The 69,541-nt window shown below is 54.9% G+C and overlaps 1 protein-coding gene across 3 annotated transcripts; it reads left to right on the top strand.

The window, feature by feature from the left end:
* Positions 1–4,821: 4,821 nt before the first annotated feature.
* On the top strand, positions 4,822–59,075 carry MVB12B (multivesicular body subunit 12B; the record flags this gene model as incomplete). Of its 3 annotated transcripts, none has more annotated exons than XM_080355706.1 (11): positions 4,822–4,908; positions 9,792–9,877; positions 10,929–11,051; positions 14,852–14,959; positions 17,239–17,335; positions 19,936–20,065; positions 20,356–20,478; positions 32,407–32,504; positions 49,846–49,901; positions 50,978–51,037; positions 54,760–59,075. In XM_080355706.1, the coding sequence occupies 9 exons, from the start codon at positions 10,941–10,943 to the stop codon at positions 54,844–54,846; spliced, it is 870 nt and encodes a 289-aa protein (XP_080211832.1). In that variant the 3' UTR covers positions 54,847–59,075. The 3 variants fall into 3 exon arrangements, with proteins under 3 accessions (XP_080211832.1, XP_080211833.1, XP_080211834.1); XM_080355707.1 differs by lacking the exon at positions 4,822–4,908 and adding an exon at positions 5,281–5,357; XM_080355708.1 differs by lacking the exons at positions 4,822–4,908; positions 9,792–9,877 and adding an exon at positions 5,295–5,357.
* Positions 59,076–69,541: the final 10,466 nt, after the last annotated feature.

Consider the following 69,541-nt stretch of genomic DNA (forward strand, 5'->3'; position numbering starts at 1 on the left):
AGGTGGCCCCCGCGGCCGGGGCAGCAGTGCGGGGTTTGCCACTTTGGGGAGATGTATGAACGATTCATAAATGCGTTCTACAGACAGCTGTTAGTATGTGCTGAGCAATACTCATACTGTCAAGGAAAACTAGTTACAGGGTTATAGCTGGGCCACTTAAATATTATGATCCATAATATATAAATAGGGGGGTTGAATGCTGCTGCTTTGTGTTGTAAAGAGCCCTGTGCCTGCTGAAGGTGTCTGCAAGCCGTGTGCTTACACAGACACTTGCCCCTTCTAAAAATCACTCGCCACTCCGTCCTGGGGTCACACAGCACATCCCTGACGATGCTGCGGGTTTCTGCCGCGGCGCTGGCCAGGTGGGGACCGCTGTGGGCGGTCACTTGAGAGCCTGTGCCTTGCCCCAAAACCAAGGATGCAGCAATGCTGTGTGACATTTCCCTCTTCGGCTTCAATGCACCAGTGACGCATTTTAAGCTTGGCTGAAGTTGCACTCTTCAGCACTGTGGCCAGACCGAACTGAAAGGGGCAGAATGAAGCGTCAGTGCCACTGTGGCAAGGAACCAGCACCACAGCTCGGAGGTGAGCGCTGCTGGACATGCAGGATGGCAGCAGCAAAATAGTGAGCTATTCTCCCTGCAGGAAATATTGTACAGGCTTGCTGAACAAGAACAAAAGATTAAGCCCAAAGTAAAATGAAATGCAAAAACTGCTGTGGAACCTGGTGGGTGGTCTGTGGGCTTTCGGCTACAGCGAGCTCCTGAAATCTCTCTGCATCTCTTCTCAGGATCGTGTCACCACCTGAAATGCTTTGGGATCTCATAGTTGAAAAGCAACCCCTTGTGTCCCAGCAGAAAGCAGGTGGCATCTGCGGAGCTTGCAGGTCTTTAAAAACCTCTGGAGTGGGTTGTTTGCTCTGTAGTTAAGAACTTGCCGCTGTTGTAAAAGTGGGGGTCTGGCCCTATCGCTGTCCCTCTTCTGCCAGGCGGTGCTGTGCCCCGGCTGCTGGGGATGGAGGTTCAGTAACTCCTGGCTTCTGGCAAACCCCGCGGGACATTGTTAGAGACAAAACCCCGCGGAGCGCTCTGGCCGGTGGCTGCAGCTTCCCTCCTTGAGGCGACCCTCGGGTGCCTCGGGGACCCGGCGGAGACGCGCAGGGACAGCACCTGCCCGCTCAGCTGCCCAAATTAAAACGTGCACAGGGGATGGATCTTTTCATTCCCTTCAGAATAATGAACGCTAAAAATAGAAACATATTAAGAGAAGGGAAGCTGTAGCTGCAAAGAGACATTTTGGAGCGCTAGGAGGCAGCAGGTTAAACCGCACTCCAAGAACCAGCAGCAGCAGCGGAGCCTCGGCTGCAGCCGCTCCGGCACGGAGCTGAACCTGCGCTGATTCTCCTCTGAAGGCAGGCAGGAAGAAATGGTACGTGCAGCAGTATTTCACTGCTACGCGAAATGTGGCTACAGAGAGAGATTAGTTCCTGCAGCATAAAGGATTTAAACAAGGACTTGAGCTTACAGTCAGGATGAGGATGCAGGATGCTTGACACTTCATCCCAGTGTTTCCCCCTGCAAACCGGGATCTGCTCCTGATGGTGAAGCCTGGCCAGCAGTTGCCAGGAGCTCCTGCTCCCCAGGGCGACGGACGGTGCATGTGCAGCAGAGCCAGGCCGGGGCCCCGTGGTGCTGCGCGTCCCTCCTGGTGCCAGCGCACCCCAGCAAAGCGCCGCAGGCGCCAGGACACAGTCCGGCCCGGCTCACAGGTCTGCAGGATGCGCATGTTTATTTGGATTGATGCTCAGGAAGATGCAGATCTTGGCATGCATCCACTCAAGGGTGAGTGAGCTGTGTTCATTCTGCCACAGCTCCAGCTCTGTAGCCAAGATTGACTTAAATTCCTTCTATTCAGTGTCCTGAAAACAAAACAGTGGTACAAACTGGACGGCACGTACGTGACTGAGTGCAGAACTCGTGAGAAAAGACACACTCTGAATAAACAGAAGTAAATAAATGCATTTTGAAAAAGATTTATGTAAAATATTCAGACGAGAACATTATACTTGCAAATACTTATGTTTTTGAGTAACTTGACACTGGTAGATTAGCTAACTCCGATGTAGTTATTCATGTACCTAACACCAAGTGCACAAGTACTTGCTGATTTGGAGCATGTGTTTTTGCTCCGTGGAAGAGCACAGGGGTGCCTTTCCCTGGCCAGCAGCGCCGAGCCGGCAGTGCCGTGCAGCCTGCCTGCTGTGGCAGAGCCGCCGCGGCACCCTTTGTGGCAGAGCTGGCGCGGCAGAGCCACGGCTGCCACAGCACCTGCCCTCCAGGGCAGAGCCGAAACCACAGCTACGCTGTGCTGGAGAGCCACTGTCTCTTTGGAACAAACGTTATTGCAGATCATGCCACAGACACGTTGGGATATATGTTTGCAGTGTATCTTAGAATATTTTGTGGATTCTAAGCAGCAATTAGAGTCTTCCTCTGAAATCAATTCATTTCCTACTGCTGTGGTAGCAGGGAGGATCTTATTGAAACTCTAGGATTTTTAATATTATTACACTAAAGACTCTCTCAGTATCAGCATCTCCGTGGGGGAGCATTAGCACACTGTAATGTGTAACAACTTCTCCAGTTCAGGAAATCTTGTTGTATTTGTAATAGGGCATTTGGGGCATATATTATGTATGGGACATATATTTCTCATTTCCACTAGGCATCATCTTTCCTTTTCTCTAAATTACTCTCCAAATCAAAAAAATGCATTGTATTCCTTATCGCTCAAAACCCCAAAAATATATATACTTAATCTTTGGGTGCAGAAGCCACTATCAGGCACCAGGGCTGCGTGTGGTAGAAGCCAGAAAGCCTTGGTTGACCAGTGAGGGAACAGAGCCGTGGGTAGGAACACCCAGTTATTACCATAGTTCAGCAAGCACCGGTCTAACACGCTTTGCTGGAGAGAAGCACCAGCCAGAGGAGGAAAGTTTGTTCCCAGCCCAGGGTTGCATGTGGGAGAAAGCGGGACAACAGGATTCTGCTGTTGCAGAACACTTGGTTTGCTTTACAGAGAGGAATACAAAAGGCGCATGTTGCTTTTCAGACAAACCTCTCAAATACTAACAAATCAAAGCTCACGGTATGTGTCTCAGTTGTAAGTCTGCCCAGGCCAGAATGAAGAGCAGGAGCTGGAGCTCCCCTGAGGATCAGACCCCCGAGCTCCCCGGTCCGCAGCTGCGCCCGCCCTGCAGGCACCAGCTCCCTCCCACCCCAGAGACAAACCCAGCCTGGGGACACCGGGGGAAAGGGACGGGCTGCTGGCCCAGGGGCTCCTGCTCAGCTCCGTCTGGCTAAAGGGACGTACCTGGACAGAGCCAACAGTTATCTGGGTGGGAAAAGAACAGGCGAGCAGAGCTCCCCGAGCGTGACCCAATCTGAGCTAAAAGGAGATGGGAGAAAAACAGGGAATTAGTGGTGTAGTAAAAGGTAGAACATCAGACAAGGAATCACCCTCTAACGACAGAGATGGACCCTCCAATACATGCGCCAGCCCTTCAGATGGTGCCTGATTCTGTCGGGGCAAAAGTGGACAAATGGGAGGAAATTTGAATGACATAATCTGAGATCTTTCTGCTCTTGTAAATCACAGCGGCCACGTTCCCAGCACAAAGGAACCCGTGGCTCTGAGCAGGCATCATGTCATGGAAAACAGTCAGAGGAAACCAGCTCTAGGAAGGACCAGGCAGACAATGGTGCCTGATCCCTGCCCCGAGGGAACGCCGAGTGACGGCTGATAAGAGGCTTTCAGCTGGGCGGTGATGAAAACTTCCCAGGCTGTTTCACTCTTTGTGGCTGTAAAGTTTTTCACCTTTGTAGAATCTGTTGCACTTCACACCCATCAGCTTTGTCTCCTCTTTAATTCACCTACAAATTCACGTGTTTTCCTCCTTCCTTTATTTCATTCTTTACTCCAGGATTTTTTCTTTTTCGTTACTCTTCCAGTCTCACACCAAAGGCCACTGATGTCAACCCTACACCAACCTTGCTGCTCTCCAGATTATCTTTGACGTTCCTTGGGGTAAGGTGCTCAAAGCCAAATGGAGGCCAGCTGCAGGATTATTTTATATGATTACGGCTACAGGCCGTGCTGCTGTTCCAGGTTATGTTGTGAATTGCATCATCTGCTAATTTACTAAGTGCGTTCTGAATTCCACCACCGGCCTGTGGTAGCGCTGAGCGGAGCAGACCCTCCCGCACCCGGGCAGATGTCCCCATGCTGAGGACCCTCAGCGGTTTCGCCTTACCCAACCAGCCCGGCAACCCCCGACCTCCCGGGAGCACATTTGCTTTGTTTGTTTTTCAGGCCGTGGTGAGAGCACCCAATATGTGACTGAAGTCAAGGCTGCTCCCAGAACTGCTTATCCTCTAACCCCAAGGGCTGTTTTCTCAGGAGGAAAACCAGTTTGGCTGGACACGATTTGCCCTTCACCGGTGCACAGCAGCTGCTGCCCCTCTCCCGGGTGCAGCTGGTTTCAGGAGGAAGGCTGCGCTTCCACTGACCCCGGTACCATCACTCAGCTCCTTCTCCAGCTGGCATCGCCCATCTCCCAGGGGCCCGAGCGGAGCAGCAGCAGCAGCAGCAGCAGCAGCAGCAGCAGCAGGGGCTGCGCAGCCCCCACCGGGGGTCACAGAGGAGCCGCTTTCTCTATGAAGTTGCGCTTTGCGGTGAGGCCCGCAGGGCACCGCGCCCGTGCGGATCCGCCGCCCCGGCTGCTGGGGGCGCTGGGCCCCGGGGCGCGCGCGCCGTGGGAGGGGCAGCGCGGCCGGGCCGGGTGGGCCCGCGGGGCCGTTCGCGCGGGGCCGGGCCGGGCGGGGGGAGCAGCGCTGCGCGGCCGCCGCGGTGAGTGCCCGGGGACGGGTGGGAGCGGCGCCGGGGGGTCGCGGGGCGGCGCGGGGGCCGGTGCGGGGCGGGCTCTGGGCCCCGCGGTCCGGGCGCGGAGCGGCGGGGGCCTGCGCGGCGGCGGGAGCCCGAGCTGCGCCGGGAGCCCGAGCTGCGCCGAGCGCCCGAGCTGCGCCGGGAGCCCGAGCTGCGCCGCTGCGGCCCCGGCGCCGCCGCTGCCCGGGGCCCGGGGCCCGGCTCGACGCGCCCCGCCGGCTGAGGCTCCGCGCGGGGCCGGGCCGCGGCCTGCCCGCCGCTCCCCGCCCCGCTCCGCCCGGGCCCGCAGGCCGCTCCCCCGCCGCCGCCGCTCCTCCCGCCGGGCCGCGCCGCGCCGGCCCCGCCGGGCGATGAGGAGCTGCTTCTGCCTGCGCCGGGGGAGCCGCGACCCGCCGCCCAGCGCCCGGGCAACAGTTAAGTGTCCCCGCACCCGCCGCGGCCCCCGGCGCGGGCGGGGGTCGGGCCCGGCGGCCGCTCGGGGCTCCTGCGCGGCGGGGGCGGCGCGTCCGGCAGCGGGGCCCGGCCCGGCGCCCCTCCCGGCCCCTCCGCGGGCGGGGGCGCTCGCCTGGGGCTGTGCGGCCGGGACCGAGCCCTCCGGGCCGCGGGGCGCCCGGCTGCGCGCGGAGCGGCCGGCGGGAGCGGCCGGGGCGGGCGGGGCCGCGGGGAGCCGGGCCGGGCCGGGCCCGGTGCGCGGCTCGAAGCGCCGACGGGCTGTGCGGGCGGCCGGAGGCTCGGCGGGCGGTGGGGCGGTGGGGCGGGGCCCGGGGGACCTTCACTCGCTCGAGAGTTTACTGCGGATTTTATTAGTGACTGGTTAGAGAAAATAACCCAAACCCCCGTGTTTTGTGCGGCTGCTGCTGCAGATGCTCACAGTGCGGGTTTGCCTGGCCGCCCATGTTCTCAGCTGTTCCCAGGGTTCCGTGTGTGCGGAGGTGACAATGCGGGCTCTACAGCACGGGCCGGAGCAGCGATACCGAGCTGTGTTTTGTGTCCTTATCTCTTGCATTACCGAGGCTCGTGAGCTTTCACTGTGGTTTCTGGAGAGGTTCTCACAGACCCTCCGAGCTTCAGCGTTCTTTGTGTCTCTGAGCGGGGACGGTCACGGGCTGGTCACGGTCACGCGAGCCGGGTCCGCGAGCCGGGTCCTTGAGCCGGGTCCTTGAGCCGGCGCGGACGCGCTGGGCTCCCGCAGGTGTCGGCTGGTCAGGCTGGGACTGAGCTTTCTCCATCTTGTGTTGTATTTTCACTGGGTGAGAACATGCTGATGCATACTTAGTAGAGCCTGCGTGTTGTGTGGCAGGTTGGCGGTGTCATTGCTGTAATTTTTAGCTGAGATAACTTTACCCGCTAGATTTTCTCAGGATACTGGGATGAACACTTAGCTTGAGCTTCTGGAGGTGTGAAATAAAACGCAGACCACCTCAGCCTTGCAGCGCATACTGCTCTGACAAAGTGAACCCCAGACTTAAGGGTTCCCGTAGCCCCCCGGGATTTGTTCATACATGTAGCAAGATAGAAATAACTGAACTGATGTCATTTAAATGTTGCTGCCCTGGTGCAAGGTTGTCTGTGTATGGAAACCTATTTTGGTTTGAAACAGGACACTCTTCTCAAATGCGTGCCCATAGTTAGAAGTGCTGTGAAGCAACAGAAGATTCAGTTTTGCTCATTCCCTGACTTAAGTTCCTGTTTCCATGCAGCTAAGTCACAAACTGTAGAGATTTTGCAGCTGTCTTGAAGATGGGAGCCTGGGTGCAGGGGTGGTTCCGGACATGCCTTCGTCTGGGGTGAAAAATGAAACTGAGCTTGTGGCTGCTCGTGGTGGAGCCCTCCAGGCCTGTGCCCGCCTCGGTCTCCTGTTTTCTGACTGAAACTGTGTCCCATTCCATGAGCAGAACTAGGAGGCTGGCTGGGGCCGCGTCCTGTTCCGGAGGCGGTGGGAGCACCGGCCGTGTGGAGCGCGGCAGCGCGACTTCAACGCGCGTTGTGCCAGCAGTACCCAGCGCCTTTTCAAAACGGTGCAGGGATAACCTGAGCCTACAAGCGGGGCTTTTAGCAGCGTGTCTGCTTCGGTTTGATGGGATTATTTCCTGTGGGGTGAAGGAACTCAGTAAGGTGGTTGATAATTTTTTTCTAGTTTTGCCTTAGCTTGTACTTTTCTGCCTGTGGGAAGAGCAAGTCAGTGTCAAAGTGCAGGGCTTGTAGTTGAAGGAAGAAACAATAAGACCATTCTCTCTCCAAGTCCCTTGCTATTTAACTTCAGAACTTGACCCTCTTTGATGGCAGCACGATGCTTCTGAAGCAAGTACCTCACCAGGCCTGATCTGGTCATGTACCCACCAGCTTTTGAACTTGCCTAACTTGTTGAAAAGGAACACCAAGAGGGAAAAATACTCTATAAACTCACAATAATACATTAATTTCTGAAAACACGTTCCTTTGCTAATACGTGTCCCAGCCAAAGCTCGGCAGTGTGTGTGGTCATCATCTCAGTGAAATACTTGAAATGGACAGTGAAGGCAGCAGGAAAGTGGCCGCGTGCCAGGAGCCGGTTCTGTGTCGTGTTCTGCCGCGCTCTGCCGTGTGCTGCGGGGTCCGGTGCCGGCAGGACGCGCGGTGGCTGTCCCTGGGGGTGGCACATCCTCTCCCCGCCGGCCTTGTCCAAGCAGCTCGTGTGCGGCAGCTTCTCTCTGCCCCGGGCTGGCGTGCGGCCTCCCCTGGCGCCTGGGCCTGCCGGGGCTGGATGTGGCCCTGCAGCTGAGAGCGGCCTCCAGCGAGCCTGCTCCCTGCTAAGGGGAAAAACGTTCTTATGATTGTTTTGGGCCGTTCCCAGAATAACCCTGCAGCGGGTGGAACAGCGGAAGCCCTTCGGTAGAGCGTGGCAAATGCAGCTCAGCGCAGGATGTTGAAAGGTGTCTCCCGGTCAGCTGGTTTGAGTTCTCAGCCGCTGTGATGTTAGGTGGGCGTACAGGTCAAGCTCGCGTTGTTTAAAGAGAACTTCATTAGAATAACAAGCTGTCTAATCGGAGTATTTATAGAATCCTGCTCCTTAATTTAATCTGTTCTTTCACTGTTTGTTTTTTGTTTTTAAGTTCAAAGGCATGATGGAAAAGAAACCAAACTTTGCAGATGCCCTAGGGGAGAAGTGCAATGTAACTAATGTCGCACAATTACCCGGCCGGAGGCTCCCCTCTGACCTGTGCAGAGTTCAGAAAAACATTTATCCGAGCGTGCAGACCAATGGGTGCTGCCCTGTATCTGTTCCAGATGGGTCCTCGATGCCACCCGCACAGCGGGAAGCTGGTGTGGTGCGGCAGAGCCCGCCTGCAGGCTCGTCATGCTGCGGTGCCGCCGTGCTGCGGTGCCGCCGTGCTGCGGTGCCAGGCACCGGCCCAGCCCTGCGGCTGCAGAGCCCGAGCAGGGAGCACCGTGCTGTCCGCAGACCCAGAGCTTTGTTTCCTGGGCAGAGGCTCTGCCCGCCTGTGTTCCCCAGCTGTGAGCGTGGGCTGCTGGCTGAGGAAGAGGAAGGTGCCGCCTGGCCGGGCGCTGCGCAGCGGTGGCGGCGCAGGGAGCCCAGCTCGGCCCTTGCCGCGGCGGGGTGCCGCTCCGGGCCCTGTGCCGCATGGCGTCTCACCCGCAGCTTCCGCCGCCTGCCCTCTCGAGGCGGAAGGCCCGGCTCTCCGTGCTCAGCCGCTGCTGCCATAGAGGGGCTTTGTGCGAGCCGGCACAAAGCCAGGATTGATGGCGCTTCCCCTCCCCCTGCCGTGCTCTGACAAAGGTGCCCTTCTCCTCCCACCAAGGACAGGTGCCATCGGGCCGGGGGTCCGCCCAGCGGCACTCGCTGGGGGTAGGGGCGCTGCCCCCGCTCCTGCTGTGGTGCCAGAGCCTCCCAGCCCTGTCCTTGTCCTCTCCAGGACAGCCCTGCTGTGGCCTGGGGTCCCTGCTGGGGCAGCACTCGGCAGCAGGTCCCTGGCCCATGCCAGCCCTGTCCCCGCCATCAGTGCTGCGGCACAGGGGGGAGCGCCGGGGGCTCCTGCCTGCCCGGGCTCTCGGGCCTGCGAGGGGGCACCCCCGAGGTGTCGGGGTGAGCTGGTGTGGGGGTGAGTTTGCTAGAGGTGCCAAGGGAGCGGATCTGCTCCCCCCCGGCGCAGCTGTGCCGGAACCCGCAGTGCCGGAACCCGCAGTGCCATGTTCTCAGCGTGCTGGGGAGTATTGCCACTTACCTGCATTTCAGTTCAAAATAGCCTAAGAGAAGCTCATATCAGCATTAATTATCTCCCAGCTCCTCCCAATGTGTAATAACAAGTCATCACGTTATCAAGAGTGACTTGGAAAAGTTTCAGAAAACATGCATCTATATGAAGAACAGATTGAGTTCTTTGTTGAATTCACGTTGTGTTTGCTGGGTACTGTGCGTTTTAGGCAGCAGGTTCTGGATTATTTGCAAGGCATCTGGCTGAGCCGGTGGAGCAGCGCAGGCAGCAGTGTGGGGTTTGCTGGGGCTGAGCCGGGGCCACCGGCGTTCCTGCGGCACGGTCCTCGCCCCTGCCTGCCCTGAGCACAGGGAGCCCCTGAGACGGGATGGGACGGGACAGGGAGCCCCGCGGCTCAGGCTGTGCGTCTGGTCACGCTTTGGAGGCTTGGACTGCACAGGGAGCCAAGCGGGTCCGCTGTGCCCCGTGCGTACTGGGTACTTGCCTAGGTGCCGAAGCAGAAACCTCTCCTAGGCTTGGTTTGCTGGCAATAGTGTTTTCACCATTACTGTTCACCTCAGGTAGCCTGGTTGTTGGGATGACATTATTATTATTTACATAGGGCCCAGACTTGCTCTTTTTTATTGCCTGCAGCACGATGTTTGCTCAGACTGGGCATTGTGAAGTGTAAACCCAGGTCGCACTGGCACCAGCACTCACCTCTGCCTTTTCTAGAAGCAGTAAGTAACCAGCCGTCTACACGGCCTCAAAATGCTGGGGTTTAATTGCTCTGAGGAGGGAGCTGGATTCAGAAGCTCTGGTTCACCGCTTGTCTGGCTCTGCCGCAGTGGCGCTTGTTTACACAAAGCACTGCTCTTTGATCTGGGGGTGCGTGGGGGGAGGTTTCCTGGGGCATTCCTGCCTGAAAGCCGGAGAAGACTTGCCCTGGCTGGCTGGCTCTGCAGGAGAGCACATGCTGAGGCAGTGCCGCCTTTCCCGTCCTCCTCAGCAGTTGTGTCAGCAGCTCTCTTGTCCTCTCCTCCCGCTTCCTGCAGCAGCATCTCTCTGGAATTGGTTGGTCTTACCCGCTTCTGTCCCCTTTGCATATCTCCCTCCCTGGAGTCCGCGGTGATGTCTCCCTTCTCCTGGAAGATGCTCGGGCCTCTTCAAGGCCTCTGTCTGCTTTGCATCAGACCGTCCTGTGCTGTTTCATCTGTGTTGCCCTGGTGTTGAGGCTCTGCAGCAAGCGAGATTTTGCATACGGCGCCAGATACATCTGTGCTGCTCCATGAAAATGGTCTGGTTCGGGAGGGTGTGGTGAGACTGAAGACTCGTGGGGGCACCCCCAGCGTGTCTAACGCCAGTAGTGGACCAGGAGCCTCCCAGTGAAGCCCCTGGGAGCAGATTTCCTGCTGCTTAAAATGGCAGAGCTGCTTCAGCCTGCCTGACGCAGGGCTGAGGTTTGCTCTGTGGGAGGGAAGGGGGTGAGCCTGGCTTTTCCCATCGTTGCTAGATGGCGACCAGTCCATGCTAAGTACCCTGGAAGCAACAAAATTAATCTCAGAGGAGGCTGCTTGCCTAAATTCCAAACGTATTGGGCATTGCACAAATGCACCTTCTTATCAGAAGCAAATGAAAGTGCAGAAGGTGTGTCTGGCCTAATCCTGTGTCTAACCTGGCAGTCCGTGGTGTGTCAGCACAGGCGCTGTGGCATGCATGCAGGCTCTCCTGCTCTGTCTGCTGCTGGGCTGCGCAGCTGAGCAGCCCTTTAATTCCGCTCCTTTCTTTCAGGATCAGTCCATAATGCCTGAAGTGCGGGACCTCTCCGATGCCCTGCCCGACGTGCCCATGGACCCCATCACAGGTGTCGGTGTGGTTGCGTCCCGGAACCGAGCACCGACAGGTTATGATGTAGTAAGTAGAGCTGTTTCAGCTGCCGCTGCTAATGCTTTGGTTCTGTGCTAATGAGGCTTTACTTTGCTGGGCACAGCATTTCTTCCAGAGAGGGCTTGCCTTAGACATGTGCTTTAAGAAGTAATTTGATATCCAGCCACCCACCTCTCAGCCTACAGCACTTAGTGCTTTCCCTCAGTGGAGGTTTGTGGGTGCAATCGCGCTACTTCATCTGTGCCACTCCGGAGGAGCCTAATTACCTGGAGGAGGGGTTTGGAGAAACAGCTGGCCACTGTGGCATGCAAATTTAATAATCCTAGTAACATCCATCCTGAAGGAGTTGTAAGTATTGCACAAATTATATCTCTGCATAAATGGATCCCACATCAGCTGTTTAATCCCACATATCAGCACTGCACGATGATGATGAGAAGCTCCAGAATGGGAAGCACGAGTTTCACATCCAGCTGAAATTGCCAGGATGATTTTGATGGGCAGAACGCAGAGGTCTGAACTGAGTTTGTCAGGAGGCTGGCCAGCAGCGGGCCCGCAGAGACACACGGGAGTGGGTGAAGGGAGGTCACTGTTTAACAGCTGCTCGTTCCGTGGCTTGGTTGCTGTGTAACCAACAACGTGACTTTCCCCCCCCCATAGATTAGTGTCCCAAACAGTGAAACGTCATAAAATACTGGGCTTGCAGAGCTCTGTATGGAAATATTTGGCTCGTAGTCTGTCTGCTCACCTTTCTATGTCAGGAATGGAAACTAGCTTACTTGAGGCTTTGCTCACATCTTGTGCTCTGGATTGTTGCTCACCCTGTTCAGTGTGAGAAGGGAGAAAATGGATCAGGCTGAAGTGAGGGCATGAGCAAGGAAACTGTGAAAGGGCTCCTTAAAGACCTGGCAGGTTTTTGCATTTACGGCATTTTTCTGAGTGCTGATTACCTGTGTGAGCCAGGCTGTGTAATTAGCTGCTTGCCCTGATAAAGGAGCACGGGACAATGTGAGAGTTGAGATAACAGAATTGCATTCTGCCTAAATGACTGGGCAGAGAGAGCGCTCACCCTAGATAGCCTGTCTGTGGTTTAATAGGGAGCTTCAGCGCTAACGCAGTTTAAACTAAACAAGATAAAAGAGTCTTCCTGTGGCTTAATCCAATTACAGTGGGGTTGTAATAATGCTTGTGAATGTGGGTCACTCTCTCCTAGGGGGCACGCGGAGGGAGCCGCCTTTCCTCTGCTTCTGCTGCCTCCCTCTCTGTCACAGGCCCCGCTGGTCTGGCCCTGGCACCAGCGGTCTGGCCGTGGGGACGTGCCTGCGGTCTGCAGTGTTGACCTTGAGCGTGGCTCCCACATGCCTGCTCCTCCAGCCTCGGGTGCGGCAGACAGGTCTGGCTCTGCCGGGTGCCGTGTCCTTCCCACCGTGCAGCACCCGCTGCGACGGGGCTGCTCTGGCTGCCGCCCGATGTGACAGCGTGTCCTGGTGCCCAAACCCACCAGACAGTGGCACACCAAGGACTTGATTTTGCCAAAGTGTGCGGAGTGTGCCTGAACTTAGATTCCTGACAGTCCGCTCAAACTGGCAGGACTGAGCGTGTGGGTGGGGAGGAAAGGAGGAGAGGTGGGAGGCGGGAGCCGGGGCGGGAGGGGTGTGGTTCCTGCGCAGCTCCTGCTGCAGGCTGAACGCCAGCGCCAGCTGCACCTTCGCTCCGGGGCCAGAGCCCCAGGTGCTGCTGAGCCAGGGCCGCCCTGCACAGCCTCGGTGGGGCAGACCCTCCCGTGGGGCCAGCGGTTTGGGGGCCCGTTTGCCAAAGGCCTGTGTGTGGTAGCAGTAGCTCCGTGCTGACTGCTGGGCAGTGGGGAGATCACCCCGCGCTCGGAGGGCAGGGCTGGGGGACACCTTCCCTACTGCGTGTCCCTCCGTCAAGTCCATCTCTTTGTAGCACGTACTCGAGGAGTGTCTTCCCCCAGCTCCATGAGAAGGAGCATTCCTTGTGCCTGGGATGCTGGGTGCCCCATGCCGGGTGCTGTGTCCTCCGTCCCGCACATTCCTCTTAGCCAAGCGCAGGACGTGGTGAGCTGGGCTGCGCGGTGCCGGCAGCTCTGCCGCGGCTGCTCAGGCCGGCTCCCTTCCCGCGCTGCTGTGCCGAGGGCACGCTGCCGTCGCGGAGCCGCGCTGCTCGGGCACCGCTCCACTGCCGGGGTGGTGGGATCCTCCCTGCCTGCAGGAGCCCAGCAGATGGTGTAAGAAGTTTCCTGTTTGTATTGCTCTGTTTTCTTTCCCTGTGAATTTTCCGACAAGTTAATGCATGCTTACATTCTCCAGGCTTGGAAGAAGTCTTCAGCAGGGTGATGTGGAGGCAGAGCACTCAGGGTTAGTTGCTGAGGACGTTGCCTGTGACGGTTGCATTTTGGCAGAAGCAGGAATGGTTTTGCTGGCATTCCTGTAGGGCCTGGGGATGCCAAGCTCTTGCCACCGGCTGCTTTTTGCTCCGCTGGTCACGTCCCGTGCGGCTCCGAGGGTGCCTGGTGCTGCCAGCACAGGCAGCTCAGCGGGGGGACACATCAGAGGGGCCCGAATGGCCACTCAGCAGGGCCGTGTCCCCACGGGGCAGCGCTGTGCGCCGGGCCTGGCGCTGCTGGCTCCTGCCGTCAGCTGCCAGCGGCACCGGCCCCGCGCTGCCCCCCTGGCTGTCGGGCCAGCCTGGCCGCCCACCAAATCCTGTTGGAAAATGTTACTCTTTAAAAATGGTGCGTGTTTCTTTGCAGAAGCCTGGCCGCAAAACTGTGTCATACAGGGGGTCGAGCGGAGCAGGGGCTTGCAAACAGCAGTTGATGAAACACGAAGAGCGGCCAATGCACTTTGCTCCTTTTGCTGATCAGACAATAAACACGCTTTTCTCTCCTGCACTTTGGATAATTGGAGGGTCGTGTCAGCACACATCTCTTGCTTCCTGCGCCCTGTGCAGTCTCTGCTCAACAAAACATGGGTGCGAACAGGAACAACAAATGTCAGCGCTTTGTTATCAGGCTGCTCCGGGGCCAAGGTTGAGTCAATTGAGTCTGATGAGGCTGGCGGAGCCGCAGGGCAGCGGTTTGCCCGGCCGAGGGGCAGCGGGCAGAGTTCAGTGGGGTGGTCTTATTTCTGCTGCCCTTCTCCTGTTTGCCACCTTCTCTCTTATTCAACAACAAACCTTTTGGGGCCAGGGCTCTCCCCAGCCTGTGGCGGGTGGGTGCTGAGCTGCCGCACTGCAGAGCCCGTGCGCTGAGCGCAGTGCTGCCTCGCGCCTGCTCCGCGCTCAGCCCGCGGGTCAGACCTGCTCCTGTTCTGCTCGGAACGTGCCCGTCTCTCGGGCGGAGGGTCCGTTTCCGTCGCCCTCCATGCGGCGTGTGCCTCTGATCTGACCGAACTGCTCGATGGCTTCTCTGTGAAAATAAAGCTGAGACGGGGCGGTTGCTCTGCCGGTCTGCGGACCCCTCCTCGCGCCCTGCCCCAGCGCGCGGCGGCTGTAACGAGTGCCTCGATGTGCTGACTGTTCCAAACTGCCGTTTGGAGGCTGTAGCCCAAGTCGCCGTTCCTCATTAGGTAGCCTTTCTCGGAGCATCTTTAATCAACAGACTCCCCAGAGACAGCATTTTTAGAACTTCTTTTTATACCTCCTCTTGGAATTTCTTTGCTCTGCACCTTGTGAAGAAACTAATGAGATGCAGTGAGAGTTCGGGCTGCCGTTAATTAGAAGAGGTCTGAGGAGGAAGAACTGCACATATATTAACTTTATCTTGGCTCATGTGTCTCCTCTCCCCCTCTGCCTCTTCTTTCCAGGTTGCACAAACAGCAGATGGCTTGGATGCTGACCTCTGGAAAGATGGCCTGTTTAAATCCAAGGTCACACGATACCTGTGCTTCACGAGATCATTTTCAAAAGAAAATGTAAGTCCGTTTGGGTATCTGCATGATTTGCATCTGTGCCTGGTATGCTCTTACCCATAAGATGGTTCATTTTATGGAGCAATTCAGGCAGGCATTTCACTGAGTTTGGGCGAGTCAGGAGGCAAACGGCAGCAGCTAGATATTTGCATTTTGTCTGTGTTCTTTATGGAAAGAAATAGCTGGCAAAATCTGCAATGAAAGCAGTGAAGGGCGTGCTTGCGTGTGAGCTCCCCCCGACGCCGCATTCCTGCTGCAGCAGCGAGCGCTGCGTGCTCGTCACCCTGGTGAGCTGCTAACTGATTACCTAGAGCAGCAAATGCTGCAGGTAGTGCTGGTGGAGGAAAAGCTCGTTTCTGAATGCAGGGGCATCGTGCATGTTTTCCTGCAGGATTGGCATTTCTGTCTTTGTTGTCTTTGGTACTGCTGCTCGAAAACTTGCCCACGTTGTGCATGTGCTGCCATATTCTTGTAATCTTCTCGTATGGCTCTTAAGCATAAGTGATTTCTGGTTGGAGCGGTTGCTGCGCACATCTTGTGTGGAGCAGAGCCCACGCGCGGCCAGAGCCTGGGGCCCTTCAGCGCTTTTGGTTCAGGCTGGTGTGAAAACTTCCTCTGTTCTGAGGAGCTGTTGAATTCCACAATGAATGCACTCCATCTAGTGGGTAATCCTGCTTTTTGTCGTCCTTTGGATATTCAGTGTCTCAGTTGTCAGGGTATGAGATACCATTTTGTACTTGTGCTTGCAGCAGCCATGGGAACAGAAGAGACGCTGTGGCTGCAGAGGCCGCCACGGGTCCCGACGGGACAGCGGGGCTGCCGGGTTCCCGCGTTTCGCCTGCGTTCCGCTTCCCTGCTGGCCTCCGGCTCAAACAGAGCTCCGGAGCTATGGGAAGTATCGTGTCCTGCGGGGGATTGACAAGAATTGTGCTTTTCATCCTGCGGTAGCAGGAATAATAGCCCCAGAATAGGCAGGGAGGGTATTGAACAGAAGGATTTGTGATGATTTGAGTATTAAGTTTATCTGTGGCTACCTTAAATGTGAGGTTGTCAGAAATAATTACAGGATAGCAGCAACCGCCGGCTGCCAGAGACAGTGTAAGTACCCTTAGCCAGTGCCTGTTGGGCCTTTGGCAGCACTCCCTGCTCGGCGCGGTTTGGGCGTACGTTCCTCATATCGGCGAGGAGTGAGTCAGGGGGGGTGACGGGAGGTGCGACGCGCGCGGCCGTGTCCCGCGTGCGGGCTGCGCGAGCCCCCGCGTCGGCGGCGCAGCAGCCGCGGCGCTGCTGGCGCGGCTCCCAGCGCGGCCCGTGGGCAGCGCCGCTGCGGTGGTGCTGGCGAGGGGCCGGTGCTCCTGGCACGCCGCAGCCGTGCCGATGGGCGGTTTCCCAAGGCCAGGCCTCCGCACCGGGCAGAACATGGGCAAGGGGCCTGAAATGCTCTGCCGGATGAAAACTAAAGGAGGTATGTAACAGCCAGTGACAGTAAAAGACACAGACACGGTTTGATGGCTTAGGATGAAATTGTAATTGTTGTGTATTGTGTTTCTGTTTATAAAGGCTGTGAGTAAGGAGAGTGTGTTTTTCTTCCATACGTGAGTCCAGATTATTGGCAGCAATACTGGCTTTGAGAACTGCAAAGAAAATGTGGTCTCTGAACAATTGTGGAGGCTGTCGTTCTGAATTGCGTTTTGAGCTCTTCAAGCCTTGATTAATAGGACGAGGCATCAGTTCAGAATTCATATGGACTCCAAATGAAGTTCTTCATTCCAAATGGCCTGCTCTTCTGGAGTGTGCCTGCGTTTGGAGCTAGAACCATGTCTATTCAGTACTAATTAGCTAATGCATGTAATAACTTTGGCTGTGTCTGCATGAACTATCTTCCTGTAATGCTCTCTGCTGTTACTGTCACAGAAATGTCATGTTGCTACTGTAGATGTGGAATGTGTGAGCACTAAGGTGACCTGCTTAGTGGCTGGGTTAGTGGAGTTAATTCTTTAAACTGATGTGTTTCCAAAGGCAAGAACTCGGTTGCTTCCAAGGATCCAAAAATAGGCAGTGGACGGGGTGTAAGTCCATAGGTGCTGCAGGTTGTCTGGTGTCTCCCAGTCCATCATCATGTGAGGCGACATTTGCAAGTGTTGGCTTGGTACCTCCTTACGATTTCTGAAGTTGATGGTCAAATACAATGACAAGATGTCTTGGGGTTTAGTGGGTGAGAAAAGCTGGGTTTGAATTTGGTGATGTTGTCATAGTCAATTGTTTCTTTTCTCTCTCCAAAGAGTCATTTAGGCAACGTCTTGGTTGACATGAAGCTCATTGATATCAAGGACACTTTACCGGTGGGCTTCATCCCCATCCAGGAGACCATCGACACTCGTAAGTTGGTGTCTGTTTCTCAGTCCTGCGCTCTGAGCAGCCGCTGCGGCGGTGCCTGCGCGGGGGGCGGCGTGGGGCTGTGCACCTCAGCACCACTGCGGCAGTGCCTGCGCGGGGGGCGGCGTGGGGCTGTGCACCTCAGCACCGCTGCTCCCCGGGGTTACACCCGCACGTTGGGGCAGCTCGGGACTGCCAGAAACAGCCTTTGGCTTTCCTGTACTGTTCACGCTTCTTAATGCTGCTGCCCACCCGTCACCCGCTTTCCTGCAGAGCAGCGCAGCTCTGGGCAGGAGCGGTTCGTTCTTTCACTTTGCAGGGATGGACTAGGCCCCGGGAGCAGAGCTGTGGTGCTGAGGGATGCTCACAAACGGGTGCCGAAAGGAAGGGCGCGTGCTCGTGGTGCTGGCTCCATGCACGCCGGCTCCGCGCCTCCCTCCGTGAGCAGACAAGGGCCCGTGGCCTGGCAGGTGGTGGTGGGGGTCATGGGGGTGTTTGTGCTTGCTGAGGAAAAGCACAAGTGGAATGTCGAGGGAAAATGGCCTTGCTGCAGCGTTTAAGCCAGCAGCTCCCAAACGGTGCCTTTGGGTCCCTTGAGACTCGCTGGAGCTGGGTCTGGTCGCAGCGCTCTGCTCTGTGGCAGCGCTTCGGGCTCGGGGCGCGGGGAGGCTGGACAAGCCCCCGAGGAGGCTGGATGAGGCCCTGGGAAGCACAGTGGCCGAGCTGCGGGGCTGCGGGCGCTGCCCGCTGGTGCTGGCTGCGCGGCTGTGCTGCAGAGCAGGGCTGCTGCCCGCGCTCGTCAGGACTGAAATCCGGCCCAGTCAGGAGCAGGACGAGCCTGCCCTGCAGGGAATAGTTCATCCAGGTCTGCAGCAGACGAGGATGGTTTTCCACTCGCTGCTGGTCCGGTTGGAAGCCGTGAGCAGGAAGCGGGAAGCTCTGCAGCCCATTTCCCATTCCCCTGGGTCACCCCTTTCCCTGGCACCCCCTGGCACGCGTGGTGCGGGGACGGCCACGGCGTGTCCTGCTCGCCCTTGGCGGTGCTGGGCGCTCCCTGTGCTGCTGGAGTGTTGGTGGGAGTTGTGGTGGAAAGGTGGGAGGGGACTTAGTAATTAATTTCAAATGCATTGGATTGCGACCCATACAATGTTTAAAGCAGCGGCATCGGCTGTATTAATGAAGTGGTACGTATCCCTGCCCCCGTTAGCATGAATGAACACATTTCGATTGAGTGTTTATAATATGTTTACTTAAAATTAACTCTGGTTAAGCATGTGTAATTAATGAATGGAGCTCCTAAACCAAGTTTGCTGCAGACTGCAGACTCCAGCCAAGTGTGAAAGAGACCAAAGACAAAAGCAAACAGTCAGCTTTGTACTCACTGTGAAAGTGAAAGAAGAGGCATTGATTTCGTTCAGAGTTTAATTTGTGGTTATACGTGTTACTGTGCTCTTCTCTAAGTGGCAGCTGACTTGTAGTAAATATATTAAATACGGTTCTCCTTGTTAGGTTCTGAGAAAATTTTCAGATGCAGAAACCTTAAACCCTCGGCTCCTAAAATCGGTGTTAGGCATTTCGAATAGAAGCCCTAGTTTTCCAGAGCAGAAGACTAGACCTCAGGGATACAGGTATTTAACGTCTTTAAAAAGCAGCGCTGTGGCTGCAAAGCTGCGTGCACAGATGCCGCAGCGTGACACACCTCGCACTGCTGGCGCCTTCATTGGTGCCGGTGCGACAGCAGATTCCCGGCGCCGGATGGATTGCTTTTCCAAGGTGCGGTTTACAAACTGGAGGAGCCTTCAGAGACAGGGCTGCTTGCCATCTGTTGAAGTGAGAGCATATTTTAAAGCTGGAGGATATTTATTCATATTAAACTGAAGGGTTTTTATTTTGCAGGCACTTGTTTGTGGTTGTTTCCAGATTTTAATGCAGTGTCTGCACTTTAGATTTTCAGTTTATCAATAGGCTGCTGTCGCGTCTCTCAGGTGGCTGCGTTCACAGCAGACAGCTCGCCGTGCTGCCGGCGGCGCTCTGCGGGGAGCCCGGCCGTGCTGCCCACACGCGGCACACCCGTGTCGGTGTCGGTGCCAGCTCGGTCACGCCACTCGTGTCTGTGCCGGTGCTAGCCCGGTCACGCCACCGACCCGAACCGGGCTGTGGGTGTATCTGCGTGCACATGCGTGAATTCATCGTACAGATGAGCCTTACCGCTGATGGGCTTGAATTTTCCTTGATGGATAACATGGAAACAAGGCAGACATTACCTTGGAAAGAGAAAGCAAGTGTGCGAGTACGTGGCAGTGCAGAACCCGCCTGCAGCTGCTGGTGGTGGCGGGTGCTCCGTGGCAGCCGCGGTGTCTGACCGGGGAGGGTCGGCGTAGCGCGTGGATGATGACAAATGTCACGCAGTGTGCACATAGCTCCTCATAGACGATTTCTCCAGTCACTGAGTGGCACTGCACTGTCTGGGCTGCTGACACGGAGCTGTTCTTTGGCTCTAGTTCCTGCCACAATTATCTGTCTAGTATCTGGAGAGACAATAAATAACATTTATACCTTAATCTTGCATAAACCCCACCCTGTGTCTTGGGTTGTTTTTGCAGAAGAAACAGCTTTCAGAAAGAAGAGGCTGTGCATTAAATTCATCCCTCGAGATTCCACGGAGGCAGCGATCTGCGATATCCGCATCCTGGGCAGATCTAAGCAGGCCCCCCCGCAGTACACGTTCATCGGGTAGGTGCCGCCCTCCAGAAGCCGTTGTGAACCCAGTTGTGCCAGGGCTAAGCACTCTGTTTTCCTGTAATTACTGAGTAGTAGTTTGTAAGAGCTAAAGCTCGTCACTGGAAAAGTCTACATGAGTGTTACTGAATTTGATGCAGGAATTAACTAACTGCTTTGTTTTTCTTTTCCAATTAGTCTGGTTCTCCCTACCCACGGTGCTTGTGAAACACGCTGGTGTTGATCCTTGTGCATGTGTGCAGCCTTTGTTTGTGGTGTTCACATCTTCTGTGTTGATTACACAGGGAGTTGAACAGCATGGGCATTTGGTACCGGATGGGCAGAGTTCCGCGCAACCACGAGTCTCCCCAGGCTGCCGCTCCTCCTGCCCAGGCCCCAGCGCCGGCGCCGGCTCCCAACCTGCCCAAGTAAGTTTCTGCTTTGCAGCCCCTTGCTGCCGCGTGCTGTTTGTTGCTGACTTTGCCTGGTGGAATCAAGACGGGGTGCTGTGTCAGTGGCCACGTGGCATGGTCTGATAATGAGGGAGTGTGCTGTCCCTTCAAGTATTTCACTCCTGAGGTTCCTTTGACTGTCATTGTGGAAAGATGTGGCTGAAGAAGTCAGAAGAAAGGAAAAGCCTGCAGAGGAAGGGAAACAGCAAAGTGCACTTTCCTTTGCTTTAAACTGTGTGGGATGTTGTATTTTCCCACAAGCGCGTGTGGGCCAGAGCTGCAGCCAAGCCCATTTCTCTCCTTGACCGAAGGGAGGGAGAAGTGTTCGTGCAGATTTTAGTGCATAGGGACGTAGGTTTTGCTCATTCTCCAGAATCGGTCTGCTTGTGGTTTGGAGTACTGGCCCTGTTCTTTTCCTTTTCACGGCCCCGCGGCTGTGTGACCAGAGTCAGTGCGCCGTGGGGGCTCAGGGCTCTCCGGGGCGCTGGGCATTGCATTCCTGAGCCCCGCTCGGTCCCCGTGGCAGCGCGCAGCTCGCTCCCCGCGCTCCCGGGTGTGCCGCGGGCACAGGGCGTCTCGCCTCTCGCACAGCCGAGGCGAAGGGGATGAGGAGCCGGCGGCTCCTGGGGAGCGCAGCCGTCCCACCGGGAGCTGCTGCCTTGTTTTGCAGCTCCGCTGGACACCAGCTACATCCCAGCACAAGCCGTGCGAGATCAGAGGAAGAGATGTCTTGATCTGAGAGCACACATCTTCATTTTCTGTCTGAAAGAAATTCCTGCCTGAGCAGATTTCCACAATAAAGAGGAAAAATTATCATAGCAGGAGAATGTCAGTGGCGGCCCTTAATCACCACGGGCGCAAGGGTCACTTTATGGCCTGGCAGGGAAGGCTGCAGAGCAGCGTCAGCTATTGGGAGCAGGGCCAAAATTAGAGCTCAGAGCATCAGTGACAGTCTGAAAAGAAGTGTTTACAAGGCTTATATATTTTATAACCTCTTGTTGTACAGTTTATGGTTTACAATGGCTGCAAGGAAATTGGATCAGTTTTGTTTTACTTGCCAAATAAAGCAAATGTCAAAATAGTCAATATAAAATGTATTCTAATTTGGCTGAGTTAAAACAGCCAGTATGCAGTGGAATAATTGAATGTTACATTAATGCCTCCTAGTAAAAACCAGCTGTGTGTAGCCAGCGCCACGCTCGTGCCCCACACATGATTTACAGGTAACTCTTACACCACCAGCCTCATCATTCAAAGCATCTTTCACGTCTGTTTTTTTACTCCGATTATTTATTATCCAATATATTTTTTAAGAAATAGAAATGTATATAAAGGTGCATCGTGCAAATATTTAATTATTACGGGGAACACATACTACTTAAAAGCCTTTTCTAGTACTTTATCAGCAATGTGTTAAGTTACTCAACACTTAATGTTTGTGGAAGATTGTAGTCACAAGTAACCTCTTATTTTTACGTCACCATAGAGAGGTGAGGTTACCCTGGTTTACTCCGCGTGGATAGATCACAGGGAGTTATTCCGGTGCTGGGGAGCAGCGGCGCCGGGCAGCGCGCAGCGGGGGTTCTGCCTGCAGCCGCCGGGCGTTGGAGCTGTTCTCTTCGGCTGCTGTCTAGCACTGTGAAATCATTTTAAATCAAGAAGGTGTGCTTGGGTGCTTCAGAACAATTGCTGACGCTGGATATAGACTAAACCGGTAAAACACACCGGTGAGCTCCTGCACAGCAAAACCTTCCGAAACGGAAGGACTTCTTACTGGGAGAGGTTTATTTCTACACCAGCTGCGTTTCCTCCTCTGGTCCCTGGTGTAGCCGTGGGTGGCGGCTCATCCGAGCTCTGTCGTGTGTCAGAGGTCTGGCCGCCGCAGTTGGCGGCACGTTGGCCGCGCTGCTCCCCCTCGTGTCGCGGGGCTGCTCCTTGCAGCCAGAGCTGCTGTTCCTGCTGGACTGCATGTGTGATTTTTCAGCCGTTTCTTGTCCTTGGTGTTTCCAGCTGCAGGCATCCGGCCTCATGGTCTCTTAGGGCAGGCCTGGCACATCCCGGGAGGAGGGCTCGCTGTGCCGTGGAGCACCGCCATGCCATTGTGCACGGCATCAAGCTGCTTCACTGTCTTTTCTCTCCAAATTTTGCGACAGCTTCTTGGCACTAATGGCAGCCTGGAGAAACGCACTTGCAGTTTCCTAGAAGGCTGCTACTGAAGAGCTGCTTGTGTTGGCTGAGTCGCCGCTGGGAGTTTGAGCTGGCCTTGCTCAGTGCCGGCGCTCTGGGCTGCAGGCTCGCGCTCGCCAGTGCTGCGCGTCACATCGCTTTGGGGAACAAGAAGGTCATCCCTGCCCAAAGCAGGTGCTCGTAAAGGTAACTCACCTGGCACTTCACCCAGCCTGTGGGTCGGCGACTGCCAGCGCGTGGGCTGGGGACCTGGAGAAGAGTGTGGGTCTCGAGCACTGCAGAGCTGTCCTGGGGCTCAGCCCCTCTGTGCCTCGGCCTCTGTTGGGGTGGGTAGGGCAGGATTGGTGCGTGATGTTCCAGCCTTTTGTGAGCACGTCCGTGACTCCCGTGAGCGCACGCTGAGCCAGTCTCGAACCGTTTGCCTTCCGACCGCCTACACAACGGCTCTTCGGTTCGGGAGCGCGTTTCCATCCCTTCCGAGGTGCTGCAGGAGTCTGTGCCACCGTCATGCAGACAGCCCTCTCACAATTTGTCAGCTGCAAGCAAGATGTCAGTCAGTGCTGCTGAAGTGTGTTTTACAGTGACAGACATAATTGCACTTAACTTTTTGCGTGGATGTTATCAATCTGTGACAGATACTTTGGGAAATGGAGCGCTCTGATTGCAGATGATGTGTCACAGGCGTTTAATCTTCCTCTTGGTGAGACCAGGATTCAGTCACAACTTTTACTTGTTGATGTCAGGGTTTGGAAATGTAGATTCGCGCTGACCCTGGGAATCGTTCAGTCATTTAGTTTGTAAGGCTGTCATCTCAAAGGTTAATGGCTTTCCAGGGAGAGGAAGATCTTGCTGCTCTCCACTTGTATTTGCAGCCGCGTTAGCATGGCTGGGCACTCGCTGTCAGGTCCAGAATAGCTCCAGCGTGGCAGAGCTGCCTCTGCGCTGCCTGACTCCCCGGGCTCCGCGCTCAGCTGGAGCCGTGTCCTGTGTGTGTGCGTGTGTGTGTGTGTTCCACCCTGCAGCCGTGCCCTGTGCACACGTGTGTGTGTGTATGTGTGTGTGTGTGTGTGTGTGTTCCACCTTGCAGCCGTGCCCCGTGCACACGTATGTGTGTGTGTGTGCCACCGTGCAGCCGTGCCCTGTGCACAGCTGTGTGTCCCACGCTGCTCCGCGGGGCCGCCGGGCTCCAGCCCAGCCGCTGCTGCTCCTGCGCTGTCCTGCCCGCGGCGCGGGGCTGCGCCACCGAGCGCTCCGCTCTGAAATGCTGGCCTGGCAGGACTCTTGCACCAGGGTCGTGCTGCTTTGCTTTGGATAAGAAGATAACAACTGCCCTACTTAAACCCTGAAATAGGAACAGCATGTGTAAATTTTCCTCCCATGCTCCCAATTACCTTTTAAATAGTTGAGCTGCTTCCCTTAGAAAAGGGAAATGATTTGCTCCCGTTCCTCTGCTCCCAGTGGAGTTTAACGTTACGGAATGTAAGAATTTCCTTTCTCGGCAGAGAAGTCTGATTTTTCAAATTGATTTATTAACGGTGTTTGAACTTTGTCATGTAAGCTTGGCAGGCGACCGGTGTGTGGCTTTCTGCTGGAGGCTGATGATGTGCGATAGGTGGCAGCTAATAAAGCAGCACCAAGCCCGTGCAGTGGGACCGGGCTCAGTCTGGTGATGAGCTGGGCTTAGTCTGTGTAGCGGCTTAATTGAAGGGAAGTGGAAAGCCTTTTACCTTCCCTATTTTCTGAGTAGCAACAACATTATTTATAAATAGCTATCCTAATTTTTTTCTTAAGACATTTTAAATAGATTTTATGGAGAGTCTGTAGAGGAAAAGGTTCCAGGGTTTCAATGCTTTTCTGCGGCGGTGGGGACCAAAGCCAAGAGTTGCGAAAGCTGCCGTGGAGCGCGGGCAGAGCTGCGGGCAGGCCGGCTGTGCGGGGCGCCGGGGGCTGCCCTGGAGCCCCTGCGCCCAGCCGCACGCTGCTCAGTACGGAGCACGGGGGCAGCCCTGGAGCCCCTGCGCCCAGCCGCACGCTGCTCGGTACGGAGCACGGGGGCTGCCCTGGAGCCCCTGCGCCCAGCCGCACGCTGCTCGGTACGGAGCACGGGGGCTGCCCTGGAGCCCCTGCGCCCAGCCGCACGCTGCTCAGTACGGAGCACGGGGCTGTTCCTGCCGGGGCTGGAGGGTTCTGCTCTCAGAAGCGCCGGGGGCTGTGTGACACTGCTCCTTCCTACAGAGCGCTGCCTTCGCCATGGACTTGCGTTTGCTAATCTGTTCCATCAGAAGAGCTCTGTAGTAAAACTGCTTTCTGATTTACAAGTAATAAAACATATTCTTTGGCTTGAAGGCTCAAATCACTTGCATTGTGAAATACAGTACAACATTCCTAGTTTTTAAACGAAAGCTTGGAGGAACGTTTCCACGGACCCATTCCAGTCGATATGGTGAGGAGCAAAGCCTCAGAGTGACAGGTCCGTGACGCGTGTGCGCGGCGCAGGTGGGAGCGGGCGGCTCGCGGGTGCATGGAGGTGCTGGCACCCGGCTCTCCAGGGCCCGTTTCCATACGGAGCCTGCGACCGCGGGGCTGACGGCCAGCTCAGCGGGCTGAAGACGTGCAAGAATTGGTCACAGTCCAGTGTGCTTCAGTGCTAGAAAACGATGATTAGGAGAAAATGTTTAAACAATACGAGTGGTTTCCAGGCACAAGAAGACGTTGCGGCAGCTGAGAAAGAGACATTAACTGTAGTTAGAAGAGGTTTGATTGATTTAGCTGATTTTGAGCGTGCATTGAAAAATGTGAGGAGTGCTCTGAGTGAAGAGGCCTCAATACTCTCAGAGTTATTTTTCTTCATAGAGCCCTGTTCCTGGTACAGCAATATTCCTGGAGGCATGTTTTCTTAGGGTGCAGCGCGGGGTCGTTAAGTACAAACCGAAGGTATGTGTTCAGAGGAGCTCTACACGCAGTTGTTAAATAAGCCCTGTGGGGGAATTGAGCATTTTTCCCTAAAACTTCAGTGTTGTTTGCTATTTAATATGATCTCTGCCACTGTTGATTTGTAATCTGTGCTTTCACCCTGAAGTGCATGTGGTTGCGTTCAGAGATTTCCTTCTTTAAATCAATCACTTTCACCATTTTCCAAAACACTCCTTGAGTTTATTGCTTTTAGCAAAGTGTTTGGACTGTCATTATTTATTACTGGCAAAGTGCTGACAACGCGCTCTTCCCAAATGGGTCTTTCTGTGGGGTATTTGTTGAGCAGGTTTCAGGGCAGTGCCGGGTGCGGCGCAGCGAGGGCTCCCGGGACCCGCGCTCTGGGTGCCGATTTGGCAGAATTTAAAATGCTAGCTGAGGGAGCTTGCAGTCTGTAACGTATCTTGTTGGAGTAGTTTGCTGCTGGGCGGCTGTTCCCGCTGCTCCGCTATCCCGAGGCTCCCGCCGGGCAGGGCCGGCGCCCGAGCGGCCTCCGCAGCCCCGGACCCGCCAGCGCTCGCAGCGCCGGGGCTGCCGCTTCGCCGCCGTCCTCCGGCGATTGAGCGCGCTACGGCTCGGGCCTGCGAGCGGCGTAAATTAAACTTGTTGGGGTTTTTCTATTGTTTGGCAGCTGTTCTATGCTAGTTACTCAAGTCCTCTGATCTGAATGAATCCCTGTACAGAGGAAGCTGCAGGAGCTCCATCCTGCGCAAAGCCTCACATGTTGGGTTGCTGGGCTGCAGCAGATCACGCTCCCTCGTTGGCGGTGCCAGGGTTTGTTCCGTCAGCCGAGATCGCTGTGGTTTGGCAGAGGGGCCGCGCCGTGTGCCGCAGCGCTGCCCTCGCTGCAGCCGGGACGCAAACGGGCAGCTCTAAAAGTGGAAAGAATCACTCGCTCCCCTTTTCATTCTCTCATGCGTTCGGGCTTTTATAGAATCTGAATCTGGCACCACCAGCTCTCATTGATTTTTGGGAAACAGGATATTTTAGTAGCTTGGAATGAGATGAAATGCTTGCAAAGCCCATATGTTGCTTGTTTTAGGCAAAGGGTCAGGAAGGTTTTAGAAAGTATTTAAATATTTGGTTTACACGATTAGAATAGATTGTCTGGAATGAAGTCTGTTACCCGAGGTGATTCCTGCCTCGCGGTTTTGGTTTTCATTGCAGTTCTTTGGAGTATGAGGTAGGTGTTCTGGCATCGCAGTGCTGAGCACAGCGAAGTCAGGGGCTCTGAGTAACCGCTGCACGTGGGGCTCTGGACGCTGCCGGAGGCGTCTGCTGCTCTGGATGATGCTGGAGCCGGAGGCGTCTGCTGCTCTGGACACTGCTGGAGCCAGAGGTGTCTGCCGCTCTGGACACTGCTGGAGCCAGAGGTGTCTGCCGCTCTGGACGATGCTGGAGCTGGAGGTGTCTGCCGCGGCGCTGGCCGGAGCTGCGCTTGGGCAAACGCGTTCTGACAGAGCCAGCGCTCGCTGGGACGTCTGTGATGTCTGTCAGTGAAACTCCAGCAGCTTGTTTCTTAGAAATGGGCTTTTCTTCCCTTGATAGGCAAAGCTTTCAAGTTAGATTACGTTTCTTGAGAGCTACAGCCTGACGTTAACTTCTGATAGGTGTGTTTCTAGCTTTCTGCAGCTTGGAATTTTAATTGTTCTGCCCTCAGTTTGTTGGTTATGGAAGATATGACTCTCTATTCCTATGGGACTGCAGTTTGCAGCGCTGTTCTCAGGTTTGTTGATGCACTGTAGTCGTGGCCGCGGTTCCTCGAAGCCGGGACAGGCCTCTCATACCTTTGGTAATGTTGGCAGTTCTTCAGAGTTTTGCCTGTTCTTTCTACCACGCTCTTCCAGTCCAGTTGGAAAGCAAACACTTACCATTGTTCTTTTGCTGTGCGTTGTTGATACTTTTATATGAATTATGAAGCATCCTTTGATATCTGGCGTTTCCTCTTATGATGCTCTGTTGCTTTTTATGAGTACTTGCCCCCTGACTTCAAAAGCAGTTCATCACCTTCCTGAGACAGTTATTAATAACTGATTTGGAACCGCTGGGCATTCCTGGGCCTGTTCTATGCAGGTTTCACTCCAAAAGCGTTCCAAAAGTGGCCATAATGTGTGCAGACCTCAAGCCCCTTTGTAGCATGTGAGGGATCCGATCCCGCGCTGCTGTGCGCAGGCCTGCTCTGTAGATTTAATGACCGCAAAACTAAAGAGAGCAATTAAATCTACCATGTCCTGAACTGCGCTGCTGCGATTGTTTCATCCTGAACTGCCTGGAAGTCGGCGTACGCTGGGGAGCACTATTTGGTGTTGACCGAGTGCGGGCTGGCGTGGCGCTCGCCGGCGCGGGTCCGTCCTCCGTCCTCCCTCCGCTCCAGGGACCCGCGGCACCAAATCCGCCTCCGTGCTCTGGGTCAGCGGGGAGGCAGGAAACCGCTTTTTGTGACGGTTCAAAAGGAAAATAACTGGCACGGGGATAGTTAACGTGAGATGCCGTTCCTCAGCATTAGAGATTCCACTAAAGCACTAATAATTACTGTTAATATCTTTCGGTGGAAACTTTCAGAGCGAACGAGCACTGGTTGGAGCAGTATTTAACGGCATGCTGCTGGCATGATAAGAATGCAAATAAGCGTTATTAGCCTAATGATTTTGCTGTCGCCATGGCTGTGCAGCAGTAGTGTTGTGAATATGTCATGCAGTACCCGTGAATTTGGAAAGTGTGTCAAAACACAACTTCAATTAGTTTGCTCTAATTATGACTCTAGAGAGTTCGTAACTATATCACTCCTCATTAAACGAGATTTTCTGATGTGGATTAACACAGCACACGAAGGGCTGTGCGCTGGGTGCAGGGCCGTGCGGTGCACACGAAGGGCTGTGCGCTGGGCGCAGGGCCATGCAGTGCACACGAAGGGCTGTGCGCTGGGCGCAGGGCCGTGCGGTGCACACGAAGGGCTGTGCGCTGGGCGCAGGGCCGTGCGGTGCACACGAAGGGCTGTGCGCTGGGCGCAGGGCCGTGCGGTGCACACGAAGGGCTGTGCGCTGGGTGCAGGGCCATGCAGTGCACACGAAGGGCTGTGCGCTGGGCGCAGGGCCGTGCGGTGCACACGAAGGGCTGTGCGCTGGGCGCAGGGCCGTGCAGTGCACACGAAGGGCTGTGCGCTGGGCGCAGGGCCATGCGGGGGCAAGGACGCCGGGGCGGCCACCTCGCCGCCCTCCAGAGAGGGGTCTGTCCCTGGGCACGTGAACCAGCGGCTGGTTCTGGATGGGCTGCTCGGTTAGAAAACCAAATAAACCACGGGAGGGGAAGCGCCGTGGTGCTGCAGGGCGGCCCCGCTCTGCCGTGCGTGTGTCCCGTGGGTGCCGGTGTCCGCAGCGTGGCCGCGCTCGTGGCCGCTCCTCCGTTCCCCCGCCCGCCCGGGCGCCCTCTGGCTTTGCAGAGCTGGAGAGGCTCTGGTGCTCACAGGTGAGCAGTGGGTGAAGGGTTAAACTGGTAATTGTTTAAATCTTTTAGGCTTTCCTCCCAGTTCTGTGATAATTTGATGAAGAACTTCACCCTAATTAAATATTCAAATTAGGAATAAGTGTCAATATGGCTTCCCATTGCCTGGAATGATGATTAATTGTATTCAAAACTCTAGTGGCCGCTGTAATCTAAACCAAACCGTTGTTCTTGATTATTTCTGCAGCACATTTACCATGTTTTTGTTTTAAAATTTAAACTAGTAATTGATTTGCCATATGCTGCAGAGCTGCACATACTCCACGATATGTGTTTAGGAACTTGGGGACTTTGTAATTGGGATTTTCTTGCTTTTTCAATGGCAGCCTCTCTTTTGCTTGTGTTTTTTTTGTCTTCGGCAATGCAAAATGATTTAGCTCTCACAACGCATAAGGAAAATGCATTACGCAACCAACTTTGTAGGTATAAGTTATATCGATCCTGGCCAAAGTTTGCATTAATTTAAAATAAACTAGACTTTGTTTCCTGTTTTTTCCCTACGATGTCCTGCTTTTGAGAAAGGGACGGGGGAGGGGAAAGCTGATCTGGCAGCAGCCACTGCCCTCGGCTTGTGGCCTCGCAGCCCCGTGTTCTCGTGGCAGGACCGGCTCTGGCAGTGCCGCTTGGCTGTGGCGCAGGGGACACCCAGGGACACCCGCGGGACACCGTCCTTCCCCAGTGCCCTCGAACAGCTGATGTTGGAGCCAGCGGTGCCAGCAGCAGCTGAACCGGCGCTTGGTGCTGCCAACCCCGCGAGGGCAGGTCTGAGGTGCTCAGCCAGCACCTCCGTGCGCCCCGCACTGGGAGCAGACAGACAGACAGACACTGCGTTCTGGGCGCGGCACCTCCTGCCGCCACGCTGGGCTGTGTGGTCCGAGTCCCCCGGATGCCAGTGATTCATTTTAATTACCGGCGCGGAGCGTGCGCAGCACGTCAGCATATGGCGCTGGCGGAGCCGGGGCTGGCGCGAGCTGCCGGGTGCTGCTGGCAGCCGGGGATGTGCTTCGGGAACTCATCTGCAGACGAAGGGTTTGGAGCCTTACAGGACGGCTGCGGCGTGCGTTTGTGGAGCTGCCGGCTCCTTCCTGGCGCTCGTGCGGGGTCTCCGCGAGCCGCTGCGGCACCGTGGCTGCGGCACCGTGGCTGCGTCCCTCGGGCCTGTGGGGCTGTGGGAGGGCTGTCCAGGAGCAGCGTCGGCCCCTCCTGCAGCAGAAGCCGCTGAACTTCTCAAATCCTCTGCTCAGAAAATGGTCTTTTAGCTGGCCTTGCTCTGGTTACTCCCAGAGCAATTCCTGCGGCGCAGGCAGAGGTGCAGGCAGAGGTGCAGGCAGAGGTGCAGGCAGAAGTGCGGTGAGCAGTGCCCATGCGAGTCTCTCTGTCAGCTGTTTTGGTGCCTCAGAAGGTATTTTTGGATACTGCTATTAAAAAGCAAATGAAAAGCGTGTAATGCCTACAGGCAGCGGTCTTCTGGTTTAAAGCGTGTTCATGACAAACCTGCCTCTGCTTGCGAGGACGCTCATATGGATTGTGTTTCAAACAGCAAACTGTTAGCCAAATTCCAAAATATTTTCACGCCATCTTTTTTTGGTTAGAAAGAGCTTTGAGAAGCACAAGCAAACTCAAACTGGTGTTCGTTGTTTCTTATTTTATCTGTGCTGTTCACCATTAGCTGCGCCAAGGGCTAAAAATACGTAGTTCTTCACAAAACGTGTGCTTTTTTAAAGACAGATAATTTCCAGATGATTTGCTCAATAGACAAAACCTGCTAAGAACGTGGATTTGCTGCTCTGCTGGAGGCTACACAGGGCCCGCCCCGCAGGGACGGCGTTTGGGGGGGACGCAGGAGCCGCCTGTTCCGACGGGGGCGATGCCGCAGGTCTCACCGGGCCCGGCAGCTCTGGCGCCCGCAAAGCGGAACCTGCACCCGGTGCTGCTGCACCGAGCTGCTCCGGGAGGAGGGGGCAGCTTCAAAACCCGCGGCAACGCGGTCTGCGAGACAGCGACATTGTGCAGACACTCACACAGGCTCGGGATCGGCATTGGAGCAATGCAGGTGTGGATTAAAACGGAGAAGTGTGAATCGATCATTAAAGCATAGAAATCCATGGGCTATCAATAATGGTTACTGGCAGAAAGTCTTTTCTCGTGGCAGACTTCTCGGTGGAGCTGTGTGGGGGCAGAGCCGTGGGGGCAGAGCCGTGCCCCCCGCTGCCAGCAGCCTTGCTCAGCTCCCCGTGCCCGGCAGCGTCCCTGGCGTGTGCCGCTGGCTGTTGGTGCCCTGCGCAGGGTGTCGGGTCTGTGGTGGGTGCCGGGGCTGGCACAGAACAGCTCCGGCAGTCATGGGCATGGGGCTGCCCGGAGTCACATCCCACCTCCCGCGCCGCCTGCTCTGGGAAGGTCGCCCACCGCGCCCGCGGCCAGGCCCGCCGACTGCCGCATTTTCCTTTTAATAAGCTCTGAGCCACTGAAAATAGTTTCAACTTGACTTCCACGAGCTCTGCTTTTTCCTATTTATAGGAAGGTTTAATGACAGATGTAAAAATATCCCTGTGCTGCAGGAATGCTGGACAGAGCGTTGTTGGGAGGAGGGAGGCTGGTGCGCACGGCCGCAGCTGGAGCCCACGAGCGGAGTTTGGCTTCGCTTTCCTCAGGGCTGGTGTGGGGATCTGGCGTGTGCGTCACCGCGGTCACGGTGCTCGGGGAGCGGGGGTGGCTCTGGGGCGCTCGGAGCCCCTCAGCCAGCGAGCGGCTTTCAGCGATCTTACTTACAAAGGTACTCAGAAGTTTCTGGCACAGATAGATCCGAAGCACTTGCTGTTGCGCTCTCTGCCTGCAAGAGGAGCCAGCTGGGTCCCGCGGGGGGCTCAGGCGCAGGCTGACGTGTGTTTGCGGGGGGCCGTGCTCGCCCACGCTGGCCGGGACCTGCGCGTGCTGCGCTTTGGCAGCGCGCTGGTTGTTGGCTGAGCCCGGTGTCCAGCAGGGCCAGCGGGTTGTGCTGGGCACAGACAATCCCACCACTGGGCTGAGGGGCAGCTGAAGCAGGACAACCACCCTCAGTTGTAACGGCTGAATCCCCACCTGGGTCTCCCATGGGTATTTGGGGCCCACTCTGGCTTTTGGGAGCAATGCTAAAATCGCTATTTGCTGTTTAAGCTGACTGGAATGCGCAGGCAAGCGCGAGCTGACAGCAGCAGCCTCTTTTGCTCTGTAGTAACGTCCTCTCTGTTTCCCGTCTCTGTTCCTCAGGCACATCTCGCTGACGCTCCCCGCCAGCTTCCGAGGGAAAAGCCACAGCTCCCGCCTGGACCTGGAGCACCAGCACTCGAACTTGTACGCCATATCAGGTAGGCTGAGGCGCGCGATGTTCCTCTGCTCTTCCGCGTAACCAAGCGTAACCAGGCAAAGCAGCCCTGCCTGCACCGCCGGCCAGGTGTGGGAGCCCTGGGACACATCCAGCTTTCAGCAGGGCCACTGAAGTGTGGAGAGCAGCAGGGGTGCAGAGAGACCCCCCAGAATGCCCAGGCACACGCGTTACTGGCAGCAATCGTTACTTGTCGAAGATTGCAGCCCTCGGGGAGCAGCTCCATGAGAGCTCTTGTGGAAAGCTGTACCAACACACACTTGGCTCATCGTCTTCGTGGTCATCACATTGAATCCTAAGAGACGTCTCTGCCTGTTTCAGCTTCGTCCTGCCCAGCAAGGGTGCGTTTCCTACACACTGTTCTCTGCTACGCTGAACGTACACATTAAAAACAGATGAGATCTTTACTCTTTCCCACTTCTATATTCTGAGTACTGGCACTGCATAGATTTGTTTCCCCAGTATTAGGGCAAATTTGAAACTAGATCTTAAGATATGGGGGTTGTGCGTTGTCTTTAAGAAGCGTGCGCTCGCACGTGCGCACTTGGTTCTCTCTGGCTGCTGTTTTCTCTGTGTTCACTATACAAGGGGTAGAGCTGGTAATAGTTTCCAGATGTCAATGCAGAAAAAAACCTACCAATGAATATTTTATCTAGCTTTTATTTTTAACTAGCATTAGTCTGCAGGGAGAACGTGTATATTTAAATAGAACGCTGAGGATCAGGCCGCTTCTTTCACCCATGCGGGTGCAGGAACGTGTTACTGTGCTTCAGGGCCGCACGGTGGGTTTGGTTTGGGGCCGGGTCCCTGCTGCCCGCTCTCCTGCAGGAGCTGCTGCCTCGGAGCACTCGCTGCGGCGAGCAGCCCGGTCCTCGGACCCCGTGTCTGTGCCAGAGCCGTGTGCTCCGGGAGCTGCTGGTGAACCGGCACAAAAGGACTTTCTGTTCTGCAAACTAAAGAAAGATGTCAACGTGCAGCTGCAGCACAACTGCGCTTCACCTGCCTCGTCTCTTACCGGGCTGGCGCATGGTCTGTGCTTCAGCCGCATGGTGCTGGGGAGCAAGACAGTTTTGCTTAGGAGGTGTTTTTGGAGCAGTATTACACCTGAACAAGTATTGTGATAGGCATAGTAGGATCACACTCGGCCACCGTTTCTCTTGTTGTGTCATTTTTGCAAGAGGAGAAAAATATTGGCTTTAAACCTGACGCTGAGGGAGGTTTTGAGGACGGTTTGGAAGCACCGCAGCAGCGGCAGCGCGTTCGGTGTGCTGTGCCATAGGGAGCGCTTGTGCATAATCAGGGAAGATGGCAAAAATGTGCTATTCACAGGTTCTTGCTATTAATAGTGAGTGACACTTCTAACGTAGGAACATGGCATTAATTCATGTACCATAATCAGAGGGTTATTTAAAAGGTAATCTATGACTGAAAGTGCGGCTTCGGGTTCCTACATAGATGGAATATAACAATTGCATAATTCTTGTCAGTATTCGTTTTTCTTGTTATTCTTCTGCCCTAATAGATGTAGCAAAGTAGGGAAGGCATGTTCTTTTGTTCGTGAGGCAGTCTGGGGTGGAGGCCGGGGAGCTGTGCTTTCTGTGCCGAGGAAGCGTCGCGTGGCGCACAGCCGGGCGGCAGCTCTGGGCACGGCCCCGCCGGGCGTCCTGCCCGCTGCTCGCACGGGCCGCAGACAGCCCGAGTGCTTGCCACACAGTGACAGGCAACGCGCACAACAGGCCTGCGGAACCGCGCATGGCGTTGGTGTTCTGCATCTGCATGAGCACACTTCAGCCAAAGTATATCATTCTTTTTTCCCCCAGCTGGACGTTCTCCAGACACAGCGTTACACAAGTTGCTGTGCATACGTGTGCTGTAATGGCTCTTGCAGCTGGGGGTCGTTTCTGAAGGAAGGGTCATGTCACACGAAGCATCCTGTGCGCTGGCAGGGGCTGCACGCTGCCCCTGGGCGCTGCCGCCTTCCCGCAGCTGCTGAGCTGCTGCCGCAATTCCCGCAGTGCCCGGCAGAGCAGCCCCGGCGCGCCGCGGAAACCACGCTGGGGTTTCCTGTTCCATGGGCGCAGTTTGCAGGCAGTGGTTGTACCTGCGGGCCGCGCGTCCTCGCCGCGGCACCATGGCAACGCGGCGTTTAGGAACGCGCTGCCACCGCCGGCCCCAGGGGTTGTGCCGCGGCGGTTTGCGGCGGGCGCTCCCGGCGGAGCGGTGGGATGCGGCAGCTCTGCGGGTCGTGGAGGGCAAGGGGACGGGGTCCACGGGGCCTGGTGTTGCCAGAGGGTGTTTCCTACCGAACAGCAGGTTTCCCAGTGCTGGCGCAGGGAAACAAAAGCCATTATGAACCGTCTCTTACCTTCCTCTTGGGTATCTCCTTGATGTGGATTCTCGTGGTGAGGACAGGACGGGCTATTTAGAAAGGGAGGGCTGTGAAGGAGGGTGAAATCAAGACTTGCAGCATGGTCCCGGTTCTCTGTAGACACCCAAGACTGTCTCAGTAGTCAGTGAAAACGGCGCTTCCAGCTGGGGCTCAGCCTTTTTATGGAGGGTGAAATGAATTTTGGCTCTTGACTCTTCTCTATATCTCAAAGTACATTTTGTCAGAAATTGCCGGATCCCCACCGGAGCTGTCCTGTGACTCCTTCGAGTGTGTAACGTACTTACTATTGCAAAGCTGCAGTCCAGGAAAAATGGTCCTGGAAGCAGTAACTACAGTTTTTAACCAGTTTCTTGCCATTTCCAGTCTTGGTAATGGCACGTCAGTGAGCAGAAGGTTCGGGAGACTCTCCTTCGCACAGTGAGCTGAGGGACAGGGTGCCCGTGGGACCCGGCGGCACCGACAGCGTCCACCCTGGCGCCAGCGGGCAGAGCCACCCGCGCAGCCTGCAGGAGGCCTGCGGGCGCTGCTGGAGCGGCCGGGGCGCTGACAGGTTCAATGCGCGTGTTGGAGCGGGTGGGTGCTGGAGAGGAACGCCTTGCTCCAGACAGACCTGTCTACAGCCACTGCTCGGTGTTTCACAGCGCAGTCTTTCTTCATGGCCTTCAGCTTAATTAAGACGTTGTTGTGACTGCATACTGCCTTCATCTCAGACTTGAGCGTCTCCTGGCTGCATATTGCTTTGGCTTATCAGAGCCACAAGGACGGCGGGGGAGGGGGAGCCCTCTCGGGCAGTCGCGGATAATAACGTACGGGGAAAATTCCTGAATGAAGTGAAAAATTATTTATAATAATGGTACTCAAATAGAAGGGAAATAAGTCACTCTAAGGGTATATAAATTTTTATGATAGTGTATAAACAGCCGTAGCTTGCCTTGTCTCTCATCTATCCCCGCAGAGAATGAGCGCAACATCTAGCATAAAGAAAAATATAATAAGAAAACGAAGAAATGAATGGGAAGAGCCGGAGGATTGATCGCTCGGTGTGTTTGTATATCCTGATGTAAAGGTGCTGCTGACAGGTGGCCAGGGTTCTTCTGTATGAAGCATGTGTGCGCTGTCAGGGCGGTGTGAGCAGCCTTGTTTCGATTGATGAATTGCCTGCTTTCTTGATTAAACCTTCCGTCACTTAAGAAACAAAAAGCCTGTGTTTGGATGGCAGAGTGGGACATGTCAGGAGGATCTGTCTGCTTTACCTTTGTGCAGATGTTGGGCACAGACTGTAACATGTATTATTAAAATGAATGTGGCATTTACTGTGCATTATTTCTTTCCTGGGAGAAAGGACCTGTAAATTATATGCTGATAATAAGCTTTAACCCTTTCAGAAACCAAGAGATTTAGGAGTGCAAATATTCCTGCAGGCCTCACTAATTGGATGGGCTCTGGTTCCGCTGGAGCTCTCTCTGAAGTCAATAAACAGTGTTTCAGGCCATGGTGCCGCTGCCTCTTGGGGATCTTTCCTCCAGCGAGTTCTCTGCACTGTAAGTGCCACTGAAACATAAACCTTTGAATTACAGTATCTGCTGTTGAAAGGCCCTTCGGTTCTGGCTGCAGGGAGAGCTGTCCCTGCCTGGGGCCGTGCGGGACCCCCGGAGCCCCCACGGGACCCCCAGACCCCCGCTGCTGCCCCCGCCCCCGCCATGGCTCCCAGGATCGTTAGCCGGCCGGTTTGAGACGCGCCCGGCTGCGTCACCTCGGGAGGGGGAGCAGGGCTGGAAAAGGTCCGAACGCACCTCACAGAGCGCAGGGCAGCGTTTTGTGTTGGAAACCAGGGACTGAGTTTGTAAAATGGGGTCTTTGCTGGTCCCAGCTGTGGATTTTGGGGGTCGCGGGGGCACAGGCGGCGTGTCCCGGCGGGGGGTCGGGGCCGAGCCGGGTGGCAGAGCCGGCGCTGCCGGGCCGGTGACCCGCACAGCTGGGCAGGGCTGTCGTGGTGCCCTGAAACGTTCCTGTAGCCAACATCGGAGTCTTGTGGCAGATTGTGTTGCAGAAAGATGGGTCTGTAGTGCACAAAGTGATGGAATTTGAATATAGGACAGTCAGCACTTGTACCTTCTCTTGGCCTGCTCCTGGGCTGTGGGGACAGCTGGCCACGAAGGAGGTTTCTGTGGGCGGCTCCTGTGGGTAGCACGGTCTGCACATCTCTGATTTGTTTGTTTTGGAAATGTGCATGTCTGTTACCTTAATATTTACCTTAAAGAGGTAAATACTTACTTAAATGGTTATTTATGATTGTATTATATACATCAATATTTCTTTGTTGTATTTAAATATTTACTTTCCACTCTAAAACCCTTCCCAGAAAGGCCAGAACAGCGCTTGTGATCCGGTGGGGCGGCAGGATGGCTGTGGGCAGTCCTGGTGCAGTGCCCGTGGCCACGGCGGTGGCAGCGGTGACCGTGGCGGTGGCAGCGGTGGCCGTGGCGGTGGCAGCGGTGGCTGCGGCTGTGGCAGCGGTGACCGCTGTGCGCTGGGCTGGTTGGACCCGTCGCAGGGGACGCGTTTGCAGCCGGCGGGTCAGAGCGGGTGTGCTGGGTCACCAGGCGAACCCCCCGCACCAGGTCCCGCTGGGGCAGCAGCACAGTCCCGGGGCGCAGCCGGAGCTGCTGTGGGAAATGCGGAGGTTCAGCGTTTGTTCTGCATGAGTTTATAATCCAGATCTCAGGAGGCAGCAGAGAGAGTGGAAACTGCTGTTAATGATCTAGAAAAACATCAAAGCCCATGGATTCCTGAGAAGGAAACCTCGTTGCTTTCGTGTGCTGGATAACGCAGCTCTGGGCACGGGGAGCTGAGATTTGTCCGGGTGGCTCTGTCGGAAGCGTTTATTCCACACGCTGCCCTGGTGGTGGCGGTTGGTTTGCAGATTCCTGCTCCTCTGGAGCTCCGTCCGTCTGTCCGGCGTGGCGGTGGGTGAGCTCTACCGCAGGGGCGCTGGAGCCGCAGTGCGGCGGTGGGTGAGCTCTGCCGCAGGGGCCCTGGAGCCGCGGCGCTGCGCCGGGTGCCGGAGCTCTGCCCGTGGCTCTGCCACTGACCCACAGCGCCTCTTTGTTTTTTTGATAACAAGTCCCTTTCAGAGGTGTTTCTAGATTAAGAAATGGCAGAACAATTAAAGATTTTGTTACATTTCAGTGCCCATTTGTCAACTCGGGTCTCTGTGCCACCGCTGCCGCTTACTTCTCTTCAGTGTACGTTTTCTTTTAAAAGATGCCGTGGCTGTTATCTGTGTGTAATGGGGACAGACGTTTTAATCAGAGGTTAGTCATTTATTTTTGCAAACTATTGTTTTGCTTCACCATTTTTCCAGATAATTAAATGGTTCACTTGGCACAGTGTGTCTGCTTTATTAAAACAGGTAATTCTGAAAAAAAGGGAGATGCTGTTTTTTGGATCACTGCACAGGAATTGCTTTGGTGTCCGTCTTCAGCGCGGCCGCTGGTGCTCTGGCGGTGCCGTCCGGCGCTCCCGGGCTCCCGCGCGCGCTGCTCTGCAAAGGGGGGCCCTGTGCCGCGTTCCGCTGTCGATCCAGGTTCCCACGTGCATGTTCTTTGCTCTTCTTAAGAATACAAGTGGAACTAAATTTATTCTTTGTGACACTGACTTTAAACCAGGACGGTGCAAAGAACAGACAAGTTGTGACACCAGCTTTATTCTGCACTGAAACATCTTTGCTGAGGCGGAGATCAGAGTCTCTGCTCTGCCCCGTTGCCATTTCAGTCTTTGCACTAATAGAGCTGGGTAATCTGCAGCGTGTGAAGAGCTCTGTTCATATCCGGCAGTTCGGAGGCTGAAGTCTCGTCTGAAGCGCTGCAGCGGCAGTTTCACGGGTGGAAGCGCGGTACTTAGCGCTGTATTTAGTGGCTTCAAGCGGGCGATTTTGGCGCGACCCTTGTGCTGCCGGGACGGCACGACCCTTGCACTGCGTTCGGTTTGCGTTTCCGAGTGCCGTGGTTTCATTCTTTTCAATAGGGAGCCGCTCCGTGCTTTGGCTATTTAGACAGTTATTAACCAAATGACAATTAACAGATCGCATAGGCAGATTTCCTTTTCAAAACCTCTGAAATTGAGCACAGTTCGCAAAACTATCACAGCACAGTAATGACAATGAATTTTGATTTCCCGGAACTGATATTAGACTCCTTATTAAACTATGTGCATCTGCTTTTAATTTACTCCAAATAATTGGAAAATGCAATGAAGCTTTCCAATTAAAGCACGGCTTTATGCTGTTTAATAATACCCCCATAATATTATAGCTTATGAAGTGACAGGTGAGTTGGTGTATGAATAAAACATAAAGGCAGCAATAAGGGACAGAAAACCAGAGACAGTTGTTGGGGATTTTAAATGCTGGATGTAATTTGCATATATTAATCTCTTCTTTTCAGCCTTATCAGGCGTTCTTCAGTGTTTGAAGTTAAAATAGCGGTGACAGGCGGGAGTACGCTTAGTTTTTTCAAGGATTTATTACTTGTATAATTTCTGATCTTTAATAAGCAGATATGACTGATCCTCGTAGTTCTATAGAACTCGGTTAATTGTTCCAGATGGCGTGTACTGATTATGCAAAATTACTTTTCACACCATTTTTTTTTTTCTGATGGAGTTTGGAGTAAAATTAAATTTTTTATAGCCTTCTTATCACGCTGTTTTACAGTGGTTCTGCACAGAAGTTGAATTTAATCTACTATATTACATTGACCAGCAGAGTTATTCTAATGCAGCATTCCGTGATTTGACAAAGAATAATAGAACACATTGCTCATTGTTCGGTACTGTGCCGCTAATGAAAGGGAGTTCTGGTGCAGAAACCGGGCTGTTATTGATGAAGAATGCTTAATTTGCACCGTTCAAAATGCAGAGTTGTTACGCGGAGATGTTCTCTCTTTGGATAGAAGACTGGGGCAGAGCAAATGAAAATAGTCTTGTTGCCGCAGATTTCCTCTAATAAAGGAGGTTTAATGAGTGGTGCGGATAGGCTGTGTTTTATTGGGAGGAGCAGCCATCCAGGCAGCACGCTCCGACTTTATCAAGAGGTGTCACTGGTGTTTTCCTTGATTATCGTCAGCTGGATGTCTCAATGGCATAATTTCATAATTGAAAACATTTATAAAGGTTGTTGGGCTTCATTTATCTAATGAAAAGCTGTTTATACAAAATAAACCACACATAAAGGCCTCTTGCTAATAGCGTTACTGCCATTCGTTTTGGCGGCGGCTCAGTTGTTGGAGGGGCCGTCCCACCGCACGTCCCACGCGGGGGCTGCGCCCGTCCTGCCGCGCGGGGGCTGCGCCCGCCTCAGGTCACTGCACGGCGTCCCCGGGCTGTGGGTCTGTCCAGGACAGCGGCGGGCCCGGGTTAATTCTGGCACCGTGTCCCGACCCTCGTGCTGTGCCACAGCGGGCCTGAGGCGCTCGGCGTGGGCCGCACGTCCTGCCGGCGGGGTGGGCTGGGGTCGTGTCAGTTCACGTGGGTTGGGTTGGTGTGGGGTTGTGCGGGTTCACGTGGGTTGCACGGGTTCACGTGGGTTGCGCGGGTTCACGTGGGGTTGCGCGGGTTCACGTGGGTTGCGTGGGTTCACGTGGGTTGTGCGGGTTCACGTGGGTTGTGTGGGGTGCTGTGGGTTCACGTGGGCTGCCCCACCGCCGCGGCGCTCAGACGTCCCCCCGGTCCGGTGCCGAGTCCAAATCATCTTGTGGGTCTTCGCAAAGCAAGTCAGCAAATGTTTAAAAAGTGACCTTGTGGTTAATGGAATTAAAAATCTCCAATTAAACTAGAAAAGTGGGGATACAGTAAATGGACATTATAAAGAGCGCTTAATTTTAACTCGCTAGAAAAAAGACAAGTAATTAACTCAGCCATTAGAAAGCTCAAAATTTCTCCCGTCTCCTGTGGAACTAGAAAATTGTTTTGTGTGTGCTCATATATATACACAAATAATATATATGGAGACGACTAATGGCATAAATCAGAAATGATTAGAAAATATTTGTTCTAATGAAGTAATAATTTGATAGTAATGCTTTTCATCAGTGTAGCTTAAGGCTACATTAAGTGGACAGACTTTATATGGATTCTCTAATTTTAATCTTCAAAATGCTATCTAATGTCTCATTAAGGCTTGCATATAATGTATCTTAAGTACAGTCATTAAATATAGTTTAGGGAGATTTATGTTCAGATATTGCTTAAAGATGTTTTAATAGGCCCATTTACTCTGATGATATTAATGAGCTCTTAACACGTATTAAGCTTCTAAAACTAGTGGTGTTCCTCTCACAGTGGGCAAAACAACTTAGGAATTGCAAATGAATGGGGTGCTCCAGCAGGCTGTTCTTCAGCCAGGACTCGGGCGCCATCGGCCGTGTCCCCGTGGTGCTCCATCGCGGCACCACGCCCGCCGAGTCCCGCACACCGTGTCCCCGTGGTGCTCCATCGCGGCACCGCGCCCGCCGGGTCCCGCACACTGTGTCCCCGTGGTGCTCCATTGCGGCACCGCGCCCGCCAGGTCCCGCACACCGTGTCCCCGTGGTGCTCCATCGCAGCACTGCGCCCGCCGGGTCCCGCACACCGTGTCCCCGTGGTGCTCCATCGCGGCACCGCGCCCGCCAGGTCCCGCACACCGTGTCCCCATGGTGCTCCATCGCAGCACTGCGCCCGCCGGGTCCCACACACCGTGTCCCCATGGTGCTCCATCGCAGCACTGCGCCCGCCGGGTCCCACACACCGTGTCCCCGGCTCGTGCGCTTGGCGGTGCTGGCGCTGCTCACACAGCCGCGTATGTGGTGACGGGAGCAGGCTGGACCTACAGAAATGTCCGCGATGCGTTAACTGGAGTAGATGGGATACTTGAAGGGAAGGGCCAAATAGAGTCATCCCATTAGATAAATTCTACTTTTTGATCATCTCAAGATGCAAGAATTGTAATGACGATAATAAAAACTGTTCGGTCCCCCATTGTCACTTTAGTTTCAACTCAGAAAGTTATTGCAAACAAAATTCTCCAGTTTCATCGCTCAGCTCTTCTTAAAAAATCCTTCTGAGTTCAGAGACTTTTATAATTACTAAATTGGTTTGTTAGGAGGAGATAATAGCAAATTTCTTCTTTTCATAATTGGACATTTCTTCCCTGTGGGCTGATGTGTGCGCAGCACTTGCATACACAATAAGCTGTGCTTTTGAAAAGCCATAACTAGCTAATAAGTGCCGCGGTGTCATCAGAGAGTAATGGTTTGCTGATTAGCATAATTAATGACAAATGGTGGTGCGGAGCGGGTGGATTGGTTTAGCAGATGATGAATGCGCCGCAGCCGAGGCTGAGCCCTGCCAGGGTGCTGGGCGCAGGGTGGCGGTGCTGGGCGATGCCGGCCGCTCGCTCATGCCGCTGTGCCGCGGGCCGGGCCCGGTGGGTGCCGGTGCCGGTGCCGTGCTGGGTGCCGGTGCCGTGCTTGGTGCTGGTGCTGGGCAGGGCTGGGCCAGGGCCTGCACGTCGGGGCCGCGCGTGGTCCTTGTCCGCCGGGCGGGCGGGAGGCTCCGGGCCGGCGTCAGTGCCGCAAGGTGGACTCATTTATCTGTGACTGGATTAATCAGGGATAATTTGCATTTGCAAATGAGACTGATAAAAATGGAGTTACCTTTTCACCTTTAAGGGGGAGGAGGGATTATTTCTAGGTTGCCTCTTTTTTAAGTGATAAGCAACTCTTTTACCAATAAGGATGAAAATACTTAATTTGCATTAGCAAAAGCAGCTAATTATTATATAGTTAATTAGCATCTGGAAATGAGGATTATCTTAATTACAAAGTACAATTTCCTTAATAGCTACAAAACTGTAAGTTTGATCTGTGTAGAGATTGGTGACTATTATTATGTAATTAGTGATCATATTAATGGTGCAGTGTACTTAGAGATAATTTGCATATGCAAATGAAATTTACCTGGTAGAAATATGTGGCTCCAGTAATAACTCTGAGCACTTAAAAATTAAATCACATTAGCAGACCTGGATCCTGAGTTGCTGTGCGGTGGCACCGTGGGTCTCCTGCAGGAGAGCTGTGGCCCTGCGCTCCGGGTGCCGGACCCTGCGGCCGGGCCGGGTCTGGTGCAGCACAGAGTGTCTGGTGCAGCGCAGCGGGTCTGGTGCAGCGCAGCGGGTCTGGTGCAGCATGCTTCTGCCCTTGCCATGCTGCCCTCCTCTCCTGCACTGCAGAGCTCGGCTTTGGGTCCTTGTTGAGGCTCTTGCGGGAGATGTCATATCACTGGACGGTGGGAGCTCGTGTTCTGTGCACCAGAGAGCTCCTGGCAGGAGACGGATGTCCCTGTCCTTTCTAGCCACGCTCGGGCTGAGTTTCTGCTTTGCACTGGGGTTTAAGGGTGCCCGTGGTATGGAGAGCGTGGTGCTTTCAGGACAGTGATCCCTCTTCTTTTCCCCGCCTCTGCTGGAAGCCATAAGCTGCCTGTTTTGAAAACATACAGTCCTTTAAAACAAAACGATGTTGAGAGGGTGCTGTGCACCCTTCTCTCCCCAGGGAGCCCTGTGGACAGATGTGGGTCAGTTGGTGCACAGCTGGAGGTGCACGGTGCTGCGGGGCAGGATGGCAGCTGCCACGGGCCCCGGTCAGAGCTCCTCAGCCGGGGAGCCCAGCACCCTCGGGTGACACCCCCTGCCCTGCTGTACAACGTCACCCTCCGCGGGTGTCTCGCAAAGGAAAATCGGAGCTTGCAGGGCCAGATATTGTATCCAAACGCAGCATGTTCCTTTAATATACCCTGCTCCGAGCCTGCGGTACTGCAGCAACTGCAGTGCAGGAAACACCGGGGCTGGAAGGAAGCGGCCGTCACCCAACAGGATGTTTCTCTCATCAAGAGGGAGAAGTTTCCAGCCGCCAGCCGGGGAACAGAGCGACCATTGTGGGGCTTCCCGAGATGCTTTTTGCAAGCGCTCGCCCCGGCCCCGTCCTGCCCGCGCCTCGTGGGCAGCCAGACACGACATGTTTAATGACTTCCAAGGAGTCTGGCTGTCATTACAGCTGGAGCTGAAAGTAATTGCAGAGCGTCTGTGTTTCTCTTCAGCGCGGCCGTGCGCGCAGGCTGGGAGCGCCCGTCCCCGCGCAGGACCTGCCGCAGCCCTGCGCCGGCCCTGCTTTCTATCTGCTCTGCTCTAATTAATTAAGGCTTGTTGCTTGGAAGTAGCACATGCTTAGGTGTGATCTTTGAAGTTTAGTGTGGTGCGGAGACTTCAAAGACGACATTTTATTAAAAAATAATAAAATCAAGAGCTCCTAAACACTTGCAATTTGAAGAGCTTGTTTGAAGTCTCTCCATGTTCTCTGGTGCTGATACAGGCGCAGTGCTGAGGTACCGCTGAGCGTCACCGTGCGGCACTTAACCTTCGCTCTATTTAAAAAAGAAAATAATCAAAAGCAGGAGTATTTTCTCAAGTGTTTTCATGTCTTGATCTAGCAGTAAAGAACTAATTGTGCTGTGTCGTGAGCTGTGCAGGAAACAGAGAAAATCAAGGCTGACAATCAAATTAGCAAAAATGAAAATTTAGTCCAGGTCTGTTCTTTTAATCAAAGTCATTTCAAGACGAACAGGAAAGCTGTAAACCTTCCCCATCACGGAGGTTTCCGTCCTTCCCGGAGGCCCCTGCTCGCCGCACCCAGCACCGTGTGGTTGGGCACTGGTGCTGTCGCGCCACCCGGCACGGGCGCCGGCACCGGGTTCCTCTCGGCGCCGCGGGAGCGTGTCCGGAGGGGCCGAGCTGGGCCGGCGCCCCTGCCCGCGGGGCTGCCGGGCAGCGCCTGCTGGAGCGCAGCGTGGGACGGGTCTGCTCTCACCAGCGTCTTTGGGTAACGAGAGGCTGTGCAGGGCCGGCCACCCCCAGCGCCCGTCACAGCCGGTGGCCACGGCCTCTGTGGGAATGGCACAGCCGGGAGCCCGAGCGACAGCCGGAGCTGCAGGACGTCCCGGAGAGGCCGCCGGGTTTGTCACATCGCGGGTGTGCTGGGCTGGGGCAGCTCTGCGCCCCCGGGTCCCTTCATGACCTCTCCGGTAGCGTCAGGTCTGGGAAAGACCCGAAGGCTCTTGTGGAGTTACAGAAAGCCATTCTGAAATGTGAGATCATTTAAATTTTAAAAGCGGTGATGGTACGTGTTGGCGGTTTTTTGTTGGTTTGGATTAGCAATGCTTGATGTTCAAAGTTACGCAGGAAAATGTTTTGTAAGGGCTTTATTTCCGTATTTATTTAAATATTTTGAACGTCAGCAGTGTAGAGGCCATGCAAAAGCAGCAATAAAGAAGTGCAGAGCTATAAAAGCTGATGGTGGGAATTCAGACGCAGAAGCAGCCGTCGTTTCCTCGGGAGCGAGGTGCGTCAGCCCTGGCGTGGCTGTGTCCCGCTGCCGCGCTGAGGAGCCGACGCTGGCCGCAGTGCGCGCACCGCGCCCGCCAGGCCCCGCGGCCGCTGTTACTGTGCCCGGAGCCAAGTGTGGCCATGGTAGCATTTTTCATTTCCCTGACGTTACCATTAATAAAGCAGTGATCCAAAAGCAGCTTTGCTGAGTCTGTTCTTTATGCTTCCATCACTCACGACTAGATAATTTCACACAGGATCGTTTTTAAATTAAATGACGATAAAAGCGCTCTGCTGTCCTGTGCTCACTAGTTCACAGAAGTCTATCAAGTCATTAATGTGTCATGACAAACTGCTAGTTGGATACAAGAGTAATGAATTATTTGCATACAGAACAGGTTGAACTTTGTGCGCGATGACACGTGTGTCACGCGGTGGTCACCGGGAGCTCCTGCAGGTCCCCGGGCGCCGCGCCGGGCGCGTCCGTGGTGCTTTTTGTGTCCCTGGCTGCTTCTCAACGGCTGTTTCGAGAAAGCGTCTGATCATTGGAGATTTCAATGAAAATTGTACAGATTTTCATAATCACCATTAATCACCACATATTTTTCAAGATAATTACAGCAATTATTATTTAGATTCCTCTTTTATGTGCGCATTGTAGAAAAGAACAAGTGCTTATTACGGCGGGTAGTGTAGAGAGCTACAGTCTGAAGTTCTTTGTCACCCAGAAACTCATTATGTTAGCTGATGCTGCCTGTGAAAGTTCATCAGCACGTTTAAATTGGGGTAGCATTGGCAGGTCTGATTATTTAAATCTGGTAGCTTTGCTAAAAATATAGTTATTCAAGAAAGATGAATTACTAATTTGACAACTGAGATGTAGCTGGAGTCTCCGGCACAGAAGGCAGCATCTATCCTGTGCTTATGGGAGGGTGACAGTACTTTTCAGATTAAAGAGAGAATTTCTGAGCGAGCTAACAAGTTTTATTTATAGAGCAGAGTTTTGGGGTTTGCCCTTTAGAGGCTCAGAGTAAGTCTTAGTACGTGCTGATGAAGGAGCAGGCGCAGTTAGAAGGTGGCCGTGCGGCTGTGGCCCTGCGCCCGCTGCGGGGTGGCCCCGTGCCCTGCTGGGCACCACCAGCCTCCTCCCAGCGGGGTTCGCGGGGACCGTCCTTCGGGGCTTGGTGTTCGGAACACGCTTCTGGCCGCTGGCTCCTTTCAGCTCCTTTATCTAATTGCAGCGACTGAGCTAATGGGCTGTGACCCTCCGGGAGGAGCCGCTCCTGGGGACAGCAGAGTGCCATCGCAAGCATTCTGCTCTCTGAAATCCCGTTTTGTTTTGTTCTGCTTGAGGGAGAAAGGCGCAGGCACCTCCGCAGTCTCTTGTGGACGCTGTGGGTGCAGCTGCACGGGGAGAACCTGCTGCCACGGGTCCTGGGGCTCTGGTGAGCAGCGGTGCTGGGTGGCTCTGGTGAGCGGTGGTGCCGGGTGGCTCTGGTGAGCGGTGGTGCCCAGGTGACGGTGCCGGGTGGCTCTGGTGAGCGGTGGTGCCCAGGTGGCTCTGGTGAGCGGTGGTGCCAGGCCCGGCAGGGTGACATCCTGTGGCCCTGCTCAGCTGCGCAGGACAAGAGCAGCTTTGCTGGCCTGGGCGAGGAGCCCCTCGGTGATCTGTGCGATGTGCAGACAATTTATAGGTCTTTAAAGATATTTTAAAGTCACAGCGTTTTAAAGAGTTACAGCCTACCTGGATTAGGTGTGAGTTTCCTCCCGTGGTGACACGAGTGATGCTGCGGCGGCAATGCTTTAAAGGTGGGACCTTGTCCAGTTTTTTTGTTCTGAATCAGTACATGTTGCCTTTGGAAAGAGAGTTGTACTTTATCATCCACCAGCACCAACTCCTTTTAGCCCTCTGTGTTACCGTCTCTGGTCTCGAACGCGGCACAGATTGACATCGAGGGACGTTGACCAGACTGAAACAAGAACCGCAGCTCCGGGCCGGAGCCTGGCTGGTGAGTCTTGGTGCTGCCCGGGGAACTGGTAACACCAGGCACAATCTCAGCACAGTCTGTGCTCATCAGAGCCTGCCAGGAATGCTTCAGGAGAAACAGGGAAAAAAACGAGAGGCTGCTGCTGATGTTTATTTACAGCACAACATCAGAACAAGGGACATGGAATTAAAAGCCTCCTACAGTTCTGGTTTCATTTAATTTTATTATGGAACTAACTGACTGCTGTAAAGGCAGTTGCGCGCTGTCTCGTGGTGCGCGGCGGGCGCGCTGGTGCCCGTACCCGGGTGCTGGACCCGCGGGCGGCGCGGACGCTCCTGCTGCCCTGGGGTGGCTGCCCGCGGTCACCGTCACCGCCCGCCCGTCCGCGGGAGCTGCTGCGCCCACCAGCGCCGAGCCCGAGCTGCGCTGCGCAGCCCCACCGCGGCACCGGCCTGATGTTGACGTGAGCTGGGTCAGGGTTGTGCTGGAGCAGATTGTCACTGCATCTGTTAATCTTCTTGGGTTTGGATTTACCCTCCTGGAAGGAAGTTGGGTGCCCCATCCCTGTGAATGTGAAAAAGCCCTTTGTAGGCAGCAGCCGCTTTGACTCTTCCTGCAGGACAGCAGCAGCACCTCCACGGGTGAGCAGGGGACTCGGGGCTGTCCTTCTGTCCTTCCTGGCCATGGTCCAGCCTGGGAGCCGAGGCGAGGGACGTGTCTGCGGGTCCCACCATTGCCCGCAGCCTCCGTGCGCCCGCGCAGCTCTGCAGGCCGGGCCGGGGACGCTGGGGCAGCCTCTGCTGCTTTATTTCTGTAAAGTTTCCTGCACTGGGGGTGTTTAACTCTCCTGAGTGCTGGAGCCTGGCTGTGACCAAGCCCTGAATGCTGCTTTCCGCTGTCTCTCTGTAATGTGTTTTACCAGCAGCCTCGTGACGGGCCTGACACGCCGGCTCCGCGCACGCTCCCGCGCTCTGGGAGTGCAGCATTAATAACACACTTCTATGCATCATGCCATTTTTAAGCATGATCGTTATGATAAAGGGCATCTACTTAATTACAGGCCTGCTTAATTACAGCTCTGTTGAAGCTCGTTTGTTTAGGAGAATGCTAATTGTGCTGCTGAGCCTCTGGCACACCCTGCTCTCATCTGCCGCGTTGCGCTGAGCGGGGCTGGAGCGCGAGGACCAGGGACGGACGGGGCTGCGGGAGACGGGCGCGCTCATCGCAGCTTATTCTTTAAATTGCGTTACAAAAGCCGGCGTGTGACTGATCAAAGCAGGTTTCTGTCGGGATAACAAACGCAGATGGTCTTTCAGGTTCAAAACTTCCTGGATTTGGTGATGCTGCTTTTCATCTGTTTCCTTTTGTTTCATGCAGCTTTGTGGCTGCCACATAGCACCTTTGATAGTGAAAATACTCCGGTGGAGGGGTTTTTTAAGTCAAAAATACACAAAGCAAATGTAAAATGCTAAGCATCATTAAATAACCCTTGTTAAATCACTAGTGTGGTAACTCACTGGTGCTGGTGGAAGTTACAGCCAGCAAGCAGAGAAACACCGGATTCATGGGTGCGGATGCTTTGTGGAAGAAAACCTTGTTTGAGGATTACTCGAGGGCATTTCAGGGCTTAAACTGGCTCTAGTTTGAAGTCTAGATTTCTTTCAGAGCTGAAATGGAAAGACAGAAGATGTTAAGGTGTCACTGAAACAAAGCGGGCGTATTTGGGTCTGCACTCTGCCTTAGAAATGCGCCGTTTTCAGTCATGTGGAAGTTGCTGAGTTACACATTTTAGAAGAAGCGTCTCCCTTGCACTGACACCTCTTGCAGGAGGCTTTCTGCGAAGGCTCCAGGGCGGTGATGGCAAGACAAAACCACCGAGCATCACTGCACTGTCTAAGGAGAAAACACGAGAGACATAAAGGCAACCAATGCTGGTGGCATGGCTGAGGCTGTGTGCAGAGAGGGACTGGCCCGGTGACTCGCGCTGTGCCGTCCTGTCCCTGTGTCTGTCCCCGAGCAGTGCTGGTGTCCGCCCTGCGGGTCAGTTCTGCAGGTGCTGCGGCTCCGCTGCTCACGGCCGGGGAGGCCGGCGCGTCCCCGGTGTTTGCGTCCTGCCCGGGCAGCGCGCTCACTGCCGCGGGGCACGAGTGACACAGGCCAGGCGTGCTCCTTGTCCTCTTGCTCAGGTGGCTCTGTGTGCCAGCACTCTGTAGATCTCTGTCCTCTTGAACTGTTTGGGTTTGGTTTCAAATACTGTCCTGGTTTGGCAGCTGAACCAAATGGGAATACTCAGAACTGAGACCATGAGATTGTATGTGGATAGAGCAGGATGGTCCCGGGGGTTCCTGAGCCGGCTGTGTCTCAGGCAGACGGAAACCACCAGCGGGTTGGAGGGAGGAGAAGGCTGGCGGTAACTTCTGTGAGCTATCAGTCCTGTCAATGCCGTGAATACTTGGTCTGTCACTGGGAATGTGTGAAGCTGCATGTCATAAGTCAGCTGGAAATGTGATGTGTCTGCTCGTTTTGTCCCTTTCAGCGATGGATGGAGTGCCTTTTATGATTTCGGAGAAGTTTGCCTGTGCTCCTGAAGGGGTGAGTTGCCGTTGTTGTTCTCCCAGCGTCTGAAATTCATCCTTCCGTGGGGAGTGATCACAAGACATCAACACAAATTACCTGTTTCTGGGAGCTTTTCTTTTGTGGGTTCTCATACATTCACAGTGGGTGAGATGCCCCAGGGCTGTGACAATACTTTCCTGCAGGGTGGGAATGGCTTCTGCCAGATCACTCCTAAAACTGAAGTGTCCTGGGAGTTGAAGGTTTATCACTGTCAGAAACAGAAATAGCAATGGGACTGTATGGTGCTGGAAGCATTTCTAATTCCTTAGCATGGATTGTACCGATTCACAATGAGTTGGAGCGTCCCTGAGCCCCAGTGCTAGTTTAAGTCGGTGATCCAGAGCTCAGATGCTCTGCATCCCATTGCCAGTTCTGATCCATCCGATCCTAAAACAATATCTCTTTAAAAATCAATTTACAAGAAGCTGTTAAGGCAAGCACCAAGCCATCAGCTCGCTCTGACGTTTCACGTGGTGCTCCTGCTTTGTGCTTTCTGCTGCTGACACAACCCGCGGGTGCAGCCGGACGTGCTTTCTCACCACCACTGCTTTCTGAAAGCGTTGTTTGTGGGCCGCTGTTCCCAGAAAGCTGGAGTCCCCGCTGCGAGGGTGAATGCAGAGAGATCAGGTCGTGCTAATCCTCCCCTCGGATCCTTTAGACACCATTGCCACCACATGGTCAGTTTGGTCGGGCTTTCCCGCCGGCGCTGCCGCTCACACCCAGCCCTGCGGCCACAGCAATCCGCGGGGTGTCAGCAGTGCCCGCCGGTCACAGCCGCCCTGCCGCACCGGGGCGGCTGAAATCCCCCTGTGCCAAGGGACACCGGATGGGTGTCAGCTGTCCCTACCCGGGGAGAAAGGCGTTAGAGCTGTTATCCCTGATCCATCATCTTCTTCACACGGGTGGTGGGCTGAGAAACAGGTCTCTGCATGTGTTTACAGATGGTGCCTGTAAATCTCTGGTAATAGAATATTTGCTGGCATTAAACAAAACAAAAAACCCCTTAATTTGACATTTCTGTTTCTTTTTTACCCTTTTGCTTTTCTTGCCAGATGCAGCCGGTTGATCTCCTGGGCATCACAATCAAAACCCTTGCAGAAATCGAGAAGGAGGTAGGTAGCCAGCCGGGCAGTAAGCGAAGTGCGGTGAGAGCTGCGTTCACCTCGCTGTGAGGTCCCTTCCCTTGTGGAAAAGGTCTCTCTTGTCTTTCTCGAGCCTCTGCTGGTGCATAAAGTCAATGTGGAGTCAAACAGTGAACTCAGAGTTAGCGATGTCCACTGTAATCTGTGCCGGGGGAAGAAGCTTTAGGTGTTGAATCTAACAGCAAAGTCTGCTACTCTCCTTTTAATTCAGATGTCTTTCTTATTTAACTTTTCTTTCTCATGTATTAACAAAACGTTTTACAAGCAGGGTACTGCTTGTGTTAAGTTGCTCTTGCATCTCAGGGAAGCAAATGGACTTGATAAAGCAATGTCAGGTAACCTGGTTCAGCATTTTCAGTTTGATGGTGCTGGTAACTTGTCACCAGGAGAACCAGGCTGCGCTGCCAGCGAGCGTGGGGAGGGGACAGCCGTCAGCGCGAGGGCGGGCTGGTGCTCCCGAGGGAGCGTTTCGGCACGGGCCGTGTGGTGCTGAGCGGCTGTGTCCGGGCGGCTGGGCGGACAGCGGCAGCGGGGCTGCCTGGGCGGCCCTGTGAGGAGAGGTTGACACCCGCCGGCTCCCCGGCACCCGCGTGTTCTGTTACAGGCTGTACGTGTTTCAGGGTAATGAAAAGTATAATTATGCAGCCCATATTCCTTGATGAAGCATCTTGTCTGCGCATAGATAGCTACGCATATAAATATTGTGAATTTCTGCATGGCTTTATTTCCCTTGCAAGCAATAGCACCATTACAGCAAATCTTCTGGATTTCCAGAGCAGCGCGAACGTTTTCCCTGGAGCTAGATGCCTGGCAAAAATACTCCCAAAGAATTCCTAGAGTTATTGTTCTTGGTCGCCACATTTGCAGATGTACGCACCCATCCTCCAGGCTGCGAGACGAGCTGGGTGAGGGACTCCACCCCATCAGGAGAACCGACAGAAACGGGCACAATCCTGTGCTGCACGCCCGGGCCATGCTGGCAGCCAGCAGCTCCGCGCAGCAGCACCGTGCCGTGCCGCGGCAGCTCCGCGCAGCAGCACCGTGCCGTGCCGCGGCAGCCTGAGCACGCGGTGCGTGGCGGTGCAGCCCACGCTGGAGGCGGTTTTGCCATCTGCCACGGCTATGTGGGTGGACGCCGGGCGCAGAGGAGCCATCAGCACTGTGGGCTCTCCCCACAGGGCCCAGGGGTTGGTTTGGCAACTCCTGCCAGTGCTGCGCAGAGGAGCATCACCGGGCATGTGGCGCAGGTGGCGGTGGCTGTGAGGGCTGCGGTGGCAGTGAGGGCCACGGTGGCAGTGAGGGCTGCGGTGGCTGCAGTGGCAGTGAGGGCCGCAGTGGCAGTGAGGGCTGCGGTGGCTGCGGTGGCAGTGAGGGCCGCGGTGGCAGTGAGGGCTGTGGTGGCAGTGAGGGCCGCGGTGCCGCGCGGCTGTAGCAGTGCCATGGGCCGTCGGGCTGCGCGGGCTGCAGGGTGCGCCCGTCCTCATCTCGGCTTGGCATTGAGCGAAAAGTCTAGAGAGAGTCTAATTAGTAAAGTGAGCATCTAATATTAATCATTCCTTTTAAACTGACAAGGAAGGCAGTTCATTTAACCACTTAATTGCTACAAGTTTTCATGGGCTGCTCTTTACAAATATATTTAATGAAGAAGTTGTAAATCTAAAGGAGCTTAAAATTTTAATTTTATACAGAAATATTTTTCCTTGTTCTCATGTTTGTAGTCAATTCTCCAGAGTGTAGTCACATGAAATGTTCGTTAAATGAACATATTTGCTAACTGGCATGATTTCAGTTTTTAAAACATTGGTTCCAGCAATTAGGCATTTTTTTCAGTTCCCAAATGACTAGAGAAATTCGTCTTGATTATAATTGCTCTTAGCCACGCATATCTAATTTGTGTCTTTTTAAGTGTTAATTAGTAAACAGTTTGAGCTGACATCTTTATGTGTTTGTGTGTTGAAAAATGAGGCTTATTGCTTATTTAGCTCGGGGCTGGTGCTGCTCGCTGTGACATCGTGACATTGAGGGAAAATTAATGAAGACGCGTGTGCCGGTTCGGAGGCGGCCCCGCGTACAGCCGGAGCGGCCCGGCGCGCCCCGCCGCTCCTCCAGTTTTCCCCGGTTCTCTCCCCGGTTCTCTCTCCGGTTCTCTCCCAAGTTCTCCCCCAAGTTCTCCCCACTTCTCTCCGGTTCTCTCCCCGGCTCTCTCCCCCGTTCTACCCGGTTCTCCCCATTCCAGCCGCTCCGCCGCAGCGCCCGCGCGCCCCCTGCCGGCCGCGCCCCGGCAGCCCCGCGGTCCGTACCCGGTGTCGGGTCCGTGCCCCGTGTCCGGTCCGTGCCCGGTGTCGGGTCCGTGCCCGGTGTCGGGTCCGTGCCCGGTCCGTGCCCGGTGTCGGGTCCGTGCCCAGTGTCCGGTCCGTGCCCAGTGTCGGGTCCGTGCCCCGTGTCCGGTCCGTGCCCGGTGTCCGGTCCGTGCCCGGTGTCCGGTCCGTGCCCGGTGTCCGGTCCGTGCCCGGTGTCCGGCCCGTGCCCGGTTCCCGCGGCCGCAGGGTCGGCGTGTCAGGGGCGGCAGCAGCTGCCAGAGCGTCCGCGGCCTCGCCGGCGCCGCTGGTGGCGCGACAGCCGGGACAGACAGGACTGGGCATTGGAGCAGAGACGGGCAGGTCCGTGTCCATCGGGAGTGGCTGGAGCAGCCGGTCCAGCTGGTCCCTCCCGGAGCAGCGTGCAGCCCTCGCACGGCTCCCGGCGCTCTCGGCACTGTGGACAAGCCCGCGGCAGCCCTGGCACAGCCAGTGCATGCAGCTCCGCGGCTCTGTCCCAACACGCGTGGCTGGGGACAGGGGCCAGCAAGGTCACTTGGGGACATTTCGTCGGGTAACAGGGGTAACAGGCAAAAACTAAAGCGCAGGAGGTTCCATCTGAATACGAGGAGGAACTTCTTTCCTTCGAGGGTGCGGAGTCCTGGCCAGGCTGCCAGGGTGGCTGTGGAGGCTCCTTCTCTGGAACCATTCAAACCCCTGTGCCACCCGCTCTGGTGACCCTGCGTTAGCTGGGTTGGACGATGTGATCTCTGCCGGGGTGCCACAGCGTGCCACGAGATGGCACTGCTACGGCACGCTCCCCGCGCCGCGGTGCCCAGGGCCACGCAGCCGCGTCCAGCCACCGAAGGGGCGTCCCTGCTTGCAGCAGTGGCCGGCGGGCCCCTGGGGTCTGTCCGTCTGGCCGCTGGGGTCTGTCAAGCGGAACAGCTTGTTTTTACCAAGTTTCATGCACCTTGCCAAACCAAAAATGTTAATTCTGGTGGTACTAGCTTGTGTAAATGAGGCCTGCAAAGGAGAACCTTTCTGACTAGCTGCTTTACGCGCAGGGTTAGCGTGGTCATGTTTGTGTTAACACTGAATTTAAGGGAAGGGGGGCGGATCCTGCCCAGGACTGGCAGGTGTGGGGTCAGGCGCTGCCAGCGGCTCCCCTGCTGTGGCCCTGCCTGTGGCAGGGATGTCACAGCTCAGGGTGCTGCCAGGCCTGGTCCTTATCTCGTTGTGCTACTTGTTGTATTGTCCCAGCGCGGGCCAGGAGCGCGGCTGTGTGGCTGTGTGGCTGTGTGGCTGCGTGGCCGTGTGGCCAGGTGGCCGTGCACCCTGTGCCGGGCTGCGTCGGTGATGCCCACGGTTCCTCTCTCTCGCTTTGCCCCGCAGTACGACTACAGCTTCCGGACGGAGCAGAGCGCGGCGGCGCGGCTGCCGCCCAGCCCCACGCGGTGCCCGCCCGTGCCGCAGTCCTGAGGGGGCCGCCGGCGCCGGAGCAGCGTGTGCGTGCATACTACTGAGCAGGACACGGCACGGGCCATCCCGGCAGAGTTCGGCTCCTGCCATCGCCGCCCAACCTGCGCTGCACCAGCTCCTCCTGCACACACCGCTCCACACCTCGGACTGCGCGACCTTTGGCAGCTGCTCCCCCTGCTGCAGACGCCTCCACGTGAGTACGTGACCGGAGCCTGACAGCAGCCCCTCGGTTGTCCCCACTTTGTAACCCCTGCTGCAGGACAGAAATGTCACAGAAGCCAGAGCTGTAACGAACTGCTGCACACAGCAAGCCATGAGCTCGCGGACCATCAAGATATGCTCAGCCGTGAACCCTAAAACTAAGGAAGAGTAAAAGGCCCCTGGGCGTCCCAGCGCACCGGTGTGGGGTCATGCTGGGCTCTGCGCGCCAGGCGAGGAGGCCCCTGCGGCGCTCGGTTCAGGCAGCAGCCGAGCGCAGCGGTGCCCTGGCCTCCTCCGCCCGCGTGCAGACACGCGGCAGCTCCGCTGTGGCCGCGCTCAGCCCCGTGCTGGGATCCCTTGGTTTTGCTGGGCTGGCAGGGCTGGGATGGCTGCTCAGAGCTGCCCTGGGCCCATCCCCACCCTAGCAGGGCGCAGGGGGCACCAGCTGCACGGCAGTTCCTGAGCTGAAGCACGTGCTTTGCACAGCGTGTCTGTGTGTCCGTCAGGACCTGCAGTGACAAACATCCTGCGTTTCTTCCCGGGCTGGGTGCCGGCAGCAGCCCCGCTGACCCCTTGGCAGCCTGCGTGCTGTCACCTGCCCGACGCTTGGGACAGTGTTCCAGTGTTCGCCCACCAGCTGCTAAAACGAGAGCTGTGCCCGTCCGGCGCGCTCCCGGAAGCACTGAACTCTGACGCGGTGCAGGATCAGAGCGGGATCGTTAAACCCTGAGCTCCGCCTGCCTGTGCTCGCTGACCTCAGCTCGCTCCCCCGCCGAACGCATGTCCTGGAGAAGTCTGTTGCTGTAATAAGTTATTTAGAAGTGCCCATCTGACTCCGTGCTGCTTTTTCAAGTCTCTGCTGTAGAACAAAGCTACATCATGGCAGCAAAATGGCAATTTTTGAGTAGTGTTAAAATGTACAACTTTTTCTATTGTAAGATACTGATTACCTAACCCTATTGAAATGCAATTGCCATAGTAACAAAGAACAGTATTGCCGCTCTCGGTCTGGGTCGTACGTGTGCCCTGACCTGCTTTGCACTGCTCTTGATTGATCTCGCGTTTTCTAGTTGGACAGATGGTGACTAACAGTAGGTTTTGTACTGTCAGCTTGTATTTTTTATTTGTACATATGTAAAGTATTTCTTGTCCAAAGATTCATTTCTGGTCTTAAGGCACCGTACCATATTGCTGGGATAATGAGCACAAACTACCGTAATATTCAGGACAGACTGATTCCAGGTCTTTGCTTCAACTTCTTCCAGTCAGGTAAATAATTTTGCGATGCTGCCTCTGTAGAGCAAGGCTGTGCCATTGGAAAGCGAAGGCCCATTTGGTTGCAGGTGTGTCATGTTTGGGCAAAAGAATTAAAGCTGCACCATTCCCACCAGCTCCGGAGGTTGGGTGACCCCTGGACGTGCTCGTTTACTTGGAGGCTGCAACACCATTTTCAGTTATTTATCCTGCAGGAAAGCGAAGCCAGACCTCACTGCCAGGCTCACAAAGGGTAGATTGATGACGCCGACACCGACAAATGAACACACCATGGCAGCCTGGTCATTCGGCTCAGGTTCACTTGAAGTTCAAATCCACTCCATGCTGTAGTACTCTGCCCATCTCATCCATCTTTTGTCTTTCTATTTTTCTGCTTGTCACTTGTTCTGTGGTTTTCTGTGGCATCCGTTTATCGCTCTCCCGTGGCTCAGTGCACACGCAGCAGGTGAAGCCCCACGCGGCGCTGCCCGGCGGTGGTGGCTGGGCCGGGCAGGGCGGCCGGTGCGGGGCAGAGCCGGGGGGCGGCTGCCGGGCCCCCAGCCCGGTCTCATTCCCGTGCAGCACTGGGGCAGCGGTGCAGGGCCCGGGGCACTCCTGCTGCGTCCCAGAAAGACGGGCAGGTGGCTTCAAGTCCCTTCCCGTGAGATTTACCTTAGACAGCATCAGTAGATAAAATTGGTGCTTTATATTTATAGCAACAGTTCCGTTTGCTCAGCTGCCTTAAAGATAGCAAGCTCAGCTTTCTCTTCAGTGACCTACAAGAAACACTGGATGGCTCTAAACGCTGACAGGACACGGAGCTGGGACCAGCATCTCTGCAATCTTCGGGATATATTTGTGTAGTTGGTTCTCACTCTTCCCTCTCTTACACTGGCCTAGCAAAGCAGCTTCGGGGTGTATCTGCAAAGCAACTTGAAAGCCAAGTTGGGTCTGTACAGCGTTTCTGCAGCGTGACTCTGCGAGGTACCGGCGCAGCCGCTCTGTGGTACCGGTGTAGCAGAGGCGTTTGAGGCGAAGAGCTGCAGCCGCGAGAGCCCCCGAGCTCCCAGAGCTGCTGGCAGAGCCTGAGGACGGGGCAGGTCCTGAGCGCAGGGCCCGGAGCCGCGCTGGGGAGCGCGGTGAGACACAGCGCAGGGTGCTTCGCTGTCACTCGTCGGCTTCTCAGTCCACCAACTATGGAAAGCTTTTGTATTTCACCTCTGAATTCCCAAGATCCTGAGCATCAGATCAGCATTTCCACAGGCGGGTGTTATTTGCTGTTCCCTAACCTTGGTACTCGCAGCCAGGCCTTGCAAGGCTGGTCCTTGTGTCCTGGCAGCAGGTCCTCCCCGCTGGCAAGTGCCAGAGCCGGAACCGGCATCTCTGCATCTCGCTCCCCGCCTGGCCAGAAGGCAACTGCGGCAGCATTGGCCCAGGCAGTAAACAGTCAGGGAGCCCGATGTGGACGTTGTCTGGCTGTGGAGAAGCCTTTGGAGTGTAAGGGGAGGGGATGAGTCAATGGAGAGCAGCAAAAGCGGATTTACAGAGCTGTATCAGATGTGCTTGGTTAGCTTGCCTCTATTTCTAGAACAAAACTAGTCTCTAGGTAGCTTAGTCTTGTGGCTGACGGAGAAATCAGTTTGCCAAATTATCATGTGTGTGCAACAGAGACAGAAAAGCAGTAGTGAGGGGTTTGCTTACTGCAAATACACCTTCTGATGTGAATTAGTGGTGACACGCTGCCTCCTGGATTTCCCGCGGCGAAGGGCAGGTCGTGCGCCGCGGCGGCTCGCGGGCCGGCCAGGCCGCGGTGCTGTCCGCTGCGCTAGCGGGGAAAGGCAAGGAATTAGTCCAGAGAGTAGAGTGTGAACTTCGTGATAAAATTCAAGTGTGGACAGATGTAGCTGTAGTTACATAGGAATAAACTTTGTCAGCCTTTTTTCCTTTGACTGTCACCGAGTTTGCCCGCGGTGTTTGTAGGAGGGGTCCCCGGGAGCCTCCTGTGTAGTGAGGTTGTTGGTAGTCTGTAGCGTTGGGCTCCTTTGGTTTCGCACCTGCCCCGTCCCCCTGGTTTCCTGAGCTCTTCAGCCTGACCCCGCGCACGCGGAGCCTGGAGAAGCTCCGACACGGACAGACGGACACTGGTGCGGCGGGAGGGAAACGGGATGCGGTGCCGTGGCGCCGGCCGGTCCCACGTTGGCCTTCACCTCCCCGCTGCCCGCGGGCGACTCAGGGTCTGTCCCCACGTCTGTCCCCGGGTCCCACGGGGGTGGCAGCGCAGCTCACCCCGAGCGGTCCCGGTCCCGGTCCCAAGGGCTCGCGCCCCTCGCTGCCGTCGCATCCCGACCCCAGCCGCAGCCTTGCCCAGCGGCTCGAGCGCTGCCGGCCCAGCCGGCCGGAGCCGCGGGGGCCGCAGCAGCGAGGGGGCTCCCCTGCTCCTCAGTAAGGTGCTGCTCACTTCATTCAGTACAGGGAAACCAAACAGTTTGGATATTCTGGTCGTTTATTGTGAAATTGTTTCCTAACAGCAACAGTTTTAAATGTCATCATGCAAATGGAAAAGAGAAACCTTTTATGCAGTTGCAAAGTGTTTTTTTAAGATGCTATGCATTTTGTTGGGTTACTGAAAGTGAATTTACTGTGCATTAATCTTATGAATGTTACTACGTTTTATATTTATTTTAGATGACCCTCCTGTATTTTACGAAGGGAAGTTTCATTGTGTGATAACTTAGTCTGTATTCTTAATATAATTTGTTAAATAAAACTTGTTTTAATCAGTTTGTTCTCTGTGCTTTGTGTGCGTTTTAAATTTGGAATAGAAGCAGCTTAAAATGCTGCAGCTCGGCCTCGCGGGAGCAGGAGGGGGCATCCCTGGGGACCAGCCGCCCCGCTCCCTCCGCGCCGGCGCTGCCGGGACTCCGCAGCCCCGGGCGTCTCCAGAGGGAGGAGTCGGTGCTTGTTCTGAACTGAGCTGCTGTGTAGCGGTTGTAGCTGCGGCACCAGGAACCGCTTCTGTGTCTGGATGTGATCTCAGGTTTGCTGGATGCAGGAGATGCTGCAGCTCAGGGCGGCAGTGGCCTTGCCGGGAGCACCGGCGCTGCAGCCGGAGCAGCAGTGGCTGCAGCAGCCGCGTGCAGCAGGTGACAGCAGCACACAGGGTGACACACCAGCAGGTGACAGCAGCGCGCAGGGTGACACACCAGCAGGTGACAGCACCAGCAGGTGACAGCAGCGTGCAGCTTGCACGGGGCCACACGAAGTCCCTTTGGCCACCTCCCAGCAGTGAGGAGACACCTCAGTACTGGCAGGATGGGGCACAACGTGGCAAGAATCCCTGGCGCAGGGATGGTGCGGGTGCGGGTGCTGCTGAGGGCAGCGCTCAGCTCAGGCTGGGGCCCATTCCCTGGGCTCGGGCTGGTGGCGCTGCCGGGTCCCAGTGGCAGTGCCGGGTCCCAGAGGCGGTGCCAGGTCCCAGAGGCGCTGCCGGGTCCCAGTGGCAGTGCCGGGTCCCAGAGGCGGTGCCAGGTCCCAGAGGCGCTGCCGGGTCCCAGTGGCAGTGCCGGGTCCCAGAGGCGGTGCCAGATCCCAGAGGCGCTGCCGAGTCCCAGTGGCGGTGCTGGGTCCCCGTGGCAGTGCCGGGTCCCAGTGGTGGTGGCTGCCGTGCCGGCTGGTACCCACGTGGCTGGTGGCAGCAAGACCCGGCAGGGAAGAGGACTCCTCAGGTGGGGACAGGCCAATACCGCAGCTCTAGAACTGCAAATTGTTGTCCTTTGTGCTAAATTATTCATCTAAACTTGACCCAAGCTGGTGGAGCAAAATACGACCTCTGGCATCTTCTCTCATCCCAGCCAGTATTTCTGTCTCACTTATTTTGAGTGGTCTTTGAATTAAAGGAGATTAATACCCAAGTTCCCAATGTTCTCTTCACGCACGTGTTTTTATAACCTCCTTTTGAAAGTGAGAACCATTTGTTTCACCAAAACTAAGTCACTGCATCTCGGAGCTGCCGTGGGAGCCGTCGCTGCCACCTGATCGAATATCCCGGCCGGGGAGGTGACGGTGCAGGGGGGACGTAAACCGGAGTGAGCCCGTCCTGCGCACCAGCTCACGTCTCCCCGTGTTGGCGTGCGGGACGGAGCTGCCGCGGAGCCATTGCCGAGCCGCGCGCCCGCGAGCGTCAAACCCGCTCCTGCCTGAAGAGCTGCTGCCGCCGGACGCGGCGTCGGCTCTGCCGCACGTGGAGCCGCGTGCTGCCGCTCCTCTGCTGCCTGGAGCACCTGCTGGGGAGCAGCCGTGTCCCAGCCCTCGTGTGCCTGCGGTTGGACCCGGGACCTTCGCCCCGCCGGTGAACGGCACTTCTGCCTGAGGCCTCGGGGCTCGTGCGGCTGCTGAAACGCTCCAGGCTTTACCGAAATCCCAGCGTCTCTGCTCAGCCTCTGATCTTTGCATTTCCTAGTTCGGCTGCTCAGAATATTCAGGTAATTGTCGAATGTTAAAACAAAACTAATCCTTCACAGAATCTGAAGCAGCCGTTCTCTAAAGCGTTGTTGCTGGTGGCGACGAGCTGGAAGAGGTCCTGTCGGTAGGAGATGCTGAAAGCCCGGGGAAGCAAAGGCACCGAGCTCCCTCTTCCCTGCTGCTCCAGGACATCCCTGCCTTCCCTCCATGCATCGGTGGCACTTTGGCCAGGGCTGTTGTGCTCAAAGGCCAGGGCTGGAGCGTGCGCGTGGTGCTCGGAGGCACAAAGCGGCGGGATGAGAACAGCAAGACGGGCGCGGGTTTACGCTGCCTGTTCACGGAATTTGTTTTCTAGGAACACGACCAGCTCCTCGCTCAGCCCGGCGCTGCCGGCCCCGGGCGGCTGGTTGTCTCTGGCGAGGTCTCCAGCCGCTCCCCCAGGAAGCCCCTGTCGCTGCGGGGCCGCGGCGGGCGCGGGGCCGGTCCCCGCGGCGCTGGGCTGCGCTGGGCTTTGTGTGCCTGCGGCTCCGGTGCTGTTTGTTTTCTTGTCTCCTCTCCCTCCTACGGCTTTAAAAATTAACTTGCCCTGGGAGTTTCTCAAAATCTTTTCCTTTCTCTGAAATGATGGATAAGCCATGTAACCGATTGTCACGGCCCTGGAGAGGATAAACATCTTCTGCAGTTTACAATAAAACCTCCCTCCCTCTTGGTTAATAAGTGTTGAAAGGAGTATAAACAGGAGTAACACAGGATTTCCATGACTAACGGGATGACCACATCGCGGGTGTTGTTCGGGGTTAGAAATGACTCAGCGTTCGCCTCCGCGGTGGCTGCTGGTCCCGGGGCCGCTGGTCCCGGAGCCGCTGGCCCCGGAGCGCTGGGGGCCTGGACCCCCCGGGGCCGCGTCTGCGCGCGGGGCTGGAGGCGCCCCCGGCGCTGCCCGCGTGCGGCTCTCGCGGCGGAGGGCGCCCGCGGCTCCTGCAGCCCGTGCTGAGTCTCCTCTTTCCAAAGCCGCCTCAGATGTTTCCACTTTCCTGCTTGCTTTGCTGAAAGATGTAAAAATTTCAGCCAACCACAAAGTAAACATTTCAGACTTTCTGTTCTGAAAATTAGTGACGTTTTCAAAATCCCTTGAATTCCATTTCTGCGTTATCAGAAACAATGATTTGGGGTTTTTTTATTTTGATTGACAAATTTTCTAGGCGGGTTTTTGATTATTGATAACTTTTCTTTATTTTTCAAAGAAAATAGCTTTATTATTCAGTAGAAACACCAGATAAGTAGATGTCTTGTCAAAATCAAGCAGATTTTCTTTATTAGAGTGAAATAGTAATGAACTCATCTGCTTCCAATATTTATAAAGAGTAGGGAAGGCCATTAATTCTACTGCTTGTGAATAAAACCATCTGTGATTTCTTTCCATTTGATGTGTTTTGGGTTTAATATACATTTTTCACAAATAAGTGCGGGGATTTTTGGTGAAAATGTCACATTCAGAATCTCATAAAGAAAGAACGCCGAGAGAGGGGAGCGAGATGTTGTGTTAGCTAAGTCATTTCTCACCTTGCGCACAGAATAAAATCCATGCCAACTTTAACACATTAGGCGACAGAATTACATGTTCGGCTCTAATGCGATCCATGACATGGAACAAGGCAAACAGAGCATGTTTGGAAGTTTGTTTTCCTTTGGGAATCGCACAGTACATTTAACCTAATCTGTCCTGACACTTGAATTATAACATTATGAGCTTCTTCAGGGAAGCAAAACGGTAGATGCCTCTTTTAAAGCGAAGCAGAAGTTAATAACCCGGGCGGCGTGTCGGGAGAACACGCCCGGTCAAAGCGCGGCGCGGTTCTCCGGGGAAGCGGGTTCTGGGCTGGTTTCTCCGCCGCAGCGCTGGGAGCCTCGTGACGCGCTGACGCCGAGGCTGAAACCTGACCCCTGCAATTCTGCTCAATTAAACCGAAACCTGCAAGAATACCCCAAGTGGGACCACTTTGTAGTTTGACTTGTGAGTGTTGGATCTTACGTTAAACTGGGTATTCATGCAGCTGCTCTGCCAGATTTTGGGTTACAGTCTTCGCACCAGCTCGTAGGACGGCGCGCGTCCCGTGCCGGCGTTTGCGCCGGTGCCTGCGCGGGCGGGGCGGCGCTGTGCCGCGCTGCTGGAACGCCCCGAGCCAGCGGGTCCCGTCCGGGGCTCGGCCGGAGCCGCCGCGGGAGCGCGCCGCCCAGCGCGCGGTGTCCTGGAGGGTGGCTGCAGTGACCTGTTCTGCGGCCCCGACTGAACGTTCAGCAGGACCAAAGTGGATCCTTGGGGGCTCCTCCAAAGCAAACGTGAGTGAGTGAAGAAACCTGACATCACATAACACGTGTCCACACCCAGAGTCCCAGGGAGGGACAACACAGGCAGAGGGGGACACGCTGGCCGTGCTGCCCGAGGCTGTCACTGCTGTCACCACTGCTGCCGCCACCACTGCCCCGGGCCCCGGGCCGCCCTGTGCAGCGCAGTGGTGGCGCCAGGTGGCACTTGTGCCAATTGTCACCCAGGGGAAGGTTTGGGACCGTGAGCCCCCGTGGCCTGGAGCAGCGGCTGGTTCTGGGAAGCGCGACGTGAAGCTGCTGATTCATGTGATTGCAAACCGGCCCGTGAACCAAAGGTCGCTGCGAAACCCTGCGGGTCACCTCTGTCCTCGCGCAACCGCAGCCACACGGTGCGAAGCAGCACATCATCCTTCATGTGTTTCTTTCTTTGCAGTTATAGCTAAAATCTTGCTTTCCAGAGTCAGAAAAAGGCCTTTGCAGGAAGGTTCAGCCCAGTCGGAGCTGCTGGCGGCGCCTGGAGATCAGCGCCTGCATTTGGTGGTTCCCTGCTGGCTGGGACAAGGCCACCGTGCCCGTGAACTGGCCACCCTGCCAGCAGAAATGAAACACAAACTCTAGGGATACGTGGGAACCGGTTTGTTTGGTGAGCGCTGGAGGTACCGGAGGTGGTTTCCTGCTGACTTTTGTCTGAATTACACAGAGATTTTCTGCTCTTCCCACCTACGCCCAGCACTGTTCCCACCGTCTCCCCGCAGTGCCCCACGTGCTCCGCAGAAGCCAGTCGATGGCTTAAGCCCTTAATGCAAACTTTTTGCCTGTTCTAATTCGAAATTCCTTTTTCTGCCCAAATGCCTATTTATATGAAACTTTTAGGAACTTAATTATCCCTGAGACTTCTACCTCTCTGAAATCTGGTTTAAATCAGTAAAGAAAAGAGTTCAAAGCTATTGGGCAGGACAGGCAGACAGACAAGCACAGAGGGATCACAGAGCCTTGTTTTCATAGGAAACTAGATTAAAAGCCCCGCAGCAGCGAGCAGCCCCGCGGGGACGGCCCGGCCCGCGCGGCGATGCCGGGGACGCGGCGGGCGCGGCGATGGACGGACAGACCCGCGGATCTGCCGCCCGGCCGCGGCTCCCGGCCAACGGGCTCGTGACGTCCGGCCCTGGGCGCGTGGACCTGCGCCTCGCGGCCCCCGCGGGCCCCCAGCAGGGCAGCAGATGTTGTTATCAAAGCGCTGGGCATCGGCAGCTCCTGAGATACTGTCAGTCCGCTAATGAGCTGATCAAACTGGGGAAAGCGAGGGCTTTCCCAGCTTCTTATTAAGGAAAATAAGACCTCCAAGGTTAAAAGCCTGCTTTTAAACTGCACCAGGTTTATAGGTTGCAAAATGTTCTTTAATCAGTTTATTCTTAGAAGGCCTAACTGTCCCACAGGAGTGGGCGTTACGTGCAGTGCTCCCCGTAAGGACACGCAGCAGCTCTCTTCTCGTAGTGCTTGGCTGGCACTTTTGCTTGCTGAGTAGCCATCTTAACGGGCCGGTTCTGTGCAGTTCTTGTGATTCTTTTGGGAATATTTTGTGCACCACCAGCAGCCGCCGTCCCAAGACTTCTGCTGATGGGTGAATTACTGTGTTTTGCTGTCGGAAAGTTAAACCGATTTTCCTATCGATGCGTTTGTATTCTCAGCTTGGCAAACCTCAAACTCAGCAGTTTCCCGAGGCCGCAGGAGACACGAGGTGCACAAGTGAGTGAAGAAATGACCCTAAACCGAAAGCGTCCCTGTCCTGCGCACCACCTCACTCTGAGCCTATTTCCGCACCTGGGGATGCGCCAGACGTTGTGTTCTACCGGCGATGGCTAATGGGGAACTCACTTGGTTGTCTTTTATTCTTAATCCCATACTATCTGGAATTTCCTTGGGGTTTTTCAGCTGCAGGGATGTTTAGAATTTGGACAACAGTGATAATCGGGTCTGAGTGAACTGGAAACAGCTAAAAGTGCAGGGAAACCATTTATCATTTCTCTCGTTCAGCAGAGGAGCACGAGATGGTGCCTCAGCACCTTCATGGTGCCTCAGCACCGCTGTACGGGAGGCAGGTCCCACACCTGGCCAGGATAAGCTGAGACAAACCCTTGTCTTGGGGCGCTTCATTATATTCAAACTGCAGTTAGACAAACAGCTACAGAGGACTGGCCAGAAGAAGAGAACACAGAGGGGGCTCCTCCTAATCCCTCCAGTCCTCTCCATTCACTCAGCGGTGTGAGCGCGGAAGAAAAGTCCCGCGGCACAGCCCTGGCAGCGCTCGCGTTGGGCAGCGCCGAGCGGCTCCCGGCCGGGCCGTGTGTAGTGACCGGGCCGTGCATGGTGGCCGGGCTGTGTGTGGTGGCTGGGCCGTGCCGCGGGGACCGCGGGCTCAGCGACACTTCCTTCCCGCCATGGGTCACTGAGCTTCACATCCATGTCTTGATTTATTTCGGCACAGATGTATTTATACCATCTGATAAGCAGTGACTGCTATAAATATGTCTGTGTGCTCCCTTTTGCCATGCACCAGTGAGGAAGGGGCATGTTGTGATAAATTGACCCTGAAATATAGCGTACGTGCATGATTGTAAAGACGGAAAGGATTGCGTCAGTTGGGTGTCTCTCTGTTGTGGTTCAATTAGCTGGTTTTAAAGGTGCCTACTGAACTGTGGCTTCCAGGGAACACTTGTGACTTTACAGACATTTTTAATCCTAAGGTGGGTCACTTGGTGGAACTTTATGGACACTAATAAATAAACAGGCCCTGAACCACGTCCCAGCCTCAAAGCAGCAATATGCTTTTCCTGCTCCCCTCTGCACCTGACCCTCCGGCACCAGTGCCGTGTAGCAGGCGGGTCTGCAGCGGGCAGCGCCATGGCAGCAGTGCCGTGGCGGCAGCGCCGTGGCGGCAGTGCCATGGCGGCGGCAGTGCCGTGGCGGCAGCGCCGTGGCAGCAGTGCCGTGGCGGCAGCGCCGCTCCTGCCTATCTGGACTCAGGCTGCCGGTGACCGAGACTCAGCTCTAGAGGTGCCGGTGAAGCGCCGGAGCTGTGACCTCGGCCGTGTCCCCGGGCAGCAGGGACCAGAGTCCATCCCGTGCCGAGACCTTTACGCAGCCCATGGACAGCCGTTCTAACCAAGAGCAGTGCACAGGTGTTTGTGGTCAGCAAATGCCCTTTCTCTCTCCTGGGTCATTTCTGATGGCTTCAAATGATAATGTGTAACAAAGAAATAATAAACATGAAAAAAGTCAATAGGAAAACAAGCCCAGCCCTCCAGTGCCGTGGCTGTTTGTGGAGCAGCAGGAAGGCGCAGACGCCCCGCACCCCGAGCCCCCTGAACCCAGCAGGACACACGGGGCAAGGGAAGCAGGTGCGGGCCAGCGAAGCCCAGCTGTGGCTGACAATAAGAGGAGGGAGCGGGGCAGAGCCGGGCTGGGGTGGTTGTTCCATCATCTCTTCCAGCTGTGGGTGCTCAGTGCCCGTCTGCAGTGTGGCTGCCTCGGGTGCTGCCTCGGGTGCTGCCTCGGGTGCTGCCTCGGGTGCTGCCTCGGGTGCTGCCTCGGGTGCTGCCTCGGGTGCTGCCTCGGGTGCTGCCTCGGGTGCTGCCTCGGGTGCTGCCTCCTGCTGCTTCTGCCCAACGGTGAGTGCCAGCTCCTATTTTTTATCTTTCAGAGGAAGTTTGCAGTTAGGCTGGAGTTCTGCTAGAAGAGGCAAAGGCTGTCCTGGTTAGGGTTAAGTTGCTTTGTTAAATCTCAAGGAAAAACTGTTCTTCCTTAAAGAATATGTTGGCTCTGGAGAAATGGCTGAAGGTCTGTTCCTTTCCTGGTGGCCAGAATATTGTGCCTTTTGAAGCTTGATTTCTATTTAAACGTTTAAAGCTTGTGTTTCCTGGTGGTTTTATGACACTTAAACCGGACTGGAGGGGTGGTGTGTGCGGGTGCAGGGTTAGGCTGGGCCTTGTGGGTGCTGCTGGGGCTGGGAACCAGGACGTGTGGAAGGAAGAGGCTGTTTCTCAAGGAATTTTGGATGGTTTTTGGTCTCTACACAGGGCAGAGCAAGTAGGTTAATTAGGTAAAGTGAGATTTACTGATTAACGCGTTTGAGAAGTTGGCTGCTTTTCTGTGCTATACACTTGTTTGGTTGATTCATGCTTGAGTTGTAATTGAGTAATGATGTTTATGTGTATCCATGGCCAAATCAGTTCTTCTAGATGTATATTTTCACTTTGTTTTGTTAATACCTTTCAACTTCAGCAGTGTTCTTCCTGTATTTCATCAGGGTGAAAGAGCCATACCTGGCTTTTTCAATAACAAGGGGCCAGGTAAGCTGGGGGGTGTATACCTATATATATATGTATATGTACACGTGTGTGTGGCAGGAGTGAGACATTTCTATGTTGTGCTGTGCAAAACAAGGCGAGGAAGGTGGTTCTTCACACCATGTGCCGTTATACCGTGAAATGTGTTACTGTGGGTTGTGGTGAGAGCTGGGATGGGCGACGTTCGCCAAGGGCTGCTGGACACAAACCTTGATTGTGAGCTCGGCCGTGTCCTCCTGCTGGACACAAACCTTGATTGTGAGCTCTGCCATGTCCTCCAGTGGCCCTGTCACGTATTGGTGCCGCCCGGTGCTGCGCGATTGGGGCCGTCAGTGCTGCTGCGGCGGTTCCGGGGCGAGAGCATCCCGGGCAGGACGGGGCAGCGTCTGCGGGCACTGGGCAGGCGCTGCCTTGCCGGCTGGTTTCTGTGCCCTGTGAAACGGTTCAGCTGTGAAGGCTCCAGACATGAAATCATTACAAGGGCTTTTTCTCAAATCTGGAAGGATTAGAGCGGCAGTTCTGCCCTGTCCTGGTAAAACCACCACCCCACGTGTTGTTGGTGGTTGTGTGTATGTTGGTCAGGCCGCCTAAAACCTAGAAAACATGGAAGGACTTCCCGTGACCAAAATGGATACCAGATACAGGCCCATTTCTGCCTTTGCAGAGCTATTTTGGAAGAAGGAATTTTACAATTTGAAAGAATATATATATGAATCAAGGTACAGATTATTTTTTCTTATCATAACACCAAAAGGAAACAGTGCAACTTTTGGCAAATTAGAAACAGGTTTGAGTATTAGACTTTACATTGATGGTACTCGGGTATTAATCCATTAAAGTAATCAAAAGAGCTTAAATAAGAATCTGAAGGCTGCAATATATATGTCAATGAACAAGCTGTAAAACTTCCTGAAAAGGTGATTTCAAAGCCATATTGCCCAAGCTTGGCAAATTGCATATTTAATTATTTTGTCAGTCCCTCTTTCTACTCTAATCTTTTGGTGAAATACCTTTAGACATATGAAATCAGTTAAGATAATTAGGGTATGATGGAATTAGGTGTGACTTGATTTTTAAGAAAGATACCATCCTCTGCCTTGGTATAAAATGTGTGCAGACCCCGAAAGCGAGACTGTATTGTAATGTTTTCTTTTCTATAAAGATCAAAGGTCTCCAGCCCCTTTCAAGATGTTTGCAGAATTTGTTTCCTAATTATCCCACATTTACTTATTTGTGCGCTGGGACATCAGAGTTAACTCTTTGATTGTAAAGATGGGATGGGACCCTCATCCAGATGACTGCAGCCAGCAAAGCCTTGCATCTCTAAATTGTTTCTGCGCCTACCCGGCCTCTCTAACCCGACGCTGTGGCGCGGCTTGGGGCACAGCAGATGAGGTGCTGGGTGTGCTTTGTTTAATCCCCCGGTCCTCTACAGCAGAGATTCGTTTTTCCTCAATAAGAGTTTACACCTTCATTAATATCCTTTACAAGTTTACGTACTCTTCTTAAGCAATAGTAAACTATTTAGTCTTTGATTTGCCCGGAGTTGGAACTGTTTTCACCGAACCTTTATGATCTTTCCATGATGTGGTGCCCGAGTTTCTTCAGGAGAAATTTCTATAAAAGTTTTGAAATTAGAATTTTTTGGCTCACTTCATTGACTTTATTTTCCCCCCATCCAGAGAGAAATAAAAGACTGACAGGACACACCAGAATGTGAAAACAGGCCGTAAGGTTTGCAGTTTCAGTTGTGAAGTTACAAAAATAAAGTTGATTAGAATAGCATGAAATCTATAAAATAAAAAGTAAAACGTTTATAGGGGAAGTCTAATATGAAACATTTTTAAACAATGTGTTTTATTTACTTTTTATACATTTCCTTGCTCATACTCTTTTGAACTTTTTTGAATCTTCTCATATGTTTCCTAATTACATTTGCCTCTGACTCCTGTCTGTTTTTCCCTTAGTGCTGAGGGGGCTGATTGTTTTCCTTGGCTTGGTCTTTTTGTGTTTGTTTGTTTTCGTTTGGTGGGTTGTCCTTTATTTCCTTCCCTTTGAAAAGCAAGATGCTATGTCGAGACTTTCGGAGGGGATGTTCCAAACGG

This window comes from Nesoenas mayeri, assembly GCF_963082525.1.
Source record: "Nesoenas mayeri genome assembly, chromosome: 18".
NCBI lineage: Eukaryota > Metazoa > Chordata > Aves > Columbiformes > Columbidae > Nesoenas > Nesoenas mayeri.